Source organism: Octopus sinensis, linkage group LG14 (assembly GCF_006345805.1).
Source record: "Octopus sinensis linkage group LG14, ASM634580v1, whole genome shotgun sequence".
NCBI lineage: Eukaryota > Metazoa > Mollusca > Cephalopoda > Octopoda > Octopodidae > Octopus > Octopus sinensis.
In genome coordinates, this window is record NC_043010.1 from 61416574 (window position 1) to 61477521 (window position 60948).

The following is a 60948-nucleotide window of genomic DNA, read 5'->3' on the forward strand; positions in this document are numbered from 1 at the left end:
TTAAGTGCCACTGGCACGGAAGCTGGTTAGCCGCTCTGTCAATGATCACAATCGTATAGTGCTCTTTGTACCCTACTAGCATGGATGCCAGTCATTGAATTTGATTTTGATTTCACTTGCCTCAACAGGTCTTCACAAGCAGAGTTTTAGTGTCCAAAGAAGGAAAAGGTACGCATAAGTGAGCTAAGGCTCAGCAACTGGAGTGACTCTGGAGCTCTGCTCATATTTAAAGTAGAGTAGCATGGTATGGTGTAGTGTAGCAGTGTCCTTTTTCTTTCTTTCTATTAAAAGAGAAAGGTTGATATGGCCCCACTGAAATATTCCCTCAAGGTCTCTATTTATTGGATCAATACAGTTTGGATGTCCTGTGTGTAGGCCGTGTGTGTGCAAGTGTGTGAATGATGCATGGTCAGAGAAAGTTTTATGATGAATGAAAGATTGTATCAACTGTGTGGATGTTGTTGGATGTAGCAGCCAATAGTTTATTAAATCATAGAAAGAAGAGAGGTGGTGACAAAAATGAACCCTGGGGAGCACCAGAGTTGGCTGAGAGAGGAGTAGAAAGACTTTCATCAGTGCATGCTGCAATGGTGTGATCTGATAGGGAACTACTAATCCAAGAGGTGAAAGATGGATGGAGCTTGTAGGAGGGAAGATTTGCTAAGGGATTCACATGCCAGACACGGTCAAAGATTTAGTTGATGTCTTGGGAAACAACAATGCTTTCACTGGACATCTCTAAAGTGAGAGCTCACTTCTGAGTGACATAAGTGAGTAAATTTCCAGTAGACCTTGCTTTGTGGAAGCCGTACTGGTGGTTACTGATAGAGAGGGAGAGAGAGAACATTATTATTGCCTGTCTCCATTACCTTGGAGATGTTGGAAGTGAGAGTGATGGTAGGGTGGGTGGCATTTCTGTGGAATGGGACATACTGAAGAATGTTTCCAAATGTCAGGCTATATCTCCATAGAGATTAAGAGTTTAAAGATTTTGGTGAACATGGGGAGCAGGTTCTGGGGTGACATTGCTTAAGTGTAACTCCAGTTATGAACTGACTCAGACAGTGGAAACCTGTCCAAATCAGACTAGCAGGAAAACCTGATAAGAAAAGGGATATTTTAAAAAAATTTACAGGCCAAATTTTAGCTTTGGGTTACTTTCTAACACAATTCAGATGTTTTCTGTGCCTTTCTGGAATACATGTAAAAGACCTGCCCTGAATACGAGGGGCTTAATAAATTAATAACATTCTTAATGTATTGAGTTCTGTTTGTTCTACCAAATAAAGATATATGTGTTGTGTTTGTGAGTGTATATAGATTCATTTATATCTTCAGACAATCAAACATTTTAATATCTTAGATTCAAATCCACATCAAACAATCGATGACAGCCCGTTTGGTGTCTTCTTTAGTGCAGAGCCAAGATTATCTCCCTTGACTTAAGAAACAGACAGAGAGGGAGTAAGCGTAAGAGAGAGAGAGAGAGAGGGAAAGTGAAGGAGAAAGAGGGGTGCGAGGTTGAGTTATATAAAAAGAACAGAGAGAGGGGGAAAGAGAGAAATAGATAGGGACATAGAGAGAGGGTAGCAGTTGGCGTGTCTCCTCCCCCTCCACCTTCAGAGCTGCGACCTAAAACACAAACACATATGTGCAGAAATAAGCAAACCTTTGTGGCACCCCTCGAGCCCCGCAAACCCTTTTATTCTTCATCCACACCTTGCTGTTTTGGTCAGGGCACACTCCAAGGTAAGTATTTCCTCCCTGCATCTTCTCTTAATCGTCTTCCTTCGTCCAGCCGAACCGATTCATTCTGCAACCACACAGGACTCGGGGAAAGGTTCTTCGTCTACCATTGTTTGTAGAAATGAGATAATCCGCTCGTTTAAGCCTCTTTTCTTAAATCCTCTCTTTTCTCCGACAGAAACCCACGACAGGGCTTTGTGTTTGCTGTAAAGAAGAAGGAGAAATAGATTATTCTTAAGTGAGGGATCAATATGTAATAACGACAACCATGTAAATCGGTCACTGGTTTATGGCCACTGATGTACCTTCTTGACAAATGAGAATCAAACAAGTTTCTTTAGGTAAGCTTCCCATTCTTCTCCTTGTTCTTCCTCTCCTCCTTATTCTTTTCCTTCCCAATCTTCTTTAACCCCAAACATATTTGGGGTTTTGTGTGTATTTATGGGGGTTTCTTACACCTTTAATTCAAGACCCTCCAATGATTATTCAAGTTTATTGTTTGTTTAATTCATCTCTGTGTCTCAGTAGCCACAAAGACATTTCTCTCATGATGTATGCGTGTATGTATATATATATATATAATATATATACATACATACACACACATAAATTATGTGTGTGTATATATATATATGTGTGTATGTATATATATATATATATAAACATACACACATAATTTATGTGTGTGTAAACAACCTGAAAGTGGCTAACGATTCACGTATAGACACATATTTACGAGGAAAAAATGAAAACATATTCATATAAACAGGAACTTTGTGTGTGTATTTATGTAGTTTATATAATACGATGTACACATCTATGTGGATACATAAAATATATAAGCAGTATAGAGATACATACATATATATAAACACACACACATGTATATATACATATACACACACGCACATATATATATATATATATATATATATATATATATATATACATACATATACACATATTCGTATACACACACACCGTAAAATTAGCGTCTGTGTGTGTATATATGCATTCATATATACACATTAATAATTAATTATCATTTTGCTTTAATTCTATTTACACAAACTCTTGGTGTATACACACACACACACGTGTGTGTAGTGTAGGGGAGATGAACTGATCATAAAAGGTGACTAATAACATCTTACATACATGCACATATATATACATACATACATACATACATAGTTGTGTGCTGAGCTAAGGGTAATTTTTTTTTTTGATCCGCTTAGAGTCTGAAAGCTCGCATTAACTGACCACTTTGTGTGTGTGTGTTGCATCCTCCTCTTTTTAATATAACATCGTGTAAACAATGTATTATTGACCTGAAAATCCCCCAACAAACCCGAGAGAAAACACCTCCATCACCACCACCACTACTACTACTACTACTACTACTACACATAGATAACGTGTTTGTATGCGCTTGTTGTTTAGTCCCAGATCAGCCTCTCACCGAGCAGACCTATGTTCAAGGCGTTCCATCCGTGGCGCTTCCGTCTTTTTTTCTAGGCTCAGTTCACCTTGAACAACATCAATCAGTATGATCCTTTCTATTTTTAAAGGCGCTGTATGAGGGGAGGGTGCGATTTGAGGTAGATTTGGCTGCGGTGTGATGTGGGGGTTTGTGTGTTCGGACTGTGTTCTGTTGCTCCGTATCCTTTACCACTGAACTACTACAACATAAACCACAATGAGTGCTAAATAATGATGTTGTTTACCACCACAAAGTCACCGCAATTTGTGCAATCATCTTTCAACCATTAAACCATTAGATCAGTAATAATAATAAATAATAGTTCCAAACATTGTCACAGGGGCAGCAATTTTGTGAGGGAGGGGATGAGTCGAATATATCGACCCCAAAGAGATGAAAGGCAGAGTCGACCTCAGTGGAACTTGAACTCAGAACGTAATACTACTTAGCTTTCCATCTGGCATGCTAATGATTCTGCCAACTCATCGCCTTAGTAACAACAATAATAATAATAAGAAGAAGAATACTCAGTCTAATTTTGGCTGAAGGCTGTAGTTTGTGTGTGAGGGTGCAAGAGGTTGATTACATCATCCCCCACCCACCCCAGTGTTCATCTGGTGCTGATTTTATCAATCCCAAAAGGATGGAAGGTAAAGTTGACCATGGTGGGAGTTGAACTCTGAACACGAAGCACTGGAAGCCGTGCTGTTATGTATTTTTCCCCTGATGCTCTAACGATTCTGTCAGATTGCCACCTTAATAATAATTGTTACTGTTAAAGCAAACAGAGCGAACACGTGGTATAAAACCGACAAATATCAATGGGTGATGTTTGTAGAGGCCACAGCCCATGGAGAACTAGCCCTTAGATTTAGAAAAGCTCTGAAGGAGACCAAACTCAACATTAAGATTGTTGAAAAGCCAGGGAACTTTGTCAGATCACAACTATGTAGGACATACCCCTTTGAGAATACCATATGCACCAGTGATAACTGCATGGTATGTAGGATTAACCCTGGCATTAACTGTAGAACTCGAAATGTAGTTTACAGCATAAGATGCATAGAAGGTGCTTGTAAAGACATGAACATGATGTACATAGGGGAGACATCTAGGAGCATTGCGGAACGAATAAATGAACATCTGAGACATCATCATCATCATCATCGTTTAGCGTCCGCTTTCCATGCTGGCATGGATTGGACGGTGCAACTGGGGTCTGGGAAGCCAGAAGGCTGCACCAGGCCCAGTCTGATCTGGCAATGTTTCTACGGCTGGATGCCCTTCCTAATGCCAACCACTCCATGAGTGTAGTGGGTGCTTTTTACGTGCCACCAGCACAGGTGTCGGACGAGGCTGGCAGACGGCCACAATCGGATGGTGCTTTTTACGTGCCACTGACACGGAGGCCAGGCGAGGCTGGCAAAAAAACAGTCCTCCATATTCCAACATGCCAAAGACCACCATGGAGGCAACTTGGGTCAACTTGACATCCGCATCTTATCCAAGCACCCAAAAGACCCAACACTCAGACAAATACGGGAGTACGTCCTTATAAATGAAACTTCCCCAATATTAAATAGGAAATATACATAGAAGATACCATACCTCCATACCCACAGTTTACACAGGTAGAGTAGACTAGTTAGTGGATTGTTAGGTAGATTTGGTTCCGTTCAAGCAATTCGTAATGGATAATCCCTTCCCAGTCCCACCATATGTGCAACATCGTTTTACGCAAATGAAGATCTTGTTTCGTGTACGGTGTTGCTTGTTTACCAGGGCTAAGCCATTCCTTATGCTGCTTCATGTTGATGTACAGGCACCATTTTTTGTTGCCAGTAATGATCCGGTAAAGAAATCGTTGCTTGTGTCCATGAGTTGAGCAGTGACGAGCAAGCAAACCAGCGGAGATTGAGGCTCGTTGATTTTTGTTGTCGTCACTTAAAGCATGTGGAACTCGTGTTCCATACTTCTGAACCTTTCCCATCGAGTGAAGATGCTTCTCTATAGCCGTATGGGAGCATTCCATTTTCTCTGCGAGCTCCCTTCTCGTTTGACAAGAATTTATTTTGCAAAAGTTGGTTTAATCGCTCTTCATCGAACTCAACTCGACGGCCAGAGTGAGATGCAGCTTTGAGGTCAAAATTTCCATTTTTGAACATGGCATACCAATCAAAAGCAGTTCTTTCAGCTATGGCACCCTCTCCATACACAGCATAAACGTCACGAGCAGCCTTTGCAGCCTTAGAATCTGCAAAGAGCAGGAGGTGTCGAAAATGCTCGTCTTGACAATCCATTTTAATGATCTGAAAATAAACAAAAATTAACTAGAAAAAAAAAAAATAGATTCCAAAATGATTCAAAAATAGAATTTTAAAAAACGGCGGGAACTTAGTTGCCAACCCAATACATATGTATGTCCACACATATATATGTATGTCTATACATATATATGTGTGGACATATATGTATGTATGTCTATACATGTATGTATGTCTATACATGTATGTATGTCTATACATATATGTGTATGTCTATAAATATATTTGTATGTCTATACATATATATGTATGTATATACATATATGTGTATATGTATATATATATGTGTATGTATATACATACATGTGTATATGTATATATATGTGTATGTATATACATACATGTGTATATATATGTATGTATATACATACATGTGTATATATATGTATGTATATACATACATGTGTATATATATGTATGTATATACATACATGTGTATATATATGTATGTATATACATACATGTGTATATATATATATGTATTTACATATATTTGTATATATATATATGTGTATATATGAATGTCTATATGTATGTGTGTATATATGTATATATACATGTGTGTGTTTGTGTGTATATATATGTATGTCTGTATATGTATATACATATGTGTACGTATGTATGTATACACGTATGTGTATGTATATACATATGTGTATATATTTATATATATGTATATACGTGTGTATGTATGTACGTATATACATGTGCATGTATATATATATATATATACACACACACACATACACATATATATATATATATATATATATATATATATGTATATACATATGTGTATGTATAGATGTAGTATTTATTAGTAATAGGAGATGGATTTTTTTTTTATTAGACTTTTATTAGTTATTTTTCTAAATTTGTCATTACTTTGAAAATTAATTGAAACTTGAACAGAAATTTGGTAATGGAAGGTCTTTCCTCAAAAGTTTCTCTCAATTTATGTCCCAAATGCCCCAGTTCTGCCTCTGATCTCGTAGATCCCTGGTAAAAAGTGTTCCAGTGGTGACCCACACATCTATTATCCAGGCACAGTATATCTAGGACTCCATTATCTAATGTTAGTCATGTTGATGATGTTGTTATTTCAGTGTCAAGTTATCTGTGTACCTTGGACTCCATTATTCAATGTGTTGTTTGTCATTTTTGTTCAGCCCGAGGTGAATCAAAGACATTCCAACCATTTCCTAGGTGAACCAAAGATATTCCAACCATGGCCAACCATGTTTAGGATTATATTATCTGTTGTATTTTGCTATTTTTTAAGATTGGAGTGTGTGATTTTATGGTGATGTGACTGCTATTTCTAGCCAATTGACTGGCTACTTAGAGGCCTCTTCATTGACTCACTGAGGAAATTGTTTGGTAATGAGTGCAATGTAACTAGATATTTGTTAAGCCTCTTTATATGGTTTATATTGTAAACTCAATTAAAGTTTAAATATTTTTCATTATGCTCTTTGTTGTAAGACTTTTGTTTTTGTTTGTTTTTTCCAGATATTAAAACTTGGAGTACTGAACTGGCTGTACCTGTGAGGAATTCTGGAAAGATTTCCTTGAATAACCCCAGAGATTAATGACTCTTCATAAGAAACATTTCAAAACTCTCCTTCAATGACAAACAGGCTTTTGGTTTTCATTTCAAGTCTGCTACCTCTTCTTCCCAAGAAAAGCCCCTGCTCTTCACTTTTCTGATATTTATATCTATTTATCTCTCTCTCTCTATATATATATATATGTGTGTGTGTGTCTGTGTGTGCACATACTTTATTACAACTGGAGGACAGCATAAGAATTCTCTGAAGAAACAAAAACCCAGACAAAAGTTTATTCTTTAATCTTATCAATTGTTAGAATGGGAAATATTTGGAGAGAGTATCAACAAATTACTCCGAGTCATTTCAAATATTGTTGAAGACAAAGTCAGAAACTAAATCTATTGGTAAGAAAGTCCAGTAAGAAAGCAAAAAAGCCTGCTGTTTCAATGGATGGATCTGCGGTTTCCACTGAAATGAGAATTCATTAAAAGCTGGATAATTATTATTATTCTTTGTTTACAACTTTATACAAATCTTTGTTTGAATTCAGAAAAAAACGGAAATATATTGAAATAAGACCCTGTGGATTACAGTGGATTAAATAAAACTGCTGCCATCCTCTTCCTGCTCATCCAGTTTGGATTATGTGTAAAGAGCCATGTATTCTGTACAGTCTATGGCGTTTCCACAAGCTTTTCCCCAAAACGACTTGCATCACCACCATCATCACCACCACCAGCCACAACAGCTGAAAGTGAACTTGAAACAACCTGTCCCACAACAACAACAACAACAGCAACAACCACCGCCACAACCACAACAGCAACCACCACCACCGCCACCACAGCAACCACAACCAACACTACCACTTCAGACCTCAACTATCATAGCTCAAGGAATTTCCAGCTCTGTCCCCGCTGTGTCTTCAGCCAACCATCAACACGTAAACAACAGCAGCAACAGTGCCACAAGTAAGAAACCATTCAAGTGTGACATATGCCGGAAGGCCTTTTCTCGCAGAGCGAACTTGGACCATCACGAAAATGCCCCTGCTACGGAAAAGCATTTCAGTTGTGGCTATTGTTTCAAGGCGTTTTCACAGAGAGACAAGTTGAAGAGTCACCAAGCTATTCACACGGGAGAGAGGAACTTTCACTGCGACATTTGCCAGAAGTCGTTCACGCAGAAAGATCACCTCAACAACCACTCGCGGACACACAGTGGTCATCGGCCTTTTAAATGTCAGGTTTGCTCGAAGGCTTTTTCACAGCGGGCTCATTTGAAAAACCACCATCGCATACACACTGGCGAGAAGCCATTCCACTGCACCTTCTGCGGCAAAGGGTTCAGCCAAAGTGCACATCTTGCTAAGCATGAACGAGTGCACACTGGTCTTAGGCCATTCAGCTGTGCCTACTGCGGCAAATCATTTGCACAGCGCAGCAACTTGGACAACCACGAGCGCATCCATACAGGCTTGAAACCCTATCACTGTGGTGTGTGTTCCAAGTCTTTTGCTCAGCGAGATCATTTAAACAACCACGAACGTATTCACAGCGGCGAGAGACCATACAGGTGCACCACTTGCTCCAAGTCATTTGCACAGCGTGCACATCTCAACAACCACAAGCGCATCCACAGCGGCGAGAAGCCATACACGTGCTTGATCTGTCAGAAGTCCTTCTCGCAGCGAGCTAATCTGAAGAAGCACGAACGCACACACACTTCGGAAGACATTCAGAAAGCATCATCACAATCAACAGCAGAAAACACGACGGCCTCAGTTGTGGACATGAATTCAACCCCGGCACCAGCGCCAGCCTCCACCACGCCTTCATCACAGCAACAAACAGTTCACACACTCAACGTGTCTCCTGCCTCTTCAGCTTCATTAATGATGAGCGCATCACCCTGTTGTGCCTCATCATTTTCCACACACCCTCAGGATCACCTGCATCCCCATCAAGTGATGGTGCCAGACAGGCTGCCAAACAGCTACTGTTGGTCTCGTGGCTTTCCCGTCACTGCTTGGAGTGATAGCACTGCCGTGCCAACAGTCCCCCCCGGCAGTGTGTTTCCTTGCAATGGCGGCATTGTTGGAGTGCACAGTAGCGGCGTGGGGGTGGTGTGTAGTGCTGGAACTGGCTGCACTAGCCAGCACCCAAACAAACATGGAATACAACTGGATCTGAATAAACCCAACTCTCATCACAAAGGAAAGCATTAGGAAAATGTCAGTACAAAGGATAAACTGTACAGCTCCTGTCACAGTGTAACACCAACACAGAATTTTATAAAAAAGACCCTCTCTATGTGACGTAAGCCTGCAATGTGTCATATCAGTATTATGACTTCACACAATAAAATTTAGTTACACTGTGACAGGCATAAAACTGTTGTTACATTGTGACAGAAAACCACCGCAACTATGTATAACAGTGTACCATGGCAGACAAAAAGCATTGTGCCAAGGTGCTGTTGGGAATAACTGCATAACAGTCAGGATATGATTATAGAATGAATCCATGTTAAAAAGAGACTTTATATCAGCTGACATAACTGTGTAACAGTGTATCATCATTGAACAGGCCAGTGTGTTATGTTAAAGCAAGGCATTGTAACTGTGTGTGTCACCACAGCAGAGTATTGTATCAGAGACTGTGTATGGATATATATATATGAATTATATACGACAGGAGAGTGTAGCACAAGTGACAGTATGAAGGCCACAACACTGGATATGTGACAGTACCAAGGTGGCTGCATTCACATACATACATCCTGTGATAGATATCTTTCTCCTCCTCCTCTTGCACACGGCACTCCAGATACATCAGAACAACTATAGCATTCTTGAATCTGGATCAGACAAAACCAACTGTATTAGTAGTCTCTGATCACATGTGGCATTGCATAGGCAGTCGAGACATGTCACAACTGCGACTGGTAGAGGGTTAGAACATGTCATAAGGTAAAACTGACTGGTAGAGGGTTGAGACATGTCGCAGTGTACACCTATGACAGGTGGATAGATGGGAGGGAGGTTAAGACATGTCATAGTGTACAGCTGTGACTGGTAGAGGGTTGAGACATGTCACTACATCTGTGACTGGTAGTGAGTGAGGTGTGATAATGTGAAATTGGCTGGGAGAGAGTTAAGACATGTCAGTAAACAACTGGCTGGTAGAGAGAGTTAAGACCTGTCATCATGGAAAAAAGGGAACTGGCAGAGGATTGAGACTTGTCACAGCATACAACGGTGACTGGCACAGGGCTCAAATTAAAACTGGAAGAAGGGATTCTATTTTTGTTGTTTCATTTTGTTACTGTTTATTTCTTACGATCCAGCTTGTTGTTAAGGGAGATCCCCCAACAGAAGTTCAATGACCTGATCTGAGTTATCAGAATGTCTTTCAATTGAATCGATTTTGGATTTGATCACAAGGACTGTGCTTTGGCCAGGTTTGGGAGAGCAATTTGCATTCCATTCAGAATATCGTTCCATGTTCAAATTGCTATTCATTGTAACCTCATACCATCCACCATTATCTGATCTCATACCATCTGTTATTTTCTGACTTTATATTTCTCTCATAACCATCCATTCATTGTTTTCTGATCTCACATCTGTCATAACCATCCATCATTTTGTGACAACTTCCAATTCGCTGTCAGTGGCAGGTTTTGACATTCAGAGTTGTCGACCCTTAGTCATATCCTACGAAAACCTGGTCATCTTAGCACTTTGCATCCTCCTCTTTCACAAAGGGCCAGCTGCTCTTTTTGCCCATTTATGGTAATCAGTCGGCTTTCACTTCACTTTCACCTGGTTTCCCATCTCAACTGTAACCCTGTCGCTTTGTCACCCCCCCCCCCTCATCAGTCATCATTCTAATGTGGTCATGTGATCCAGTCACTCACCTCACCACACAGGAAATCATTTTGTTGTTTTGAAAGAAATCCTCTTTTCTTTCTCTTTCTGGCCCATGACCGTGCTTTCTTCCTCTTGTCATTTCTATTTGAACCTGAAACCACAGACATGGAGCAGGGATCCCTTATCTTCTCCCTCATTCATCTTTACTTACTGTTCTTGAGATTGAGTTACAAAACTGTGTTGAGTGGGGACATCAACTCAACTTCCATTTTCAGTCTCTCAAGTGGAATCCCTAGTTTAACTCCAGACTTCAGTGACACAATGAGCTCAACTCCAAGCATAGCTGAGACATCAGTTTAACTCCGGACTATGTTAAAAGGACCCTTCCAGCTTGACTCTAAATTAACGCCTCACTTGTCGGTCCCCTTTTATTTCTAACACCCCTCTATGCCACATACTAAATAAAGAAAATGAAGACATTTATCTTTGCTGTTGACTCTTCATTTTGTTTTTGTTGTTGTGTATATGGCCCAGTGGTTAGGGCAGTGGACTCGCGGTCGTAGGATCGCGGTTTCGATTCCCAGACCGGGCGTTGTGAGTATTTATTGAGCAAAAACACCAAAAACTCTACGAGGCTCCAGCAGGGGGGGGGGCGATCCCTGCTGTATTCTTTCGCCACAACTTTCTCTCACTTTCTTCTGTTGGCCTGCTCGCTTAGCCAGCGGAGTGGCGTCATTCAAAGGCTAAAACAATGTGAAGCGCATTGTGACCAGCAATGTGTAGCAACATCTGATAGCCTGGTCGGTCACGTGATATAGATATTATCACTCATCACTCTTTTGTGAAGTAGGAGTGGACCCATTTTGTCAGCCAGGTAGTCTGAAGCCAGTAAATAATAGCCATAATGGTAACATTTGAATTTTTCCCTATCAAATTCTGTCAGTAGTTCAGCCTCTTAACTCGTTTGTTTCCATATCTCTATCAAAATACATTGACTTTGATTCAATTAATTTTGAAGAAAAAAAGAATCGAGTAAAATAACTTTGTCTTTATTAAGCTGAATTTTGTAACATAAACTAGCAGCATCACCCAGTGTTGCTCGGGTTTGTTTCGACCCTTTAGAATTGGAATTTTTGAAAAGTAAAAGTTTTGCAATATGTAGCTTGTTATTCTCTTTAAGTGAACATTTTTCTGGTTGAAATACACCGAAAAATGGCAACAAAGCAGTAAAAAAATCTTTAAAAATAGGGATTTTTATAGAAAAGAAGCACCTTTTTTATGTAAATAATTTTTGGTGTTAACATGGTCTGATTTGAATTTTATCTTCTACAGAAGGAAGAACAAGCCTTCTTCTATCATACTCTTAATTTTGGTCAACTTGCACCACAGGGTCTCAGAGGAGATAGTGCTAGTTGAAGGCTACCAAACCTGGTGCACACAGACAACTTCAGCTTTATATAGAGAGAGATTTAATGTCAAATTCTGATAGAAAGTTTAAATTTAAATCACCTCAAAACAAGAAGTTTGTATCTTAGAACCAGGAATAGTCTCAGGTAGATTGGTACAAAAAGGATAAAATAACTTCAACTTTAACCCTTTGGTGTTCAGATTACTCTGTCAAATGTAATGTAAAAAGCACCATCCGAACATGGCTGATGCCAGCGCTGCCTTAACTGGCTTCTGTGCCGGTGGCACGTAAAAGCACCAACTGATCATGGACGTTGCCAGCCTCGCCTGGGATGTAAAAAGCACCCACTACACTCATGGAGTGATTGGTGTTAGGAAGGGCATCCAGCTGTTAAAACACTGCCAGATCAGACTGGAGCCTGGTACAGCCTTCTGGCTTCACAGACCCCGGTCAAACCGTGCAACCCATGCTAGCATGGAAAGTGGACGTTAAACGATGATGATGATGATTATCTTGTAGCTACAAAATTTTGATGAAGTGATTTCTTATATTTAGAATGGTAGGGTAGGTGTGAAATGTCAGATCCGGCCAGCTTGAACTACAATAGATAGAATATTTCGACCTGATGTGCCTGGTTTAAATGCTAAAGGGTTATAGTTAATATAGCATTAAATAAGGGCCTTGTTATCATTTATAGTACAGTGAGATTTTGGTAGGGATTAAATCCTAATTGCAATTTTAATATAGGGTGGTTTTCACAGATTGGTAACCTTGCTCAAAGGGCTGTCTTAGGTTGGTATCCTGTAACGTCTGTGAGCTGTAGATGTTGAAACTGTTGACTATAAAGGGTTACATAGCCATTGTGTTCCTCCTAAACAACACAACACTGCTTTCTCCAGTTTTTCTGGTTGACAAAAAGAACTCAACCAGTTCTGTTCATGATTGAGTGATTAGCACCAGGAAGGTTATCTCTCAGCTGTAAAAATAATTCAATGGAAAAAAGATTACACCTATAGAGAAACATGTGCAAAAGATATGTATGTGTATATACATATATAAGGAAAGGGTTGACTGATTTAAGAGTTTCTGTTCACTTGCCTTCATCAGAATCAGACTGCTCCTTTCTTTGTCACTGTTGAGTGGGAGAAGAGCCAGAGTAATAGGATGAAAGGAGGTAGAGATGAAAGACTGATCGAAGATATATATATATATATAGAGAGAGAGAGAGCTATGTGATGGTTGTTGATAAGGGTATTGAGTAGACATGAATAAGGAAGCTTTAAGAATAAATATTAACTACCATCCCACTTGCATATCTGAATCCAAATTTGTTAAAGCAGCATGATGAGAGAAGTGGGTGTGGTAGGGGAGTCATGGTAATGGAAGGGAGAGAGGTTAATGGTTGGTAGGAATAAAGATGGAAAGTCTAACGGATGTCAATAATGATAGCAACAGGAGAGAGAGAGAGAGAGTAATGGCCTTCAATAAAGAAGAGGGACTGAATTTGCACAACGCCAATGTATTACCATCTCTCATTACACAGGTGACATGATGGGGGAAGAGAAAGTGAGGTGTGCAATAAATAGTAACAAAGATGGTTACAGGGAAACTGAATATGATTGGGTTAGAGAAGCCTCTGGTGTGTGTATATGTACACGAATAGACAGAATAGGAGACACATGGGATGGAGAGTCGATGAAGAGGTCACAGGATGCGTGATGAAGGATTTAAGAGGAAGGACAGTAAAATAGGAATAATAAAGCTGAAGTGAAGAACGAATATATAATGTGTGTGTGTGTTTATTTGGCAAGAAAAAAAGACCATCCCAAAATATAACAATACACACATACATATATATATATATATATATATATATGCACACACACACACACATAGAGGCATGGCTGTCTGGTTAAGAAGTTCACTTCAGAACCCCATGGTGTTTAGAATTCAGTTCTACTCCATGGCACAGTCAATGTCTTCTATTGTGGCTGTAAACTAATTGATGCTGTGTGAGTGAATTGGAAGATGGAAACTGTCTGAATTTTGCCATACATATATATATATATATATATGTGTGTGTGTGTGTGTGTGTGTGTGTGTATGAGCCTGTATGTGTTTGTGTCTTCTCCATGGCTCAATGTATTTACACTGGTTGAAGATAAAAGTCAATATATAAAACATGCAAATTTTTATATATTTGCAATCTGCCCCTGTGCCGGTGGCACATAAAAGCACCATCCGTTCGTGGCCGTTTGCCAGCACCGTCTGGCACCTGTGCCAGTGGCACGTAAAAAGCACCCACTACACTCACGGAGTGGTTGGCGTTAGGAAGGGCATCCAGCTGTAGAAACACTACCAGATCAGACTGGGCCTGGTGCAGCCTCCTGGCTTCACAGACCCCAGTTGAACCGTCCAACCCATGCTAGCATGGAAAGCGGACGCTAAACGATGATGATGATGATGCCAGGAAAATATGTCTGACCATCATTGAACAGTTCGTTGTTCCAAAAGTCTGTGAAAAATATTACCTTGCTTACAAACAGGTGAGGACTGGCAACAGGAACAAGTACCCAGCTGTAGAAACTCTGCCTCAACGTACTTTGTCTGACCCATACAAACAGAAATAATGATAAAGTGTGTGAATATGTGTATATATGTGTGTGTATAGCGCCATGCCGGTAGCATGTAAAAAGCACCATCCAAATGTGGTTGATACCAGTGCCGCCTTGACTGGCTTCCATGCTGGTGGCACGTAAAAAGCACCATCCGAACGTGACTGATGTACAACTACAACATCAGCAATATCAAAACCAAATCAAATGGAAATTGTAGTTGTGAGCCCCATGCCTGTAGCACATAAAAAGTACCATCTGAATGTGGCCGACGCCAGTGCTGCCTTGACTGGCTTCCGTGCTGGTGGCATGTAAAAAGTGCTATCTGATGGCAATCGATGCCAGCTCCCCTGGCCCCTTGTGCCAGTGGCATGTAAAAAGCACCATCCGATTGTAGACGATGCCAGCTTCTCTGGCCCCTTGTGCTGGTGGAACACTCTGATCCATACCACTACCACCAATAAACACCTTCCTCTAAGGCATGAGGGTAGACTGAGGGCCAGCAATTTTCCCCCATTTACCTGTTATATGATTAACACTGTCCAGAGGAAAATTTGGTCAGTGCTGATGCATGAAACTCTCAGCCCTTGACTCATTTTGTTGTTTCTACTAAATATGAATAGAAAATGTATATTTACTTATGTTTTGAGTTCTGTCTTCCTTGCTTGCATTGCCAAACCTGTCCTTAGAAACCAATGAATGCACTGGATGTAACCAAATCATTGGACTGTATGTTTGAAAGTGGCTAAAAAGAATTAGATGAAAAACAAAAAGGTCAGCTGTCACTTGTGAGTATGATCACACCTTTTCCTAATTGCTTTTAGGGGGTCTATGTAGTTGTGAGATGTAGACATTCTCAAAGGCCTCCCATCTTTGCCCTTGTGGGACATTAAAGATGTAACAGCTGGAGAGAGAGAGAGAGATGCTACAATAGATGGCAGGTTCAGATTTTCTGTCAAAAGATGTACCTTACTCAAGGGCACAATTTACTACCAGGTCTTAAAACTGAACCCATGACTTTATGATTGTAAACTACACACCTTGCCACAAACATGACAGCTCCATAGACGTATATTCGGTAGGCTTCAACACAATTTCCATCAAGCAAATATCATTCAAGGCATTAGTCAACATAAGGCTACAACAGAAGACACTTGCTCAGTGATTGAGCTGGTGGAGTGAACTTAATAACTTTCTCCATAGAAAAAAAAAATGGACATCAGATGAGTGAAATAATAGTCGCTAGTGTTGTATTTATTGGAATTGTTTCTCTTGATGGTTTACTTTTCAGATGTAAATAAGTCTCCAAAACCTATTATGCTGTTTTTCTAAAGCCTCTGACTTGTTTCATTGAATAAAAACTCGGTATTGTTTAAAATTTTACGGTAGCAGATAGGTTTTCATCTTAGAAGAATATATTATTAGAAGAAAATGTTCACAGAAATAAAATAATGCTGCCTTACACCTACACAGTTTGTGTTGGATGAAACAAAAACAACAGACACGAGAAGATAAATAGAGAACATCTGTCAGTGGTAAGTTTTAACAATCAACTGTGAATGGTTTGTAAACCAAACAGCCATGACGTGTCTCGACGACAAGCGTCGTTCGCAGGTCACACGAACGCTGGAGCTTTGTGTTTTTATGTCTTTTTAAATCGATCGACAATGTCGTTGGCAGACGGGAGGGAGACTGCTGCACAACGGAGAAGTGAAAACTGAAGAGAAGAAAAGAATTAGTGCATTTTCCCTCCATTCATGTGTGTGTGCGTGTGTGTGTTTTTTTTAATGTGAAATAACTCACAAATCTCTATTTTAAAGGTTCTTTTTTTCTTCGTAGCTTTTTTGTTAATTAACTTTTGTCTTAAGAGGCAGCCATTTTGTAAATCATTTTGAAAAAATGTCTCTAAATGAACTTCACTTTTTCAATAGTAAATTACCGTTATTTTTGTGAAGACCCCCACCCACCATAAAAAACTTTTGAGCAGATAATCTATTTCAGCTTGGGGCTCGACTTTTAAGATATCATTCAATGGAAAATTTCTCAATATAAGTTGACAATTCGAAACACATACTACATAGATTTTCAGAAGACTATAATATATATATAAAGGGAATTTCGAAGTGTTGCCAAAATCACCAGATCGGAAAAATAAAAGAAATTACCTCTTTTAAAATGAAGGCAACAGTTTGTTTGAATTGTTATATTGTGGCATTACGGAGGAAAAAAGTTGGAATATAGACATACATATAAGCAGAACCATGATTAAAATAAATATGAAGTGAGTACATTTTCATGTTACATTAGCCAAAGAAATTATGAATTATATAAAGAATGTGACAGGAAACCGCTCTTTTTTAGGCTCCATGTCCACTTTGAACGTTTTTCAGTCTAAAAAGAAAACATCATTTCAAGCCACAAATCAACGATCTGTTGTGCCGAATCAGCCCATTGTAACAAGACCGTATTCAAAGCTTCAACTCAAATCATTGGATTCTTTTCAGTTGGACGGTAACATTTACCAAACGAATCGAACTATTAAAAATAAACCGAACAATAGTTTATTGTCCTTAACTAGCATATTATGTTTCACTGTACACATGGAGAATGCACCGTTGGATAGCATGAGCATGTTGTTTCAATCAAGCCAGCATTCTGCAGACAACAGACGAAACACAGAGCCAGACGAAGACAATACTCTGTCGGGAATTTTCAATGAAGATGTTTCAAAAGCAATACAATTGGAGAAAAAAGAAAGAAAACCATTAAGATATTCGTCAGCCATTGCTTGTGAAAGGCTTCTATTAAAATATCCAGACAATTTGATGTATTTATTATTGCAAATGGTTCTGACGCCAGAAATATATTGTCAGCCATTTCCAAACGAAGAGCACAGGAAACCATTATCTGAAGAGAGCTTATTGGCAAAATTCGTTAAATGTAATCTGAATGAGTATGTCGGTCGTGTTGTGATGTTTTCTCTGACTATAAAACATCAGAACGGCTTTTTTGATAAAAGTAACAATTGCAGAGACCTGGCAGGTGAGAAGCAACACAAGAGAAATAATTCGCCATCTGGAGAAGCCAGATTGAAAGACACGGCTGACGACATTCAGAAAAGCCAACCTCCAAACATTTTCACAAAGGAACAACGTGCAATGCTCATATATTACGTGTTTTTCCAGTGTTTGACGTTTTCCCTGTATTATGGCCATCAGGCATTAGATCAGCTTGACACAGACACTGTCGCAACGATGAAACCATTTTCCTTGTACATCGTACAATTTGGTCTATTGTTGTTCTTTATCTACATTAAATGGTTATTCAAGTCTCCATCCTCTCTTAAGGACAGCTAACAAATTACATGTGTTTTTTTAAACGAGAGAAGAAATAAATGTATGTATTTTTATACACTATATATTTATATATATATATTATTATGACTTCTTTTCTATATATCGTCTTTAGAGAAATATTTTCATACAAGACAAAATATTTTATAAACCTGTATTTAGTTTATAAAGATGAATTTAGCCATGATCTGCTTGAAATCTGATCAGAAACGTTCCAGCAGTGACTATTCTATCACACTTGTTTACTCCACTTGCTAGAAATAGCAACCAAATCTCCTTATCACACTACTCTGTCTTAAAGGTCAAGATGGGGGTGGTCACTGCTTTTGGACAACTTACACCCTACATAATAAACCAATGCACCTCAGTGTATAGAGTGATCTTCATTTCTGGCAGGGGTACAATATATCCAGAATACTGGATCCACAGATCACATCTTATAGCCATTCACTATCTGTTCTAGTATGATTCTTAAAGGACTGGCCCCTTCATCACTTGAGTTAATCCCCTCATTAACCGCAACCCATTCTAAAATAGGCCTAACAAGGACATGTTTCCCACATCCCACATCAACAAGTCATTTGACTCTCAGAAAGCAATGTAGCTGCAAAACCTTTTACAATGGGGAACCTTGTGGTAAAGTTACCCACCACTGAATTCCATGATGCTGCTTATTGTTTTCAGGTAGGACACATTAGGTAGTGTAGCCCTAGATGCACTGTCTAAAAATAAAATTGGATGGTTATAGATGAAATGTGGCTGCTGACAAGCCAAATCATACTGTTTTAAGCTAGAATACATTAGATGATGTTCTAAATATACTGTCACATCCTTAATCCAAAGCCAGTTGAAACAGTTGATGGCTTCAAAACAAGGAGCCATTCCTTGAAGCAATAAGGTAGCCTCTATGATGTTCCTTTGACCACTAAAAAAGTATATAATAACTACCAAACCGTCCTCAAATCAACCCTATCTTAGAAATTACATTGGATAGCATATCCCAAACTACACTACCTGAATATAGGATAGTCATGGTTGGAATGCCTTTGATCATCATCATCATCATTAAACGTCTGTTTTCCAAACAGGCATGGGTTGGACAGCTTGACAGGAGCTGCACCAGGTTCCATTGTCTGCTTTGGCAGTTTCTACAGCTGGATCATCATCCATCATTTTGAATCCTGGTTTTGTCCCCGTTAACAGGGGTGACCGGATCTACCTCAATGCCATAGCATTTGCCCTCACACCATCTCACCCGGTTTTGGGCGTCCTCCCTTCTCAAGCCAGCCCTCCACATTTTCCTTGGTCTACCTTGCTTTCGCTGTCCATTTACCTCAAACTCTAGCACCCTCTTCAACACATGCTCCTCAACCACTGCACACCATTTGCCCTTGCCAGCTGTTCCACTGATTCCTCCAAGCCCAGCATCCCCATCAAGTCCTAGGTCCTCCTGCTGTCAAAAAGCCTCACGCCATACATTTCTCTCACCATGGATGCCCTTCCTAACACCAACCACTTTACACAATGCATTGGGTGCCTTTTACATGGCACCAGCACCAACAGGATCATCACCAAGTACCCTTGCAAGACAAGATCATACCTTGATTTAGTCAGAGCTCACTTGCAGTTCAGCATTAACTATTCTTTCATCTCAAGAATAAAGAAACTTGCAAGCTGGCAGAATCGTTAGCATGCCAAGTGAAATGCTTAGTGGTATTTCATCTGTCTTTACATTCTGAGTTCAAATTCTACCGAGGTCAACTTTGCCTTTCATCCTTTCAGGGTCGATAAATTAAGTACCAGTTGCATACTGGGGTCAATCTAATCGACTGGCCTTTTCCCCAAAAAATTTCGAGCCTCGTGTCTAGAGCAAAGAAGCTTGTTGATACATGTGTTAATGAGAATCTCTTTACCAGCAGAGGTGTACTGCAATGTGAGCCAATGAAGGAAAATGTTCAGGGTGCTTGGCCTGCTAGAAATAGCAACTGAATCTTGCCCTACTCTCTTGTCTCTCTCACTCTTTCCTCTGGACATCAACAACCTATTCATTGTTTTTTTACACATGATACAACCTCTCTCTTTCTCTTAGTTTTTTTCAAGCAGAAGTCAACCACTACCACTGAGTGAACCTCTACAGGGTTACTCAAACTATAAGAAATAGCAGCCAAATTTCCCTCAAACCCAAGCCCTAACATGTTAAAAAGATGAAAAAAATTGGATGTGATCTTAAGAGACACTTAGGAGTCGGGTCTTTCATTAGTCCTAAGATTCATAAAACCAGAGCTGAACCTAGTTTCCCCAAATACTGCCTCCTGATGTGAAAGTAGGATTAGCAAAAACCACCATCACAAATAATGTGAGCCAATAAAGGAAAATGTATGGGGTGCTTGACCTGCTAGAAATAGCAGCTGAATCTTGCCCTACTCTCTTGTAAAAGGAAAGACATTGACCAATGTAAGCCTGTATACTATTAGGTTGTCAAGAAAGTTCTAGTGGTTTTTAACCTTTAAATTCAGATGCACATATCTCGGCTCAAACAAAACTTTATTAATCGAAATAAACACCATCAGAATCAACACACTTTTGCCAATGTGAAACAAGTTTATTTATGTCAGTAGCATAAAAATCATGCATTCTGGTGGCGATGAAGTTGTTGAAGGCGCGTTTGGCATCGTCTTGGTTTTCGAAGCATTTCTCAAGCAGGAAGTTGTCGAGATGCTTGAAAAAGTGGTAGTCGGTAGGTGAGAGGTCTGGTGAGTATGGCGGATGAGGCAGAGTTTCATAGCCCAATTCGTTCAACTTCTGCAGGGTCAGTTGTGTGATGTGTGGCCAAGCATTGTCGTGGAGAAGAATTGGTCCTTTTCTATTGACCAATGCTGGCTGATGTTGTCGGAGATTCTTATGCATTTCATCCATTTGCTGACAGTACTTCTCTGCCGTAATGATTTTGCCTGGATCCAAAAAGCTTTGATGGATGAGACTGGCCGCAGACCACCAAACAGTCACCATGACTTTCTTTTGGTGCAACTTTGGCTTTGGGAAGTGCCGTGGAGCTTCATCGGCGTCCATCTACTGAGCTTTTCAACGCGTCACAATTCAGTCGAGAAATGAGCCATTCTTGTTGTGTAAAGGAAAGGAAGACAACACTTCAAAATGGCATTTTTTTTTGGTTGTCGTTCAATTTGTGTGGCACCCATTTCTCAAGTATTTTTGTTTTTCCAATCTCTTTCACGTGGTTAGAAATTGTCATATATGTTATGGCTAATTCAGAAGCAAGCTCTCGAACAGTTGAGCATGGATTGGCTTCAACTAAGGCTCTTAGTTGATCGTTGTCAACATCCGATGGCCGACCACTACCATCTTCAAGACTCTCGTCACCGCTACAAAATTTCTTGAACCAACATTGTGCAGAACGTTTATTAGGGGTTCCTGGGCCAAATGCATCGTTGATATCACAAGATATTTCAGCAGCTTTTTGGCCTAGCCTGAACTAGAATAAGAAAATTATGCAAATTTGCTTTTTGTCCATGTATTCAACATTCCAGAAAAAAATAGCCTAATTATTCAAAAAGAAAAAGATTAACACGATTAGATAGAGCGAAAAACACGTTTTAAAATGATAAATAAAGTCAAAGTAAACGAAAATTAATTTGAAAATACATCATTTCAAACCAAAATTTAAAATTCCGCAAGAACTTTCTTGACAACCTAATTTAATCTAATTAAGATGGGATAATCACTAATTATAGGATCTACTGGACCAGGAACTAAATAACAACATTAACATTGGACAATGTAGTCCTAGATACACAGTGTCTGATAAAACAAAATACAGCATCATTTTGAGTAGAATTGTTTAATCCTAAATCCACTCAATCAGGACTGACCTAGGGCTAAACAACATCAGTAGAATCATCATCATCATTTAGCGTCCATTCTCCATGCTAGCATGGGTTGGACGGTTCAACTGGGGTCTGTGAAGCTGGAAGGCTTCATCAGGCCCAGTCAGATCTGGCAGTGTTTCTACGGCTGGATGCCCTTCCTAACGCCAACCACTCCGTGAGTGTAGTGGGTGCTTTTTACGTGCCACCCGCACAGGTGCCAGACAGAGCTGGCAAACGGCCACGAACGGATGGTGCTTTTACGTGTCACCGGCACGGGGCCAGGCGAGGCTGGCAACGGACACGAACGGATGGTGCTTTTACGTGCCACCAACACGGGGGCCAGGCGAGGCTGGCAACGGGCACGAACGGATGGTGCTTTTACATGCCACCGACACGGCTGGCAAACGGCCACGAACGGATGGTGCTTTTACGTGTCACCGGCACGGGGGCCAGGCGAGGCTGGCAACGGACACGAACGGATGGTGCTTTTACATGTCACCGACATGGGGGCCAGACAGGGCTGGCAAACGGACACGAACGGATGGTGCTTTTACATGTCACTGACATGGGGGCCAGACAGGGCTGGCAAACGGCCACGATAATATTGACTAATCCCTCCCTCAAATTGCAAGCCTGGCAAAATACTTCACCGCATTTAAATGTCTCTTCACTGGTTTCAAGCAATGAATCAAGCCCATGCTGGAACACTGCCTTCAAATGTCTTAGTTGATACCGGCCCCATTATTTATTTCACCAAGTTACTCTCTGATGTTAGGAGGCACACTGGTCTACACATGTACATACACACACACACACATTGGGCTTCTTTCAGTTTCCATCTACTAAATTCATACCTAAGTTATTGCTTAATCTGAGACTTAGTAGAAGATACTTGCTCAAGAAGCTACGCGATGGGATTGAACCCAAAACACAAGTTGAGAAGTGAACATTAGTCAAACGTACCAGTGGTGGTGGTCATTGGCTGTCTGTTGTAGGTCAGTGTTGTCCATTCTTGATCAGTAATCATCTCTGACAGGTTCACCTGTGGGCTACAAGGCCTGGTCTTCATCTGCTGCAGGTGAAGTTACTTGATGCAATGGAGAAGTGATGTATCTCATGTGCTCTCTTGTATTCTCTCTGGTGTTTCTCCTCAACGGCTGGAATCATGAGCTTGAGCAACTGGTGCCACTTTGTGCTGCAGGACCTTCTCCAGCCACGTGTCCAGGAAGATGCCAGAGCTCCCCTAACACAACCCTGCATCGCAACCTCTGGTCACCACAGTTCCCTCTGCCTTGATACAGTCCAGTGCAGAAAACTAGCCCCGGGAGTCTGCTGTCCTCCATTCCACAAACATGTCCCACCCAGTGCAGGCATGGTAAGGCAATGAGGACCTCCGTACCAATAAGGGCCACATGTACCAGAGGTGGTAACAAAAGTTGATACTGTTTCAACAGAAACTACTCATCACATATCACATGGCCCAGGATCTGTTAACCTTTTAACATCCAAATTATTCTGTCAAATGTTAGACTTATTTATTCACACACTTCTGAATTAATCCTGCATTATCTCTTAGCTTTGAGATTTTGAAGTTGTAACTGTTTAGTTTTAGAATGACATTGTCAGGTAGGTGTGAGAGGCCAGAACTGGCCAGTTTGAACCTAAAACAGGTAGGATATTTGGGCAGGATGTGACCACCTTAAATGCTCAAAGGGTAAACACGTACCTGTATCATTTACTAAAGTCCTTGGGTTTCGTTCATAAAATATCCTACATCCTTTAAATCCTCTCTGACCTCTTTTACTTTCTTTCCTGAAAGTTATAAATCCCTGAAGACTGGCTTCAAAGTGATGTTCTAAGCCCATCAACACAGTTTCCTTTAGATTTTGCTGAGCTGCCATTTTAAACAACTTCATCTCTGCTTCATTAAAATTAGTATGATCAGCCAGGTAATATTAATTTTATCAAATACACAGAGGTAAAGTGGCTGAATTCAGAGGCAATGACCAAGACCTTTGGCATTATGTCATGCTTGAGAAGAAGACCTATGATGCCAAGCAAAATCATAGTCAATGGCAACCGTGCCAGTGGCAAGTAAAAGCACTCATCACACTCTCAGAATGGTTGGCATTAGGAAGGGCATCCAGCCACAGAAAACTGACTGGAGTCTGGTGCAGCCTTCCAGTTTACCAGCCCTGGTCAAACCGTCCAACCTGTGCCAGCATGGACAACATATGTTAAATGATGATGACGAAAACCTTAACATACATATGTATGTATTGTATCTCGGGAAGGTCATTATGCCAATAATAAATATATGCACTGGTCTTATTTCACTTCTTATATTATTTTGTCAATTACTTAACCAATCAACTAACTGACTGTCTTATTAAGTGTTTGGTCAATCAATCAATCAATCAATCAGCAAGGCCAATCATTTCCTTGCTACTTGCAACCTCATCAACAACAAGGCTTCTCTATTGCAGGTCTACTTGACTATCCTGAGATATAAGAAAATATATTTTAATACACGAGTTCAGATCAAGAACATTGTAAACAAAATAGAAAAAACAATTATATGAAGATATATATATATTCCCATGCAAAACAGAGACAAGTACCAAGAGTTCCATGTGGCATGCTTGAATAATTGTGAAGATCACTCCACATGAAACTATTGGTTGCTTTGTTGATCCACAAACAATATATATATATATATATAAATGTGCATACATATATATATATACATACATACACATAAATGGCCAAGGTGAGCAGCTACTTGTATAGAGTTACAAAATAGAATAACTCTGGTGTTTCTTTCTTAATTTTTTTTAATGATGGTTAGATACATAGACAGATAAAGAGTGAGAGTTGGGCAGGTGTTGTAACCCTCTTGAAATGAAGCAAACAACAGTGATTATGAGCTGGGAGAAGAGGGGGGGGATATATTCATATATATATATATATTATATATTATATATATATATATATATACACACATACATATATATATATCAGGGACGTACCACCTAGGTAGGCAGTGCCTGCCTCGAATAAAATAGATCAATAGCAACATTTTCCTTTTATGGCAAAATATGCACCTAATTCAATAAAATCATGAAGGTTACTCTGATTACTATGCATAAAATGCAAAATATTTCATTTTCTTGTAGATTAGGTTGGCATAATTTGCCCTTGGTTTTCAATCTCAGCATTCAAGCTATGCATAATACTGCTGTAGTACACATGCTGCGTACACTCCTACAACACCGTTTTCTTTATGTGCTATAAAAGCAGAATTAAATCTGCCTTCAACTCAGACGCACGTCTGATTTTCTTATTTTTTGTGTTATTTTTACTACACAAAGGTCACCAACTGCCTACCCTGAGTAATTACTAACGGCACGTGCCTGATATATATATATATATATATATGTGAGACACTCCACACAACATAATAAATAAATAAAAAAAAAACATGTAAGATAGACATGAACCCTTACAATGTTTAAGGGCAAGGGAACGTTTTGGTGAAGTTGTGGTGTTGATGCCCTTGTGGAGAGCATTGGTGGTTATTAGTTTCAGTGCAGATTGAAACCATGATTGCAAGTGAGTTCACACAGAACCCAACTCCAAAGCCAAACAGTGACATCTTTGTTTAAATTCTTGTAGATTGTAATTTTGTTCAATAAATGAAGAATTAGGGGTGAGGGTTAATGACACATTATTATAAATTTCAAGTGAAGACAAACAAGATGTTGATCCATAAACAAGGACACATTGACTGAAACTGGACACAAACATTGATCACTCCTTACATAGGGAACATCATTTTCAGGGATATATTCAAATGAAATAGGAGAGGGGGGAAAAACCCGTAAGTTGCCAGTTCTTTTCTCTTTAGTTTTACAATTGAAATGTACCATTTTTTTTGTTTTCATTGATACAGGCACCAATGTCGGAGATGTGGAAATCTCTTTTCCTTGTCCAAAACAATGTCACATACAAGTATATCCATTTAATTTTCTTTTTGTCTTCGATCTGTAGCAGTCTCATATAGAAATGAACCCTGCTTCTCACATGTGCAACTATTATAAACAGTTGTACTTCCTTTACACACACACATATATATCTATCTATACATACATATATCATTTAATATACACAAAATTTTAAAAGAGCAACTAACAGTTTCATGCTGTTGAGCCACAATAATGTCCTAGATTATTGTATCTGTATGGCATGAAACTATTGGTATCTCTTTTTCAAATTCTGTGTATGTTAAATGATATTTATTTCTCACTGGATGGAATCCTTCTTTTGTTGATCCTACCTGTAATGGAACAGTAAACTATATTTATATATATGTATGTATGTGTGTATAAATATATAAAAGAATGTAAATTTATGTGTTAAGTGACCTTTCTTGTTTAAAAATATCAATGTCATTCTGATGTACCTTGGCAAGCACAGCTACCACCAATATCATACACACACACACACACACAGAGAGTCACCACTTAACATTCACTGTGCTTGCTCCTTTCTCTGCATAGCAACCGTTGTGGTATTCCAAACACATCTTGCTTTACACAAATTCCATTGTTTCCAGATGCATTTCATAGAAAGATGTCATTAAAAGACATTATTATTATTATTATTATTATTATTATTATTATTATTATTATCAGTCCTAGCAATGAAACGAATGTACTTTGAAGAAATACTGTTTATCACATTACAAGGTACTTATTAACTGCAAGCACTCATGCACCTTTTCTGTCAGTTTAGTAATTCTCTCTGTAAACACTGATGAGGTACTGCAAAGTACCACACAATAGTCAATGCTAAAGAACAACTGCCGTGCCTGTTTCTCTGTCTTAGATGCCCGCTGGGGGGGCTTCACTATTTAGAGTGGAGAGAGAGAAAGGGAGAGAGAAAGAGAGAGAGAACGAGAACATTGGAGAGTTAAATCAAATTCAAGACGAAGAGTTGTCTCCCTTATATGCTCATGTAGTGTGGCACCCCTTCGTGCTGTGGTATATCAGTGGTGTGATGTGCTTGAGATACGCTGAGGGTTGCTTGGTGGGTTTCTGAGGTTGCTGCAGCAGTGTTCTGTGGCACACAACTCAGTTTACGATCCCCGAGTTTATTGGTTCGCTGGTGTCGCTCCAGGTGATCTTTACGCGAAAAGGCAAAGCCGCAGATGTTACATTTGAACGGTCGCTCGCCCGTGTGCGTCCGTTTGTGAACCGTGAGGTGGTATTTCTGGGAGAACGACTTGGTGCACATATCACAGCAGAATATCTTCTCGTTGGTGTGGGCCTTTTTGTGTCTCTCTAGGTAGCTGTTCTCTGAGAATGCCTTCCCACAAACGTCACACTTGTAGGGAAGCAAGGCAGCATGAATTCGCTCATGCATATCTGCATCGGACCTCTCCGTGAAGGCCTTCCAGCAGGCTTTACAGTTGAATGGATTATCGTCTTGGTAGTTAGCAGGCACCTGTGGTTGGGTTTGAGGCTGTGGCGGCGGCGGTGGAGGAGGCGGTGGTGGCGGCGGCGGCTGTGGCTTTTGGTAAGTAGTGCTCTGGTTCTGGAACAGAGATTCTTCGTGCGTCTTAAAATGGCGAGTTAGATCTCCGTTCCTTCCGAAAGCACAGCCGCAAATGTTACATTTATATGGTTTGTCAACAGCAAAGGATCTTGCAGTGTTTGGGTTAGGAGTTTCATACTGGGGGGCCATCGAAGGCATGGTCCCCTGCCCATGGGTTTTCATGTGACGAGTCAGGTTACCATTTCTGGAGAAACAGAAACCACAAATGTTGCACTTAAACGGTTTCTCGCCAGTGTGAATGGTCTGGTGCTGTTTCAGGTGTGATTTATGGGAGAACGATTTTCCGCACACATCACAACCGAATGGTTTGACAGTCTGATGCGTGAGTTTATGCCTCTCCAGGTTGTCAAACCGTGAGAACCCTTTACCACAGATATCGCAGCTGTGACTCGTCTCCATGGCATGAATCACTTCAGTTAATTCGTAACCTGGAATGTTGGAGGTGATGATGTGATTCATGGCGTCGTCTCTTCTGGCACCAATGCTACAAAAGACAAACAAAAAAAACAAGCAGTTAGGATTTTGAAAACATCCAGTGTATATGTGTGTGTGGGAATGTGATGTGGTGATATATAAGTCTTTGGTTTATTGTTAGCCTCCAAATTCCCTTTAAGGGCCTTTTGATACCAACCCGGCCAAAACCGGCTCTGGCTCTGTAGTACAGATGTCTTACTTTCATAAGTTTTGAATTAAAATCTTCCACCAAACCTTAGTCACAATTTATGTTCCTAACACTAGCTTAATGATAACTAAGTTATTTTACTAAATTCTTTGTTATATTTAAAGTAATTGAAAAAAACACAGAGCATCTCAACAGAAACATGGTAACAAAAGGGTTAAAATATATAATAGAGAAACAATTCTTAACCCTTTCGTTACCAACCTGGCTGAAACCACCTCTGGCTCTGTAGTACAAATGTCTTGTTTTCCTAAGTTTTGAATGAAAATCTTCCACCAAACTTTAGTCACAATTTATGTTCTCAACACTAGCTGAATGATAACTAAGTTCTTTTACTAAATTCTTCATTATATTTAAAATTAATTGAATGTAACACAGAGCATCTCAAAATAAATACAGTAACGAAAGGGTTAAGGGCCTTTAAAATTATTGGGAAGGAAAAAGTCCCCCTCAGGCTGGAAGCCTGATCCAAATAGTTACTACAGACTGGATCCCATTAATGGCGCTGAAGGGCCAGGTGTTGGTGTTAAAAAAACAAAGCACCCGATTAAGCCTACAACTAATGCACAAAAATGGGTTCCCTGAGGGGCTCGCACAGTTTCCATCAACTAAATTTCACTTATAAAGGCTGAGATCAATCAACTCAGTGGGATTGAAACTGGAACTGTGTATCTGCCAAGTGAACTTCTTAACCACATTGCCATTTTTACGTGTGTGTATGTGCACCCAGGTACATGCATATTTGAGTTGTGTGTGTGTATGTGTGGTGGGGGTGTTAGTAGGCATTTATGAATTTTGATGTCAGTAGTTGAGAGTTGTGAAGGTGCATGGCTCAGTGGTTAGAGCATCGAGCTTACGATCATGAGGTTGTGAGTTCGAATCCTAGACCAGGCTGCGTGTTGTGTTCTTGAGCAAGACACTTTATTTCACGTTGTTCCAGTTCACTCGGCTGTAGAAATGAGTTGCGACGTCACAGGTGCCAAGCTGTATCGGCCCCTTTGTCTTTCCCTTGGATAACATCAATGGTGTGGTGAGGGGAAGCATGATATGCATGGGCAACTGCTGATCTTCCATGAAACAACCTTGCTCGGACTTGTGCCTAGGAGAGTAACTTACTAGGTGCAATCCCATGGTCAGCCATGACCGAAGGGGGTCTCAGCAAGTTGAGAGTTGTTTTTTAATACCAGGTCTGCCACAATGAAGAAGACTCGTAGTCAAAGATCTTCCAGCAACAAATATTCCAGCTACTTTTATTACAAAGACATTACTCAACATGTCTTCCCATTTTAAAAACTGCAAGGTGTAACTTGAGGGAGATTTAACTGGTATTTCTAGCAAGCTGAGTTATTCACAGTGAGGCTTCTCCATTATGAAGGGTAGAGAGGGTGACACACTGAAACAGGGTCAAACCCTACTAAGGTGGGTTTTGGAGACAGCAGAGGTAGGGTTAGATTGTTGGGTATCCTGCTGGATGTTCTGGATAATGCAGTGGAGATCATGTGTGACCACAGACATCATGAATATGATTTGGACATCAGGGTGAAAGACCAAGATTAGATCTCAACAGACCGACACATGTATTGATATGCTGATTCTATGAAGAATACCTAGTCAACCCACATCAGTTCTGAAGAACACAGAGCAGACCAAAAGTGAGTAACGATCACCTCTGGAGGTGACCCTTCCCTGTTGGCCAATAAATAAGATTGTTGGAAGGCTGAGGGGCAACTGACCGTGCACTGTCACTAGTATCTCGGGTTACCTGACAACTAAGTCAACTGATCAATATGAAGAAATCTGGGTGCCCTTACAGAACCATGATGAAAACCCTGATGGGAGACAGTGCTGCTTGGAATTGCAGATAATCCAAAGATGCAAATAATGGAACACAATTTCTGACACATCTGTCATTGTAGCCATGCTCAAGTTATGGCCAATACAGGACAATGAAAACAGCAACCACACCACTGAAGATATCAATGGTTGTAATACCCACTGTCACACAGATCCTGATGAGATAATATCCAATTAACTAATAGTTTAATATAGCAAATGGTAGCTTGGCCATATATCTGCAAATGTAAACTTCAGGATTCCAGTCCAGCCAGCAACAATACACTTAACTAGCCAAGTGAATAGTTACAGCTCTTCTAAAGTCCCTTAGTTTGCATGGGGCTACTGCCCAGACAGCTGACCTCACCCCAACCCAACTACACGTGTATTAACTAGAAGATTACATCTACCCAATTTAAGGCAACGAGCTGGCAGAACCATTAGCACGCTGGGCGAAATGTGTAGCCGTATTTCGTCTGGCATTACGTTCTGAGTTCAAATTCTGCCGAGGTCAACTTTACCTTTCATCCTTTTGGGGGTCGATAAATTAAGTACCAGTTACGCACTGGGGTCGATGTAATCGACTTAATCCATTTGTCTGTCCTTGTTTGTTGCCTCTGTGTTTAGCCCCTTGTGGGTAATATAGAAATAGATTACATCTACCCAACTGACAATGTCATGTAAATGTTTAAGACCCTCCCCCACCCCTCAAGGATCAATGTTCGGCCTCTAGTTTCATAAGCTTCAATGGATAAGATACCAATTCATTACAGGTAACAGACAATCAGGTGAGAGAGAGAGGTGGAAGCAGAGTCTGGAGTGGAAAGGTTTAAAAGTAAACTTAACATAGACGAACTTCTTAGCAAGCAACATAAAGCTCAACAATCACCTGGAAAATAATGAAACTTGATTTCCAGATAAGGTGTCAGTAGGAACTGCAGGTAAGGTGTATCTGATGTAAAGTATCATGCCACTCCGTCGGTTATGACGACAGGGGTTCCAGTTGATCCGATCATGGAACAGCCTGCTCGTGAAATTAACGTGCAAGTGGCTGAACACTCCACAGACACGTGTACCCTTAACGTAGTTCTTGGGGAGATTCAATGTGACACAGTGTGACACGGCTGGCCCTTTGAAATACAGGTACAAGGTACAACAGAAACAGGAAGAAAGAGTGAGAGAAACACCTAAAGCTCTACAAGGCTCCAGCAGGGGGTGGTAGCGAACTCTGCTGTATTCTTTAGCCACAACCTTCTCTCACTCTGAGAATCGAAACCACAACCATGAGAGCAACATCTTAACCACTCGGCCATGTACCCTCATGTCCTTATACTGGACAAAGATATGTAAAGCAGCTGATAGGCAGATGTAGCCAACCCATGCTTTTGATCAATCTATGAATATTAAAGCAACAAAAATGATGATGGTAATGATTAAAACTATAGTGGTGGACGTGTGTTAATACTTTGACTTCACATCTCACTACAGTTATATAACACACAGTTGTTACAAATATAAAATGGTAATTTAAACAATAATGCTTCATGAAATGATTTGAGAGGCTCTGCTGAAATCACCATGTTCTTCCTCACAGCAGAGAAATATCTGAAAAGACTTGCCAGACTGCCTGGTGGTCCCAGCAGACAAAATGGAAAAGGTGTTGCCCCAGAAAATGACGAGGGATATCACAGTGGCATCAGACGAGGAAAGAGCGGATGGATAACGTTGGTCAAACAGACTCTAATACATTACTGACCACAAGACGAAAGGCCAGGTTGATCCTGGACCAGACTTGAACCCAGAAACTGGGAAGATGGAATTTATAAACTGCATGGTGTTTTGTTTGCATCACAGAAAAGGGAAGAGAGATGCACAAGAGACTGATTCAGTGACGAAAGATACAATTTGACCACAATAAGACCATTAACACACACACACTGAACCTGGACTATTAGACAAGACATCAGTAAAGATGATCCACCAACTAATAAAGGACTTCTGATTTAGGTACAAGGCCAGCAATTTCTAGAGGAGGTGCTTAGGGATTACTTGATTGCTATTTTATTTTATGGACGATGATGATGATGACCCTAGGTGACCTTGGTGAGATTTTAACTGAAAACGCAAAGGGTACGAAGAAATACTGCAAAGTATTTTATCCAACTCCCAAACAATTCTGCCAATCCACCATCTTCCCCTCATTTAAGTCTGTCGTTCTTAAACCCCTCCCTTTTTTTTTTTTTACCTATGGACCCTGTTAGTTCCTATTTTGCTCTGATGGACTCTCCTAATCATTTGATGTTAAGATAATCCTATTATATTTTTATAATTGATTATTAAGAATTATATAAAAATAATTGACTATTGAAGAAGTTGCAAGAAGTAACGAAAATTTTAGAAAAGATAAGTGAGTGGAAATTGAACTGGTGAGTGTGTTAATTAATAAGGCATTAAAAGAGAATGACCCTCTCCACACACAATAAATTCTTGAAATATTTTGTGTATTGTTAGAGAATAACCAATTTATTGCCCATTAATTTTAACAAAATCTAATATGGGAGCTGAAGGGTCATGTGGACTCTGGCTGAAAACCACTGATCTAATTAACAGCAATAGTAATTAACAGAGATTTAAGGTGGTGAGCTGGCAGAATGGTTAGTCCAATGCTTAATCAGGATTTTGTCCATTTTTGTTCTGAGTTCAAATCCTGCTGAGGTTGACTTTGCTTTTCATCCTCTTGAGAGTAAAGATTATTTGCCAATCAGTCCTGGTTTAGGATGAATGTTGCTGTAATTTAACCCCAAGAGACATCATCTCCAGCTGGCTATGTGACACGATCTGTGTCCTTATATTTTCAAACAAGGGAATCTAGAACCCCCACTCAGCTCAAAACAATATTTGCGTATCACGATTTCCGGGTTATTTCCCTTCATCAGCACAGAATAATTGTTTAGCTAGAGGTGATGTTGCCAAATTCCTGTTCCAAATATATAGTTTTCAAAGTGACAACTAGTCACTGATATATAAAATAGAAAATTACTATCTGTAAATCCCACAATGAGAGATATTCAGCAACAGTACTTTGGAGTGAAGATTGTTTGCCAACATAACATGGCAGTCCTGGTTTAGGATGAATGTTGCTGTAATTTAGCCCCAGGAGACATCGTTTCCAGTGGGCTATACTACATGATCTGTGTCCTGTATCCTCTTGAGGGTCAATGAAATAAGTACCAGTTGCACACTGGGGTTGATGTGATCAACTTAACCCCTTCCTCAAAATTGTTGGCCTTGTATCAAAATTTGAAACCAATAAGCAGTGGAGGTCAGCATAGTTGGTGTTTAGCCCCAGGCCAGCCTGATTGAGAAGGCCCATGATCAAGATCATTTATACAGTCTTTGTTTAAGGTATAATGTATTAAAGACTACACTGTTCTATGTGTATCCTTCCCTTTTAACATAGTAGGGTGTGATTTGACTTCTATTTCTACCAGCTTTAGAAACCATGTAAAGATTCTCCCAAAAGAATTGGTAGAATAAAAGTCTTATAGTATTTGGTCCTTGTCCTTCAGTGCTTTTAATGGGAACCCATATCTCTCATCATCTCAAGGGGTTAGTAAAACAACCTTAATAAGTATTTGCTATGCTCCAAGGACTTTATGGGTTTCATAGAAGTGAATGAGAGATAAATCAGTGTTTAGGGGACAACAGGACACACGTCTACCATAGACAACATTCTTCGTTTGATAATTATTTCCCCATGACAGTTAAGAGAGGTCAAGTGGAAAACAGCACCCTAGCTACAGATTTGATCTCATGACCTACGGGCAGCCAGTCCATTCCTTTATCCACTTAGCTGTCCCACCTCTACCAGTAAAATATGAGGGTAAATTTAATGGATATACCTTATAAGTTTGTGGTTTTGTGCTAACGACAGGTTTCAACATATGCAATCACTAAAACAGGTGAATGCATACATGCAAAGGGAATTTTTAATCAAGAGCATAATGCATAAGAATAATGCCATACTTCCCTGGGCATGGACACATTGAAACTCCGACATCTGGCAGCTGACTTGGCGGACACCCATAAAATTATTAACCATTTTGGCCCCCGTGTCGGTGGCACGTAAAAGCACCATCCGTTCGTGTTCGTTGCCAGCCTCGCCTGGCCCCGTGCCGGTGACACGTAAAAGCACCGTCCGTTCGTGGCCGTTTGCCAGCTCTGTCTGGCAACCGTGTCGGTGGCACGTAAAAGCACCATCCATTCGCGTCTGTTGCCAGCCTCGGCTGGCCCCCGTGCCGGTGACACGTAAAAGCACCGTCCGTTCGTGGCCGTTTGCCAGCTCTGTCTGGCCCCGTGTCGGTGGCACGTAAAAGCACCATCCATTCGCGTCCGTTGCCAGCCTCGGCTGGCCCCTGTGCCGGTGACACGTAAAAGCACCGTCCGTTCGTGGCCGTTTGCCAGCATCGCCTGGACCCGGGCCGGTGACACCTAAAAGCACCATCCGTTCGTGGCCGTTCGCCACCTGTGCAGGTGGCACGTAAAAAACACCCACTACACTCGCGGAGTGGTTGGCGTTAGGAAGGGCATCCAGCCGTAGAAACACTGCCAGATCTGACTGGGTCTGACGAAGCCTTCCAGCTTCACAGACCCCAGTTGACCCGTCCAATCCATGCTAGCATGGAAAGCGGACGCTAAATGATGATGATGAACTCTGAGCACCTTTTCAAACTCCATCTGTCTAACACCCGTGGACATGTTTACAAAGTCAGAAAACAGCACAGCTCCTGTGACTTTCGGAAACATTTTTTCACGCTAAGAGTTGCTGAAGCATGGAACAAACTGCCGGCATCAGTTGTTAGTTGTCGGAGCACTGCATCCTTCAAAACTTCCATGCTTCCTGAGATTTGCCAACACTACACCTGATTTTCTCCCCTCCATACACACTATTCACTTCCCAGACATTTGTACATTACTGCATATGCTTTATATGCACTTTTGACAAGTTGTGGTGCACCTGAGCACTGTATACAATAATTTCATTATCATTATATTATATAAAAGAAAATAAATAAAATGATTCTCACCTTGAATTCTGCTTATGTTAAAACTGTTGCTTCTCAGGGAGAGAAGCCATAGATATGAAAATGGTTCAGATTGGAGATTGTGCAAGAGCAGACAACACAATTTCTGGACAAGGAATATCGAAATGGCCACTTTAGGACACAACAACAACCTATAAATAAAATTGAAAAGAAAAATATTGGAACAAATATGTTTACAATGCTTTTCCATTTCATTAAACAAAAAACACACCACATATGGCAGCTTGTGAAGAGGGTCACAAAAAACTGACCCAGAAAACCAGCCAATGTTTATAAATACAAGACCAGGGTTTAAGGTACTGGCAAACAATGTTCAAGAAAGGGTCTGTGGAAATTAAGGTGGATGGTGGGGTGTCTTACAAGTTGTCAAATATTCATTCATTTTGTGGATTAATTCAATTGTCAAATGTTGTGTAAATTACCAATAATTAATTAATAATTAGTCTTCTTGACTGAAGGGAGAAATAAATATTTCAACAGGGAATTGGGGAGAATAGACATTTACCAGAGTTGTCTTCACACACTTCAACTCTGGCTCTGTGGATCCCTGATCAAACCTGTTCCAGGCATGACCAACACATCATTTATTTGGACATAATACACCTAGAGCTAATGATGGTGCAGTCCTCAAGTCAGTCCTGATTTAGTAGACTTTATGAAGACAGACAGTCCAGGCTCGATCATCCAACCTAACATACCCTATACAGACACAGTATACCAAGGACAACACATCATCCAATGTTTTGCTGTTTAACCACAGGTCAATCAGAAAACAGGAAACCTATGATGGAAAATACTCCAGCTATGAACACATCAATTTTTTTTGCCTGACTTCTAACTTTGTCATAGGTGATATAGCTTGAGACAGATTTGGCTGATATTTCTAGCAACCTATGCAACCACAACATAAAGAGTTTCTTACTGGTTGACCTCGACTTATTACTGGTATCAATGAAATAAGACAACTTCAAGCAGGTCATATCATGAGTGCTAATCTTTTTAATTCTGTTCTACTTCGTGTGACTTCGTGGCTCGGATATTTGGCTCACAACCAAGAGGCTGTGAGTTCGATTCCCAACAATGCCTTGTGTCCTTGATCAAGCTACTCCACTGCTCCAGTCCACTCAGCTGGCAAAAATGAGTTGTACCTGGATTTCAAAAGGTCAGCCTTGTTGCATTCGGTGTCACACTGAATCTCCCCGAGAACTACATTAAAGGAATGCATGTCTGTGGAGTACTTAGCCACTTGTATGTTTATTTCATGAGCAGACCATTCCGTTGATCAGACAAACTGGAATACTCGTTGTCATGACCGACAGAGTGCCAGACGTCCTGCATACAAATTTTTTTGAAACAAAGTTAATACATATAGGCGCAGGAGTGGCTGTGTGGAAAGTAGCTTGCTTACCAACCACATGATTCCGGGTTCAGTCCCACTGCGTGGCATCTTGGGCAAGTGTCTTCTACTATAGCCTCGGGCCGACCAAAGCTTTGTGAGTGGATTTGGTGGACGGAAACTGAAAGAAGCCCGTTGTATGTATATATATATATATATATATATATGTGTATGTGTGTGTTGTGTGTGTGTGTCTGTACCCCCAACATCACTTGAAAACCGATGCTGGTGTGTTTACGTCCCCGTAACTTAGCGGTTCAGCAAAAGAGGCCGATAGAATAAGTACTAGGCTTACAAAGAATAAGTCCTGGGGTCGATATGCTCGACTAAAGGCAGTGCTCCAGCATGGCCGCAATCAAATGACTGAAACAAGTAAAAGAATAAAAGAAAAGAATACATACACATTTAGTGTAACATGCATACTTGCACATATCTACTCTGTGCAAGCATAATATGTATATCTGTCTGTCTGTCTATGTCTATATCCAGACAGACGTATCTCACACATTTGCTGAATCATCAAAACTCAAGATGGTGCACCCATAAACACGTGCAATCAATTTCTGACAAGCCTGCCAACTCTTTAATTACAAGTTCCATATTTAGCTGTGTCCACTCACTGTCTCTGTTACTGCTACTACAACAGGTCTTGACCTTTTCCAGAGAAGCGGTGTGATACTGAATATCTAACTGAATAAGTGGAATTAATTAATTTTGCATGCGTTTATTGCTTAACATAACTGTGAATCTTTCACTCTTCCTTACACATGGGTGTGTGTGTTTTACATATATGCACCCTTTTGTAATTGCAACACATATACATATGCTGGTACCTCATACAAAAGAACTGGTGCCGGGGCCACATAAAAAGCACCCAGTACACTCTAAAGTGGCTGGCATTAGGAAGGACATCAAGTTGTAGAAACCTTGCCAAAACAAACTATGGAAAATGTCAAATTGTTCAACCAATGCCAGCATGAAAAAGCAGATGTTAAATGATGATAATGATATATACACACATCCATGGCTGTGTGGTTTTGAAGTTTGCAATGATATTCAAGATTTGAATATCAGAGGTGACTGATGGCTTTGCCCACAAACAGAACTTAATAACAACTGCTATCTAAATCAGACACAAACAACCAGCGCCAATCAGGTGGCACTGGCAACAGCCACAACTACGATTTCACTTGACTCAACAGGTCTTCTCAAGCACAGCATACTGCCCGACAATTGAAAGGTACTTTTAAACAAACCGGTTATGTGACAGTGGCATTGGCTATGGTCACGATCTCACTTGGCTTGCTGAGTCTTCTCAAGCACAGCATATCACCAAAGGTCTCGGTCACTTGTCATTGCCTCTGCAAGGCCCAACATTTGAAGGTCGTGCTTCACCACCTCCTCCTATGTCTTCCTGGGTCTACCTCTTCCACAGGCTCCCTCCACTGTTAGGGTGTGACATTTCTTCACACAGTTGCACTCATCCATATGCAACCCATGACCATACCAGTGCAGTCATCTCTCTTGCACATCACATCTGATGCATCTTATGTCCAACTTTTCTCTCAGGGCGCTTACACTCTGTCATGTTTGCATTCTGACATAACACATCCAGTAGAGCATACTAGCTTCATTTCTTTCAAGCCTACACATGTCCTCAGCAGTCACGGCCCATGCTTCACTACCATGTAGCATGGCTGTTTGCACACATGCATCATGCAGTCTACCTTTCACTCTTTGTTATCAACAGAGGTAGGAGCTCTCTGAACTTTGCCCAGACTGCTACTGACTTGGTCACCTAGGTAACGGAAGCTATCAACTACTAGTTCTTCCCTCTGGGAATCTGTTTTCTGCACATCTTCGGTGTTTGTTGCCCCTGTGCATCTGACAAACACAAAAACTATCTTCCCAGTTAATTTTCCTTTGATATTGCTGCACCTCTTGTGTCCACAGCCTACACTGGGTACATCTTATGCAGTTTCTACATACACCTTTTCTACAGATCGAGCAGGACCATCTACTTGAAGGGATTTGTGATTTGTTTGCCTTCCTCTCTCTCTCTATATATATATAGTAGGCATATATGGGTGGGAACTGGCAAATCCAAGAACAGATCTAACATTTCCTTTGTGTATCATAAAAGGTGACTAAAAGAGGTTGAGGTAGGATTTGCAAAACTCTTAGCAGCACTGATTACTCAAAACAGACCCATGGGTCGGGGGGGGGGGGGTGTCACCTGAGTGATGCGAGGTGCAATCCACCAGTAGTAGGGAATCACAATAAATGGTAGATGCAGTGAAGCACTGTTACAGTGTATGGCCCCATACTTCTACAAATGAAGCAAGCACAGCTAGACAGATAAGGAGGATGAGACATTTGCATCCCATCAATATGGTTTCATAGAAAATCTGCCTCAATGAAATCCATTTTATCCATGTAAGCACAGAACAAAGTGCCCAGTACCCTCTGTAAAGTGGTTGGTGTTAGGAAGGGCACCCAGTCATAGAAACCCTACCGGAACTGGCACCTGTCAAACTGTCCAACACATGGTAGCATGGAAAACAGACATTAAATAATGTTGATGATGCATGTGGTTATATATATATATATATGACAGATATGTACATGGGTGTATATATGACAGACATATATATATATACACTCACTAGGTCTCCACAGCCAGCTTGAGTTGCCAGTCCATGATCCACTGCTGCATTGTGTCCAGGTTTGATTGCAATAGAGATCTATAGTGTACAGGATCTGACCTCTTTATTTCGAGGTACAGCTTGATGTCATCTGCATATTTCAGCACTGTGGCATTCTTTAAGTTGGCATCTATGTCATTAACATATGCAACAAATAAAAGGGGGCCAAGAACAGATCCCTGTGGTACACCAGATGTCATCTCATAGGGTGAAGAGTGCTGTCCTAGAACTGTGACAACCTCTTTTGGGCCGATAATGAAGGACTTCAACCAGTTATAGAGATCGTCTCTTTTGCCCAACGCAGAGAGTTTCACCATAAGTCTTTTGTATGGCACAGAGTTAAAAGCCTTAGCAAAGTCCAGGTAAACAACATCCACCCAAGAGCCGCCATCAGTGATTCGGGTAATGTCCTCAAGAAACTCGATGAGTTGATTACAGCAGCTGGAGTTAGGAATAAATCAAAATTGTGACGGCTGGATGAGGCTGTGAGACTTCTAAAAGTTCCAGAGGGTTTCTCTGACACAGGATTTAATCAGTTTGGCGATGCAGCTAGTAAAACTGATGGGGCAATAGTTGGCAGGCGATGTGTGATCACCTTTTTTGAACAGAAGGATAACACAGGCAGTTTTCCACTGCTCTGGAATAACACCATTGTCAAGACAGAATTGAAAGAATAGTGAAAGTTGGTTTAGAAGAAAGTACCCACCACATTTGAGTAGTTATGTAACACCATTGAGACCAGGAGAGACATAGTTACGTTTATTCTTCAGGTGGCGTTGTAGCATTGCTGGTGTAAAAGTAGTTATAGAGTCCGGTGTCAGAGGTGATGGAGATGGAACATTTTGATCTTCGACAGTAAAGAATCCTGCATAGCATTTGAATCACAGGAAAGTTAACCGAGAAAGTAATGTTTCTGTGTTGAAAGATGTGCAAGGGCAATAATCACTAAGGACACACAATAGATTTCCTCAAATGCCCAGGAAGCCCCATAGAAGTAGTGGATAGTCTCTGTTACTTAAGTGATCTAATTAGCAGCAGAGAAGGCTGTTCTGAAAGTACAGGTGTTAGAATATCAATGTCATGGAATGCCAAAGCTGACATTGGGATCTGACGCAGCTATGTGGATCTTAAGGTCTTGTCAAACCGTGTAACCCATGGCAGCATGGAAAACGGACGTGTGATGGTAATGTACATAGAAACACGTGTTCTGATGCATAAATATAAAGACACGTGAATGTATCTCCAGTCACAGCCTGGTTCGTTCCACACACACACACACAACACATACATACATATATCCACATAACCTAAACACACACACACATCCATAAATAACGCGCACGCACACATGCAAAACACATTCAAAGCAAGCAAGAAACTCCACACACATTTCATAAGGAAGGAACGCACACACACACACACACATTTCATAAAGGGACGCACACAGTAAATCCAAGGAAATTCTCTTACACAGACTTTGAAGGATCAGCTCTTACATGGTGAGATACAACGTGATGTAGTGACGTTCATACCTTTCCAGAAGAACATTAGTAAAGCAAACGAGTCAGGTCCAGTCATACACGAATTCTAAAAGAGGTAAGAATTTAGGAATGTAGCAGTTTAAACACAACAAAACTGGGTCTAATAACGCCTCTGCTTTCTTTCGATTGTCCTTATGTGAGCATTCTTTCTGTATGCTGTCTATGAGATTTGAACCTGATGTCTGGGCGTTACTTACGAGGAATCGCATCAATATTTAACGTCTCTAACCTGAAGTCTTGGAGTTTTCTATTTTTTTAAGTAGACACACGGATATTATGGTGCACCTGAGCACTGTATACAATAATTTCATTATTATTATATTATCCAGTAATGCTACTCTAAAGGCAGCTGGATTCGAAACAGAAGCCCGCTAATTGCCGATCAGGCGGGTTTACCGTCGACCTAGTCAGTCAAACTTCCGCTATCAGCTAACAACAATAACAGAGAGTCAAAGGCGGGCCAGACTATAAGATAAGTAGGCAAATCACTGCTTTCAACCAGCTCAGCCATGGAGATAATTAGTAACAATGATACGTAATGACTTCTAAATCAAGTACACAACCTCCTTCAGCACCCATTGCACGAATGGTACTTAAATAATACCGACCCCGGAAGAAATATAAAGTACATAAGGCTACACGTTGTGCAGTTTTTTTCCGTTATATTTCCATTTATATTTAGGGAGCATCAGAGGAATGTAAATTCCCGCCCCCACTTCTCGGACTTGTACGGTATTTTATCGCTCACCGAAGGAAGAAAGGTAAAATCGACCTTGGTGGGATCCGAACTCGGATTGCTAAAGATAAACTAAGAAATAAAACCACTTACAAAGAAATTCTGAAAAAATTATGTGGTGCCCCAGCATGGCCGCGGCCTTCGGGCTAAAACATTTTAAAGGAGTGGCTGTGTGGTAAATAACTTGCTTAACAACCACATGGTCCTGGGTTCAGTCCCACTGCGTGGCACCTTGGGCAAGTGTCCTCTACTATAGCCTCGGGCCGACCAAAGCCTTGTGATTGGATTTGGTAGACGGAAACTGAAAGAAGCCCGTCGTGTGTATGTGTTTGTGGCTCTGTGTTTGTCCCCCCACAACATCGCTTGACAACCGATGCTGGTGTGTTTACGTCCCCGTAACTTAGCGGTTCGGCAAAAGAAACCGATAGAATAAGTACTAGGCTTACAAAGAATAAGTCCTGGGGTCGATTTGCTCGACTAAAGGCAGTGCTCCAGCATGGCCACAGTCAAATGACTGAAACAAGTAAAAGAGAGAGAGAGAGTGTATATATATATATATATCAGACACATAGTTCGATCACGATAAACTACAAAGTGAAATTAATAAGAAAGGTGAGAACCAAAGATATGGTATAAGAGTTCGTGTGACTGCGAAGGGAGTTCTATCGGCAGTTGGGGGACAATAAGTGATCGATGACATTGGTGAGGACCCAATGTAATGATCCAAACGTCAGCAAATAAAAGGGGGAAATATGGGAGAAGTGGAAAGGTTTGGGGAGCGGAAGGAAATAGTTTTTAATCTGTGGAAATATTTGAATAAGAGTCTAGTAGTGAGTCTGTATCCTGGTTTGGATTAAATGAAATGATCGTTAATGTGTAATTAATATATCCGCAAATATTCATAATATAATAACAACAGCTACTGAACACATAAACCTACTATACACATATATAACTCTATCAATGTATCTCTCTCTCTCTCTCTCTATATATATATATATATATACACAGGGTGTCCCAAAAAATGTATATACATAGTGGTTCGGCAAAAGAGAACGATAGAATAAGTACTAGGCTTACAAAGAATAACAAATTTACAATTATTTAAGGTGTGTATACATTTTTTTGGGACACCCTGTATATATATATATATATATATATATATATATATATATATATATATATATATATATATATATATGTATGTATGTGTATATGTGTAATTCTATATTTATACGTCTGTATATATAATAATAGAGATACTTTTTTTTTAAAAAAAACAACATTTATTTCAAACTTTACAATTGGGCAGCCAAAGAAGAGACATTCGCTAATTGAGGCGAATTTATTAATTAGATCATACCCCCCCCACCACCGCCAGTCCGCCCCATTATTGCAGATAGCAAGTTCGAAACTTATGAAAGGGTTTAAAAAAGGGGATAACAAAGTGAAGGTAGGGGAAAACCGATGTCAGTTCCCTTTGATGCTGGGTGAAGCATATTTTTGGCGGATAGTTTTAACGGTAAAAACCAGGGGGAAGGGGACTAGCTTAACACAACTCCATGTATATATGTATATATATATGTGATTTTACAGGGAATATGCATGTATTTCCAAGCTGTGTGATATATAAACTAAAAAAAATATGTATGTGTGTGTGTGTGGCTGATGTTAGGATAATTTTGTGAAGTGGAGCGAATCGGTTGTTTCGAAGTGTTGGCGGTGGAACGAGTTTGAAATAAGAGGAGGGAAATAGCTGTTATTTAATGAACATCTGTGAAGTGGTTGGCCACGGGCATCGAATTAAACAGAAAGACCAGCAGTTTTTTGTTTTTAAATCTTAGGTCGAGAAATTTACAAAGAGAGGAGGAAGAGAAGAGATCAGAGAAAGACAGAAACGTGCTTTGGCTACTAATAACAAATAAGAAATAGACATTTATCACTTACCTTGTCCTTGTTAGATCTACAGCTATATATATATATATATATATATATATATATATATATATATATATATATAATATATATATATATATGTATATATACAGAGGAGAGAGGGATATGTATATAGTGAGCAGTTTCTTGGGTGTTTTTCCTCTAAATGGTTGACATGAAGACTGGTGTTTTTAGTATGAAATGTGTTTGGAAAGAGTGTAGTTTGATTGTTCTCTGGTCGTTGGTGCGTGTGTGTATTTGTGTGTGTGTTTGTGTGTGTATAGAGTGAGGTAGGTGGAAGGAAGGTGCCGAGTGTGCAGATAAGTAAGAAGTGTGTTGAGAGTTTGATGGCGGAGCTGGAGGTAGGAGGGGGGGGTTTGGGGGAGGAGAGAGAGAGGGAAGAGGAAGTCACACGTTGAGTGGATGTAAACACTACAAGGGAGATAATCGGGAGACGTTGGACTCGTAATGGAAGAGAGGGAGGAGGAGGGGAGGGAGCGGGAGGGGGGCGGTGTTGTTTGCAAAACGTGGAATGGAGATGTAGAAACCAGGTTGAACGAAATGGAAAAAAAGGATTGACACAAAAAAGGAACAACGACTTAAAGGGATCGAGTTATTAACTAAAATGATATAAAAAGGAAGGACTGATTGAAAAATTCAGTCCCTAAAATGCCATGGTCGGCACGATTAGAATACTTTTTTGTTTTTTTAATCAAGAGACTGTTCGATTACGTGTGACCTACAAGAAGTCGATTCCTACCTACTGTAGTCGGGGAAAAAAGGTGGAATTGTCTCTTGCAACAAATAAAAATTTTGTGACACATTTTGTAAGGGAATTATCAATGTAATTTTGATCCGATTTCATTGACTATTAAATGTTCTACTTTTTTTGTAGTCGAATACTACTTATACGTTTATGTAACATAAAAATTCGCTGACGATATATATTTTTTTTTACAATTGGCTCATTTTAATCCAGCTTTAAAACACCTAATCAATTTATAACCTGGATTAGTTAATAGACATTATAGATTGGTAGATTTTAGATGAGATTAAATGGATCTCTTTACACTAGGTAATAATACTGTTGTGGAAATACACGAAAGTCACGATTTCCTACCATACATATATATATACGCACATATTTATATACATACACATCTATACATTAATAGCGCAAAAGCAAGACAGATAAAACGGAAGTGACCCTGAAAGAAAAAAACTACAAAACTGAAATGCCCTGAATTAGTAATTACTAGATTATAAGATAAACGGTGCTCATAGCAGCCCGGCTAGCTCAGTCGGTAGAGCACGAGACTCTTAATCTCGGGGTCGTGGGTTCGAGCCCCACGTTGGGCGCATGTTTTTTTTTCCTTTTTTTAGTTTTTTTAGTTTAGTAATGATCTTGTATAAGTAATAATTTAATGCGTAATCATACTGAAGAGAAATTAGAGCTTTTTAAAGAGAGAGAGCACTGGTATATATTTCAAAGGTCCTGGTCGTTGTGAAAGGCACATCTAGACTTGAACTCACAATGGGATTAAACTTTCTGAAATGAATACTGCAACACCTCTTGACTCAAACAGAACATGAATGTTGTTTCATTGGCATATTTGTCATGAAATCCTCTGCAAAATGTGTTTCATGAAATTTTTAAAATAATTAAGAATTTGGAGGGACTTTGTTAGATGCCAGCTTTGCAATTACTATTAATCTGGTAGTCGATAAATTAGGTACCAGTTGAGTACTGAGGGTTGATGTAATCGACTACCCTCCACCACCCACCAATTTCAGACTTTGTGCCTATAGTAGAAAGGTTTCAGAAATGTATTATTAGTTTTTTTTTCAGACTTAATCTATTTTTGTAAATGAAGGTAAAAACTAGTGATAGCAAATGACTTTTTTTTTCGTGACAGTCCCACGAGGTGTCTAACCTTCTGTCAGTTAAGCCAGACTATTGATCCTGGTGTGGTTTCGATAATCATAAGGGACTTTACACTATCCACGGGGCACTGCTGTCATTTCGTCATCGACATTCATAGCTTCACCGATCCATTAGTCCCGTCATCGTCGCCACAATAACTGTCAAAGTCAAACAGCTAAAATAGAGACACAAGAATGCATCTCGGCAGGAGCCCGGCTAGCTCAGTCGGTAGAGCACGAGACTCTTAATCTCGGGGTCGTGGGTTCGAGCCCCACGTTGGGCGCAATATGTTTTTGTTAGCCTTTATGAAAGTTTAGCTAGAATTAGCAATTTTACGAAACTGTTGAGAATATTTGGAACGACTTCTATGATGATTCTGTGGTTCCGCGGGAGAAAAATTCAGGTACTTTTTTTATTTTTAAATGTAAGTTGGGTATTTAGAGGTGCTCGTATAAGTATTAAAGATTTTATATTTTAGCGGAAGACTTTTGAGAAATTTCAGCGAAGTGAGACGAACTGGGTTAACCTTTAGTTTAACGTCTCTAGCAGTTTCACCTCTTGCTATGTTTTATCATTATCAACATCATTACTATTTAAACCCCTCCCCCACTCACTGCCCCCCCCCCCCGCCTCTGAGCCAGAATATGGGTTCGGTGAACTTGAGATATATTAACAAAAGTACATTCTTTGCTCGCTCCATTATTCTCAGTTGTGTCTTCGCTATTTCCGCCATCATCAACACCGCGTAAGTCTGCAGTCAGCCCCTGACATATTTCCCTGGGACTAGACACCAGTGAGTGAGTGGGAGGGAAAGAGAGGAGAGGAGAAGAGAGGAGAGAGAGAGAGAGAAAGACAGACAGACAAGAAAAAGAGGGATAGTTTTAACGTGCCTGTCCGAGTTGCTAGAAATAGCAGCGAAATTTCCTTCAAATCACACCTGTTTTAATTATGAAAAGATGCATTGCATAACGTAATCGCACATACACCTAAAAGGATTTGACTGTCATGGCAGGAATGGCTTCGATGGTAAATCTGCATCATATTAGGATTAACCTGAGATTAAGCAAAAATACAATAGTTGGGTCGTCTTCTGTTCCCCTTTTGCCTACTGGAAACAATACAAAGAACTGCTATTACCTCCCTTTATATTATGAACGAAAGCAGGGTTGGAACCTAGCCGAGACGGTTTGAGCAGAGGATGAAATGCATCTCGCTGTAATCCGAGTTCAAATCCCAACAGACGATCGTGTTACAGATAATTACATTTTCACTAATTACATTTTGACGTATATTTAATAAAAATTATCTTTAGTTTGATCTAAATTTAATGAACTCTTCCAATATAAAGGGGTGCTCTACCCACATAATGCTTTTTTCTTCGGGGTGCTATGGTATCACAAAGGAGGTAGCAAACTTCAAGCTGGCTCTATGGAGGAGAGGGTACGTAATGCGTGGTTAGAGGGGTCGGGAGTTTTCTGAAAAAATTTAAATATTTAAAACCTGGTATGCTAGTTAGACAGTACTGCTTATGTTTTAAACATGTTATCAAACATAACTTGGGTTTTAAACATTAAAATAAAGTCTTTGTCGCGATTAAAAAAAATATCATGGCGATGGTGGTGTTGGGGGGGGGGGGGGCATTATTTTTTTCTCCGTGTTCAGAAGCATGATTGATGCTTGACCAAGGTCCAGTGTATCAGTTCTGTCCTTCTTTGGTAATATCCATAAACGGTTGACATAGGCGGCTCTCGTCGGGACAAATATCTAAAGATTGGTCCATACTGGATATGATTCTATATGAATATCGTCATCGTCGTCTTTGGAAGATTTGATCGGACCCAACAAGCTGCAAGACTGAGTAAAACTCCAGTGTCAGCTTTGGCTTGGATGTCTACAGCTGGGTGTCTTTCCTAATATCAGCCAATTGACAGTGTAGGTGCTTTTTTCCCCCCTTGTTGCACCACCAGCATTTCTGAGGTTGCTACCAAGAAATTTGCAAGACAAGAAAAAATAAAGCTCCTTTGATTGAGCAGGAGAGAGGGCGGTGGCTCTAAGGGAGGCACCAAGAGGCTAAAACATAAAAGAGCGACAGGCACAGGTGTCAAGCGGCAGAGGATATATTTGCCTGCCCCGTATTATATAAGGGTGGGTGGGAATAGCTGGAAAGATGATAAAGGCAGAAGTGATGAGATGCAGAGCAAACACTCAAAATACAAAGGTGCACATATGAAAGAATATAGAGAGTGGATCAAGGGAGAAGGTGAGGCTTGGTAAATTCAATCCAGGTATGAGAGGAGGATGACAGATGGTAAGAGATGGGGCCAGAGGTGAATGTAATGAATGACGAAATATCAGATGGTAAATATCAGTAAGGAGGGGGGTGAAGGTGAAAGGGATTGAAGTGGCCCAGGAAGGGGAAAGAAACAAGCAAAGTTTAAAATAATTTGCTGGGTTTTTTTTTTTTTTTTTTTTTTTTTTTTGTTTTGTTGGAAGGTGCCATGATTCATGAGAAGGAGTTGTTTCTGAAACACTGTTTGGTGAAAGGGATCATGGAGTTATAAACGGTTTAGAAGCAGAGCTCGAGAGAGAGAAAGATAGGTGCTCCTTTCCAGATATGTGAACAGTGACACTTGTATAGCATCAGTGACACTTATATTTTGCTGTGTGTCAACATCTGTTTGAAGTGAAAGTAGTCTTTAGCTGAGTAGAGAAGACCTCACAACTGCGATGCTACATTATACAGGTGTGGTTACCAAGACACACCACCTAAAAGTATTGTGTGTTTATTTTGAGGAACTTTAGTTTGGGGAACTTTTAGTCACGTGGCTGTCTCATATTGATTCATATCAAGGGCTGGCCGGGACACCAGGCCCTTAGCAGCATTTCATCTGTCTTAATGTTCTGAGTTCAAATTCCATGAAGGTCGACCCTGTCTTTCACCATCTTCAGGGTCTAAGTACCAGTTGAGCACTGGAGTCAATGTAATCAACTTGTCCCCTCCTTCCGTAATTGCTGAAACCAATATTAAAGGTTGTTGGTCAGGACATATTATGCAACCTGCAAAGACTATGGACACAGTCTCCCCCAGTCAAACCAACTTCAGTAGTATTAGTAGTAATTTGATAGAGCTTGGTGAGCTGACCAATTTGATAGTAATTTGATAGTGCTTGGTGATCTGACCATTGATCTTCTAGGACCCCACCCCCCGCTCAGCATCAGTGTAAGAAACACTGTTGGCACAGTTGAATTCTTCCAATTCCTCTTCACAATTTGCCATGCTGCTGCAGGCTCATGCCTTCACCGTTTCCCTCGCAGGGTGGCTGAATGAGTGCTATGCCTTGCCAAAGTGACAACCGTACCCCACATAGCAAGGCACAGTCGTAACTCTGTGAGGCATTCTGAAAATACCTGCATAGCAATATTCATCTATAAACGTTAACAAATACCTACAATTTCCAACAGGTGAATAGTAATGGTTGTATTTCCTTATTCATGAATTCCATTTTACACCTGTTTTAAAATGCCATTTTATCATGCCAGCAGGGATTACACGAATATATTTCATTGTGGCTTTATTTTGACAGCTAGATGCCCTTCCTGTTGCTAAACCTTACATGTTTTTCAACTAATGGAATGATATTCTGTGTTAAAAGATATAGCCGTATTGCCCACAAATGATGTTTTGGATTTTTCCATCTAATCAGTCTTCCCAATACTATTATATACTATTCCAGTGTAACCTCTTAACTTCTTAATAAAGGTAATCTAGCTAATATATTCCTATCTTTAAAAATGATTAGATGTAATTTGAGGGAAATTTGGCTGCTATTTCTTGCAGATCAAACATCCATGTAAGGGCTCATCCTTCTAAATGTTACGTAATATGGTAGTTACTGGTCCAAGAGAGGCTACTCTCCGCCAATGACTGTTTCATTGATTAAATACGTAGTAAATGACCAAGTGTATTGTGTAGAGAATGTACTGAGCCCCAAACAGTTTATCCCCAGGTATTATTTCGATTTATAGTTTGATGGGTCCAATGAAATGCTGTTTGTTACAAGTTGTCACCTTTCCAGTTAATAAGGACCACTTTTCCCTCACTCAACATGAACATTTAATTTTCTGTAAAATTAATTCTTAAATTCTAAAAATCGTCTCTCTTTACCTTTAAGGGTCCCCAATTATTATTCACTTAGTTTGTGTTTCCTTTTCCAAATAAGAAACAAATTTAATTCCTTCAGAATTGTTGACGCAAGTCAATTCCGTACTTCATCGTTTTCTTGAATTATCTAAACGTAAATTCGCCCTAGATGAAGTTGGCTTTCTTGTTTATTAGAAATCTAGAAGGCATCGATTTGTTAATTTTTCCTAAACCTGCTTTTAAAAACTGAATTATAAAAGTAATGTCCATCACCAGTGTTAACTTACACTGATTTTATTCACAGGATTCCACTACATATCGGCTGACCTTACATAATTAACAAATATTTAATTACATCACTGAAACTACTAGATTCTATATTTGAAGTCGAGATTCCTGATTTGTGTAGTGTCTCGGGAGAGTCATTACGCCAGTAATAGCAACACACGCACAGGTTCAATTCCACTTCTTTATTAATAGTCAATTGGTTTGATGGTTTGTTTAACGTGTTGATTAAACAATCAATTAGTTGGTTGTTTGTCCGTCAGAGTTCTAACAGCAACCAAAGTTGGACCTTGGAGCGAAATGGGAGTCAAGGGTCACTGAACGGCAACAAAAGAACTTTGACGCACGAACAAACAACCGATTGTTTAACCAACAAGTTAAATAAACGATCGATCCGTTAGTTGGTCAGATATGTAACAAATTGACTAATAGTAATAAAAGTGGAATCGAACTTGAAGAATCAAAATTGTGCGTGAGTTATTATTATTGGCATAATGATTTTTCCAAGACACAACCAAATTTGTTCCAAGACACAACCAAATTTGTTCAAACGCACAAATTCACACCAAGAATCTTGCGAACCAAACACAAAAACGAAAAATTCTTGAGTAGGTTTAAGCAAAAAAAAAAAAAAAGCTTAATTATAATTATTGATAATAAAGGCTTCAAGGCCAGCAATTTGGGGGTGGGGTAAGTAAGTCGATCTCCTGTGATCAATTGGTATTTATTTTATCGATCCCGAAAGGATGAAACGCGAAGTCAGCCTCCGCGGAATTTGAACACAAAACGTGGTTAGTCGGAAATGACCATTGATAATAAAAGATAAGATAGCCTATTGATTTAATTCCAGTGTAACCCCTTGATTTCTTAATGAAGGTAATCTAGCTAATATATTCCTATCTTAAAAAATGATTAGATGTTATTTGAGGGAAATTTGGCTGCTATTTCTTGCAGATCAAACATCCATATAAGGGCTGATCTTTCTAAATGTTACGTTAAGTCAATGTTGATTGCAATTAATAGACTGCAATTAGTGCCCCCCGTCAAACCGTGGGGCGACCAAGATCGTTGCCAGCAAAGTGACAAGGGAAGTAATCTCCAGCTGTATATAGAGATATATACACACGCACATGTATGCGTATATGCGTGAATGTGTGTGAGTGTGCGTGTCTATATAGATATAAGATGTATTAGATGTACAGTTATCTTTTATAACTTCACACACGGTAAGTATTAGAAATAATTGACACCGTAAAAAACATTGCCAATTATCTCACGCCTAAAAACCGTTCCGTCGGAGTGTCAGCTTCTAAAGCGAGTTGGGTGATGGCAAGCAACTCTGAAGTGGACGACTCTGAAGTTTAGCGAAGTAATTAAAGAGGAAAAGTTTATAGAAGAGGGGAAATTGAAGTTTGATGTCAGAGTGTAAATCTATGAGGAACGTATATAGCAATGACACCGATTTCTTTTGTTGTTAAAGCTGGTAAAATATTTTTCATATCTTGTAAGTAATTCTGCAACAAAGCTTGCTGACACCTTTCCCATGAGGGACCCAGAAGCCGTATTTCACAGCCTCGACTCCCGTCACACGAAATACAGTGAGTTATGCTCTTACATTCGTTACCTTTCCTCAAATTGAATCTGTCTACTTATTGCAGTATATGTCTTCTCTGCTATATATATGTGTGCGTGTGTGTGTGTGTGTATACGTATAGACCTACACATACACATATACACATAGACACACACACGCACTCATACTCAGGGGACATATTTTGATATTATGGCATTCTCTCAATCGCATCCATAGTCCCCTCTCTTTTTGTCTTTCATTGTGTATATATATATATAATTGTGTGTGTAAATACCAAATGTTTTATTATAATAACAAGTGTTTAAAGTATATAAATGGGTGTGTATGTATGTCTGTGCGCGCTTAATTGGTGCGCGCGCAGACTTGTATGTGTGTGTATGTATGTATATATATGTATGTATTATATATATATATATATGTGCGTGTGTGTGTGTAAGTGTATGTGTGTGTTTAGTATAGATAGATATAGATATGTATTTGATAGAGAGAGCGTGGTGGTGTGTGTGGCTGTATGGGAGAATGACAAGCAACAGAGGAGGGTGAGAGATCGTAAACCGTGATGATGCATTATACCTGTGCATTTCAGCCACTTGCAGTTCAACTGCATACTTCACACTCTATCAACCCCCCTCTCTCTCTCTTTCTAACTATCTCTCTTTCCTCCCTCTCTCTCTCTCTCTATCTGTAGATATCTGCCTCTCCCCCTTCTTTCTCTCTGTAACTATCTACCCTCCCCTCTCTGCGAGACTATCTGCCTCTCCCCGCTCTCTCTCTCTCTCTCTCTGTCGCTCTCATCTCCCTCTGCGACTATCTGCCTCTCTTTCTCTCCCTCTCTCGCTCTATTTGCCTCTATTACAGAAACCCACACAAAATACATACGAGTCTCAGTGCTTGATCGTTGATCGTCCACGGAGGGGCCTTCCTCGTAAGGGGCGGGGAGTCGCCTTTCACAAACCGACAGACATTTATTGGGATTATATTACTACGGTGTTATTTACTGGCGATAAATCTTGCAATCTTCTCTCGCGTGTTCATATATAAATTTATATATAAACTTATTTCCACCGTTGGACTTAATTAGTCCAACACAGAAAAGCGCTGGACTATATTCGTCACAATTATTTAACTCTCGGCCAAAACTTCACCCTCTTCACCCCTTATTGCTCGGGGGTCCATTCAGAGCCAGGAGGTGTCGTTCATTTATTAAATCTACTTTAATCTCTTTCTACACAGTCATTTTTGTGCCTTATAAAACCCAATGTCCATTTTTGTGCTTGGTGAAAATAGTTTGCAGTGCAATCAGTCCACACTCACTCGCGGACAGATACATCAGGAAATTTGTTTATAGTCCCGAAATATTTAGGCGATAATCTTGTAAAGTTTCCAGACAAAGTCTCCATCTAACACTTTAGTTCTCAATCATTATTTTTTTTTACCTCCGGACCCGTTTCATTTCTATTTTATTCGGGTAGACCCTCACAGCCATTCGATGTTAAAAAAAAATCCTGTAATATTTTCATAATTAAATATTATAAAGAATTGTAAGAATATTTTATGCATTTATTTTATGTAGGTATATAGGCTATTCGTTGTACTATTTTAACAAAAGGTCTTCTATGAATTCCCTAAGGGTCATATGGATCCCAGCTGAGAACCACAGATTTAACATATTCTACTGGTTTTGTATCTTTTAATGGGGAAGGTAGCTCCTGTGATTTGTAACAGGGCATAGGAGACTGGTAGGAGCGAGAGGGGACGATACCCTCAAACCGGAGACCTGACATGAAAGCTTACAACAGAGTGTGTGTGGGTGGGGTGGGGGTTAAACCTGGGTGAACGGTTAAGTCTGTCTATCACCCAGGGAGGCCATGACAGGATTTGAACTCGGAATGCAAAGGCGCAGGAGTGGTTGTGTGGTAAGTAGCTTGCTTACCAACCACATGGTTCCGGGTTCAGTCCCACTGCGTGGCATTTTGGGCAAGTGTCTTCTACTATAGCCTCGGGCCAACCAAAGCCTTGTGAGTGGATTTGGTAGACAGAAACTGAAAGAAGCCCGTCGTATATATGTGTGTGTGTGTGTATGTTTGTGTGTCTGTGTTTGTCCCCCTAGCATTGCTTGACAACCGATGCTGGTGTGTTTACGTCCCCGTTACTTAGCGGTTCGGCAAAAGAGACCGATAGAATAAGTACTGGGCTTACAAAGAATAAGTCCTGGGGTCGATTTGCTCGACTAAAGGCGGTGCTCCAGCATGGCCGCAGTCAAATGACTGAAACAAGTAAAAGAGAAAAGAGAGAGTCTGAGCCATACAGCCAGGCACCTGTTCCCACATTCTTACAGTTCTACCTGGCTTGGATTGATACTTTATCAAACTCGCAATGGCTAAAAGGCAAGGTTGACCTTGGTGAGATTTGAACTCAGAGCATTGAGTGTTACAACAAATAATTGATGCTCTAAACAGTGAAAATATTGAAGCTTTTACTAAACTTCAACATGTTAACTGTTGTCTGCCAAAGTACAATGATGGGATTATGTTTCAGACATAGAAATCACCATTTTCTTTCCAGGAAGAATTCCAAAAGCCTCCTAGGTGACCCTGTCAGTTCTGGTGTCACATAAAAAGCACTGGTGCTGGGACCATGTAAAAAGCATTGGGGGCTGATACCACATAAAACGAATTGGTGCTGGGACCATGTAAAAAGCATTGGGGGCTGATACCACATAAAACGAATTGGTGCTGGGGCCATGTAAAAAGCATTGGGGGCTGATACCACATAAAACGAATTGGTGCTGGGGCCATGTAAAAAGCATTGGGGGCTGATACCACATAAAACGAATTGGTGCTGGGGCCATGTAAAAAGCATTGGGGGCTGATACCACATAAAACGAATTGGTGCTGGGGCCATGTAAAAAGCATTGGGGGCTGATACCACATAAAACGAATTGGTGCTGGGGCCATGTAAAAAGCATTGGGGGCTGATACCACATAAAACGAATTGGTGCTGGGGCCATGTAAAAAGCATTGGGGGCTGATACCACATAAAACGAATTGGTGCTGGGACCATGTAAAAAGCATTGGGGGCTGATACCACATAAAACGAATTGGTGCTGGGGCCATGTAAAAAGCATTGGGGGCTGATACCACATAAAACGAATTGGTGCTGGGGCCATGGAAAAAGCATTGGGGGCTGATACCACATAAAACGAATTGGTGCTGGGGCCATGTAAAAAGCATTGGGGGCTGATACCACATAAAACGAATTGGTGCTGGGGCCATGTAAAAAGCATCCAGTACACTCTGTAAAGTGGTTGATGTTAGGAAAGACATCTAACCATAAAGACCATTGCCAAAGCAGACAGTAGGGCTTGGCACAGTCTTCTGACTTGCCATCTCCTGTCCAACCATCTGGCCCAGGCCAGTATGAAAGGAGGACATTTAATGATAATGATGACAGGCTGCTTTCAGTTTCTTTCTACCAAAACCATATTTTTTTTTGCGGAGGGGTTCCTAGAGACATGTAATTTATTTAAAGGGTTACGCAAGGGTAAAAAGGTTAAGAAACACTGGTCTATGTCGTCAAGCCCTAAACTAAATTCACACTCCATCGGTTACGAGGACAAGGGTTCCAGTTGATCCGATCAACGGAACAGCCATGGAATGAACATGCAAGTGACCAACACTCCAAAGACATGTTAAAATGATGAAGATTCTGTGGAGTTTTGTTTTGAATATTTTTTAAAAGCCAAAACAATGCAAGATATAATAATTAATAATGCAGGTAAGTAGATCGCACTGTTACCTGGTATTTCAATAGTTCATGATTAGGACCCTTCTTCAGGTAATTTATAGAGAAAAGATGTTGGTAGCTGATTTCTCTGCTATCTGCAGAATGGTTGGTGTTAGGAAGAGCATCCAGCCATAAAAACCATACCAAAACAGACACAGAAGCATGGTACAGACTCCAGCCTGGCCAGTTCTTGTCAAACCGTCCAACCCATGCCAGCATGGAAGGAGATCATTAAACGATGATGATGAATGCTTCCTGAAAACTATACTACTTGATTATAATTATATCATCATCATCATCATCATCGTTTAACATCCGCTTTCCATGCTGGTATGGGTTGGATGGTTTGACTGAGGACTGGTGAGCTAGAAGGCTGCACCAGGCTCCAGTCTGATCTGGCAAAGTTTTTACAGCTGGATGCCCTTCCTTACATCAACCACTCTGAGGGTGTAGTGGGTGCCACTGGCACGAGGGCCAGTCAGGCGGTTCTGGCAATGACCACACTCAAAAGGTGTTTTTTTATATACTACCTGCACGGGAGCCAGTCTGGCGGCACTGGCAACGACCATGCTTGAATGTTTTTTCACATGCCACCGGCACATGTGTGTCACTGTTCTGCACAATTAATTATAAATGTACTGTGCTGTTGTGTATCATTGATAATTAATTATATTAAGGCAGCACCGTTAGCATGCTGGGCAAAATGCTTCACAGCATTTTGTCCATCTTTACTTTCTGAGTTCAAATTCTGTCAAGGTCGCTTTTACTTTTCATTCTTTCAGGGTCGATAAAATAAGTACCAGTTGTGCACTGAGGTCGATGTAATCGACTTACCCCCCACTAAATTGCTGGCCTTGTGCCCAAATTTGAAACTAATAAATAATTACACTGTGATGTTTTGTATGATTTTATCACGTCTGCTTCTTCTTGTAACCCACCATAACTTCCGTTCCATAACATTTGTTAAATAGTAACCTTCAGTTTTTATCCCTTTGCAGGTGCTGACCAGCTGTGAGTTTGATGGTCATTGGACACCAATGTGACCATCACCACCAAGTGGTAACCATGTTGTCGACAAACTGAAGATTGTCTGCCCAAGCTTTGTTTTGTCCTTCAGATTTTGTTTTTATTACCCAAGGTTTTTGTTAAAGTACATGCAGAGCTTTAATAAGGACCAGATGACCAAAGTGTGAATGGTCAGTGCTACCTGGTCATCATATTGACTTATTGATTATTGGTCATCATCAGCAACAGTCACCTAACTATGAGCATATGTTGCTAATTACAGATGAATTAAACCACAACAACAAAGGATTAATGATATTCACTTGTTAACGAACTTACAGACATCCTAAAATAACAACAAACACTGATGATAATAATTCATGGACAGGAATGAAACGTTAGTCTGCACTGCCACTTGAAACCTTTGTCTGGCTGTCAGGAGTCTCACATCTTACCTACTCAGCCACTGTGCCTTTCAATAACAGCTGCAGTGACCATGGCAACCACTGATGGATATTTGGTGACTATGGTGACCAACTAATTACAGCTGACTTCAAGTATCCTGGAACATGTAATCTATGGACATTGGCCTTTGTTTCAAGCTGATCGTATTCCGACATCCCTGAATGTAGCCGTTGGACCTTGGAAGATTCCTGTTTGTATGTCGCTGTACAGACTTAACTCATCAATCTTATGTCAGACATAAATCTTTGTGGAGAGATTTTTGAACATCAACAGTTTTCTCAACAGACAAATCTAATTATGTTTTAATTCATACCAATTTCATTTCAATCCAGATTAAACTTTACTATAATCCATAGATACATTAGAAACTCTTTAATCTCAATCCATAGCAACTTTAATCTGAATTGGGATCAATCTTGTTTTAATCCATACCATCTTTCATTTTTATCCCAGGAAAAACAGCAGAATGGATCGTTCTGCAGGAATGAAGAATATTCACGATACCGTTTGTGGTTTGCAATTTCCACAGGGACACAATCTTCAAGGGAGCCAAAGAGTGGCACCAATGAGTGAATGCTTAATGTTTCATGGCGCTATTTCCGGTAAACATTTCCCACAAGAGCACAGCATGCAGTCTCAGAGAGTTCCTTACATCACGACAGACACCGTCTTCCCGACGAACATCTACTCAGGCAAACAGATGTTTACCAGTCAACCGTGCTATCTGCCAGCGACTGCTTTGACCAGTATTGACAGATCGGAAGATGACCGTTCGGTCCATAACACAGGGACGGGCAGTGGCGGTGGGGGTGGTGATCACAATCAGTCTACGACATCGGCATCTCCGCCTCTGCCTTCTTCAAAGCACCATCAGCAGCAGCAGCAGCCACAGCAGCAAGTGCAACAGCAGCAGCAACATCATCATCATCATCAACAACAACATCATCATCATCATAGCCAACAGCAACAGCAAAACCAGTTGCACAAATCAGCTGCTAGCAACTCTGATAAATCTGGTTCATCGTATCAAAGTTGTTGTTCCAACGCCAACTGTTGTCAGCCGAGGAAGAGTTCGCAACAGATGCAGCCCCAGACTGTGTGCAAGACCCCTTCTACACTGAATCACCAGACACATCAACATCAGCAACAACAACAACAACAGCCACAGCAACAACAACTTCATAACCAGCCACGACAACAACAACAACAGCAGCAGCAACAACCACAACAATCGCAACAACCACAACAATCACAACAACAACAACAGGCTGTTAAACCTCGTCAAAAACAACTTTTCTGTGACTTTTGTGGGAAAGAGTTTGCACAGGAATATCTTATGCAAATGCACCGAAGGACCCATACTGGCGAAAGACCGTTCCAGTGTGAGATATGTTTGAAGCAGTTTGCACGTCGAGACACTTTGAGGATTCATTTGAGGACCCACACAGGGGAGAAGCCGTTCCAGTGTGACGTCTGCTTCAAACAGTTTGCCCAGAAGGAATACCTGGTGGTCCACAAGAGGTCCCACACGGGAGAGAAACCTTTCCAGTGTGACTTCTGCATTCAGAAATTTGCTCGCCGTGACACATTACAAATTCACCGTCGAATGCACACGGGGGAGAAGCCGTTTCAGTGCACGTATTGCACGAAACAGTTTACGCAGCAGAGTAAACTGCAGGTTCATAAACGAACCCACGTTCGTCGGAAACGATTCCATTGCGACATCTGCTTGAAATTGTTTGCCCGGAAGAGTTACCTAGCAACACACAAACGCTGCCACACAGGAGAGAAACCTTTCGGCTGCGACATTTGCTTGAAGCATTTTTCTCAAAGAGATTATCTGCAGATCCATCGTCGCATCCACACTGGCGATCGGCCGTATAAATGTGAGGTGTGCTTTAAGCAGTTTGTTCGTCAAGACACTCTCAAGATTCACCATCGTACTCACACTCGGGAGAAGCCATACGGCTGTGATATCTGCTTAAAAAACTTCGCCCACCGGCATTACCTGGCCATCCACCGCCGGTCCCACACAGGCGAGCGCCCGTACCAATGTGAGTTCTGTCTGCTCCAGTTTGCTCGACGAGATAAGCTCCTTGTACACCGCAGGTCTCATACAGGGGAGAAACCTTTCCAGTGTAACAACTGTGACCTGAAGTTTGCCAGTCCTGATGAGCTGAGACATCACAAGAAGTCTCATGGTCCTACGACCGTCTCCATGGATTCAGGCAGCTTTAACAGTGCTAACGTCAACCACCAACACCATCATCATCATCATCACATTCATCAACAACCACCACAGCAGCAGCAGCAGCAGCAGCAACAACATATTTCTTAAATATCGACCCTGGCAACGATGCCAGCCTTTCCAACATCATCTCTATCAATTATTTCTCTTCTCATTTGCAATATGCTAATTTATTCTTCCCATGATGTCTCTCTCTTCTCCAATGTAACCAGCTACACATCTTATACCAACTCTCCCATTCTCAAATACATACACACACACACTCAACTCCATCTATTACTCTTTAATATGTACCCACATCCCATCTATCATGGCAATCTCTCTCTCAAGCATTTACGTTCTCAAATAGAGGACACACGATCACTCCCATCTTAGTAAATTCACTGTGGGCCCCTAATTAAACTTTACACTCTACAATATGTTTATTGTGACCCTTATGTGGAGGCGCAATGGCCCAGTGGTTAGAGCAGCGGACTCGTGGTTTCGATTCCCAGACCGGGCGTTGTGAGTGTTTATTGAGCGAAAACACCTAAAGCTCCACGAGGCTCCGGCAGGGGATGGTGGTGATCCCTGCTGTACTCTTTCACCACAACTTTCTCTCACTCTTACTTCCTGTTTCTGTTGTACCTGTATTTCAAAGGGCCGGCCTTGTCACTCTCTGTGTCATGCTGAATATCCCCGAGAACTACGTTAAGGGTACACATGTCTGTTGAGTGCTCAGCCACTTACACGTTAATTTCACGAGCAGGCTGTTCCGTTGATTCGGATCAACCGGAACTCTCATCGTCGTAACTGACGGAGTGCTTCCACATTGTGACCCTTACATTATTGACATATATCCCATATTTGAGAAATAATATTCAAATAACACTAGAATTATCCACCACAGTCTTGAAGGAGTAGATGTGTGGTGGCATTGATGCCCTTCTGAAACTCCCACAACTCATAACTGGTTTGTGAATCCAGCTCGTAAAAAGTTCTTTTTTAATTGATTGATCCCAACAAACTTGTCTAAGATTGGTTGAAATTGAAACAGCTGTTTGCTGGTTTGAACTTGGGTAGGCAGAGGGATTGGTAACATAAGACAGTAGTGTTGCCAGAGAAGTAGGAATGGCCACAGTGTTTAGTAATGCTGTTTGATAATTCAGACTGTATAAGAATGTCAGGAGAAGACCAGGCAACTTGTTAGTAAAAGTAAAAGTTGTGGAGTTGGTGCTAGAAGAGATGGAGAAAAGAATGGGTTTGTGGGTCTAGTTGTGTAGCATATTCACAAAGGGATTTTTGGCTATCTATAGTGCTTGCATGAGAAACAGCAGCTCCCCTGCAGATGGGGATTAGGGCCTGCTGTCTCATCATGGCTGAAGTATTTTCAAGCTTGTACCACGCCCCAAAGGATTGAGCTGTGACTTTAAACAAGTTACTTGACTCTTCCATTTCTAAAGCAGAGGAAATGACTTATCCAATCATTTATTTCTATTAAACAACAAATAAGATTAATTTGTTCCTCAACAAAGCCCCTGCCAACCCCAAATGCTGTTTTCCCTTTAGATCATAGCAAACTTCAAATTTTTTTTTCCTGTAAATTCCTCATCTAAGCTCAATCTTTGGGAGCCATACACAAGTGCCATAAATTTTAAGGACCACATTTTAAATTTCATCATTGGTGGTGGTAAGGTGTCACTATCAGTACCATAGACATCTAACCACTCCCTCA

At 40.5% G+C, this 60948-nt stretch overlaps 5 protein-coding genes and 2 non-coding genes across 12 annotated transcripts; 5 read left to right on the forward strand and 2 right to left on the reverse strand.

Moving 5' to 3' along the window:
- Positions 1 to 1532: 1532 nt before the first annotated feature.
- On the forward strand, positions 1533 to 11463 carry LOC115218835 (zinc finger protein 260-like). 3 transcript variants are annotated; one of them, XR_005002023.1, is made up of 4 exons: positions 1533 to 1749; positions 1925 to 2087; positions 7066 to 10026; positions 10150 to 11463. XR_005002023.1 is itself a non-coding variant. In XM_029788780.2 (3 exons), exon 3 carries the CDS (start codon positions 7765 to 7767, stop codon positions 9331 to 9333), a length of 1569 nt encoding a protein of 522 aa, XP_029644640.1. In that variant the 5' UTR covers positions 1533 to 1749; positions 1925 to 2087; positions 7066 to 7764; the 3' UTR covers positions 9334 to 11463. The 3 variants fall into 3 exon arrangements, 2 of the variants coding, with proteins under 2 accessions (XP_029644640.1, XP_036365237.1); XM_029788780.2 differs by having other exon boundaries at positions 7066 to 11463; XM_036509344.1 differs by lacking the exon at positions 1925 to 2087 and having other exon boundaries at positions 7066 to 11463.
- LOC115219439 lies at positions 1809 to 6690 on the reverse strand. The gene is made up of 3 exons (XM_029789603.1): positions 6679 to 6690; positions 5291 to 5538; positions 1809 to 1950 (listed from the first exon to the last, which is right to left on the reverse strand). Exons 1-3 carry the CDS (start codon positions 6688 to 6690, stop codon positions 1809 to 1811), a joined length of 402 nt encoding a protein of 133 aa, XP_029645463.1.
- On the forward strand, positions 6316 to 18408 carry LOC118766096. The gene is made up of 2 exons (XM_036509363.1): positions 6316 to 6334; positions 17116 to 18408. The coding sequence occupies exon 2, from the start codon at positions 17322 to 17324 to the stop codon at positions 18357 to 18359; it is 1038 nt and encodes a 345-aa protein (XP_036365256.1). The 5' UTR covers positions 6316 to 6334; positions 17116 to 17321; the 3' UTR covers positions 18360 to 18408.
- Positions 18409 to 25056: 6648 nt separating this feature from the next.
- LOC115218851 (zinc finger protein OZF) lies at positions 25057 to 43851 on the reverse strand. Of its 3 annotated transcripts, XM_036509361.1 has the most exons (4): positions 41045 to 41163; positions 35994 to 35996; positions 35456 to 35604; positions 25057 to 28340 (listed from the first exon to the last, which is right to left on the reverse strand). In XM_036509361.1, the coding sequence occupies exon 4, from the start codon at positions 28313 to 28315 to the stop codon at positions 27245 to 27247; it is 1071 nt and encodes a 356-aa protein (XP_036365254.1). In that variant the 5' UTR covers positions 28316 to 28340; positions 35456 to 35604; positions 35994 to 35996; positions 41045 to 41163; the 3' UTR covers positions 25057 to 27244. The 3 variants fall into 3 exon arrangements, with proteins under 3 accessions (XP_036365254.1, XP_029644659.1, XP_036365255.1); XM_029788799.2 differs by lacking the exons at positions 35994 to 35996; positions 41045 to 41163 and adding an exon at positions 43799 to 43851; XM_036509362.1 differs by lacking the exons at positions 35994 to 35996; positions 41045 to 41163 and adding an exon at positions 40590 to 40681.
- A 1221-nt stretch (positions 43852 to 45072) lies between these two features.
- Trnak-cuu lies at positions 45073 to 45145 on the forward strand. The gene has a single exon. It is a non-coding gene; the product is annotated as a tRNA-Lys (tRNA).
- A 775-nt stretch (positions 45146 to 45920) lies between these two features.
- On the forward strand, positions 45921 to 45993 carry Trnak-cuu. Its single transcript has one exon. It is a non-coding gene; the product is annotated as a tRNA-Lys (tRNA).
- Positions 45994 to 51286: 5293 nt separating this feature from the next.
- LOC115218831 (zinc finger protein 2) lies at positions 51287 to 59793 on the forward strand. 2 transcript variants are annotated; one of them, XM_036509342.1, is made up of 3 exons: positions 51287 to 51734; positions 56515 to 58209; positions 58240 to 59793. In XM_036509342.1, exons 2-3 carry the CDS (start codon positions 57453 to 57455, stop codon positions 59322 to 59324), a joined length of 1842 nt encoding a protein of 613 aa, XP_036365235.1. In that variant the 5' UTR covers positions 51287 to 51734; positions 56515 to 57452; the 3' UTR covers positions 59325 to 59793. The 2 variants fall into 2 exon arrangements, with proteins under 2 accessions (XP_036365235.1, XP_029644634.1); XM_029788774.2 differs by having other exon boundaries at positions 51288 to 51734; positions 56515 to 59793.
- Positions 59794 to 60948: the final 1155 nt, after the last annotated feature.

Bases quoted from the DNA above. Each gene is read 5' to 3' on its own strand.
- LOC115219439 (XM_029789603.1), bottom strand. The intron at 1,951-5,290 runs GTCAAACGAGAA...TCTTCTTTACAG, and splicing joins CTTTTGCAAAATAAATTCTT to CAAACACAAAGCCCTGTCGT.
- LOC115218835 (XM_029788780.2), top strand. From the start codon at position 7,765: ATGTATTCTGTACAGTCTATGGCGTTTCCACAAGCTTTTCCCCAAAAC.
- LOC118766096 (XM_036509363.1), top strand. From the start codon at position 17,322: ATGAATTATATAAAGAATGTGACAGGAAACCGCTCTTTTTTAGGCTCC.
- LOC115218851 (XM_029788799.2), bottom strand. From the start codon at position 28,315: ATGAATCACATCATCACCTCCAACATTCCAGGTTACGAATTAACTGAA.
- LOC115218831 (XM_029788774.2), top strand. From the start codon at position 57,453: ATGGATCGTTCTGCAGGAATGAAGAATATTCACGATACCGTTTGTGGT.